General features: G+C 45.9%; 1 pseudogene; it reads right to left on the reverse strand.

The window, feature by feature from the left end:
• Positions 1-8,313: 8,313 nt before the first annotated feature.
• Positions 8,314-52,190, reverse strand: LOC141074994 (cytosol aminopeptidase-like; annotated as a pseudogene).
• Between the last annotated feature and the right edge of the window lie 19,899 nt (positions 52,191-72,089).

Genomic DNA, 72,089 nt, shown 5'->3' on the forward strand with positions numbered 1-72,089 from the left:
GCTGTTCCCCGGCGCCGGGTGCTGATTATACCTCTCATCAGTCTCCCCTTCTTGTGCTGATCGCCCGCAGAGCAGGGGAGAATGACAAGATCAGCATCCGGCGCCGGGCAACAGTGCTTACTGTAACGCTTCTTCCCTGGTGCCCGTCCTTGTGGTACTGATGCTGCACACGCATGCCACACGTGTGCCGTAAGTATTACACACATGGACACTGACATCTCCGGTACCGGAAATATCAGGAAGTGTGAAAGAGGCGTTATGGCGGTTTTTATGTTTGGCAGCTGTCACACACTAAAAGACGCTTTTTATTGCAAAAAAATAATTTTTGCATCACCACATTTCGAGAGCTATGATTGTTCGATGTTTTGGCCCACAGAGTCATGTGGGGTCTTGTTTTTTGCGGGACCATTTTTTGGCACATGACGTTTTTTGAGAGACAGAATGAGCAAAAGCCAGCAATTCATGAATTTCTTTTTTTTTTGGGGGGGGGGAGGCGTTTACACCGTTCCACGTGTGGTAAAATTGATAAAGCAGTTTTATTCTTTGGGTCAGTGCGATTACAGCAATACCTCATTTATATCATTTTTTGTGTTTTGGTGCTTTTATACAATAAAAACTTTTATATAAAAAATTATTATTTTTGCATTGCTTTATTCTGAGAGCTATCACTTTTATTTTTCAGGTGATGGAGCTATATGGCGGCTTATTTTTTTTTGTGGGACAAGATGACGTTTTCAGCGGTACCATGTTTATTTATATCCGTCTTTTTGATCGCGTGTTATTACACTTTGTTTGGCAGTATGATGATAAAGCATTGTTTTTTGCTTATTTTTTTACTGGGTTCACTAAAGGGGTTAACTAGTGAGACAGTTTTATAGGAGAGGTCATTACAGACACAGCGATACCAAATATGTGTACTTTTATTGTTTAGATTTTTTTAATTCAAATATTTATTTAGTGATAGAATATTGATTTTTTTTATTTTTTAAATATTTTTACAATTATAGAATATAGATTTTTTAAAAATATTTTTACAGTTATTTAAACTTTTTTTTTACTTCATTCTATCTCTTACATGTTGTCCCACCATGGGACAATCATTTTTTGCAGGCTGATCGCTTAGACTATAGCATGCAGATGAAGATCTGCATGCTATAGAAGCTGTCAGCGCTGCACTTTCTGCACACTGACCTGAGAGACTTCCTGATCATGCACTGCGCATGACAGGAAGTTTCTCAGCTCTGGTACCCGGGTGTTGTCGGATTGCCATAGCAGCGATCGTCACGCCGCGGGGGTCTCCGATCCAAAGGCAGAGGGGCTGTCAGCCCTCTGCTTGCTCCCAGGATGCTGTGATCGCATTCGATCACAGTATTCCGGGGGATAAAGTGCCGGGAGCGGTCTGTGACCAGTGGTGTGGGGGGGCCCACCAGCCCAGGGAAAATTGCCCCATTATAATCCGCCACCATAGCGCCACGCCCCCATGTATCAACCCTTTCCTCCCCCTCCCAGACCCACTGGCCACCGCAGCGCCAGCCCCTCACTGATAAATCCCTGCTCTGTGTGCACACGACCTGTGATGAGGTCACAGGCGGGGAGGAGTCAGGGGTTTCAGTAGAGGCCCCTGATCATGTGACCCCTGACTCCTCCCCTCCTGTGACTTCATCACAGGTCCTGTGCACACAGCCATCATTGTATTGTATGCGGGACTCTGCTGTGCTGGTTGTCATGGTGCTGGATGAGGAAAGTATGTGTGGGGTCAGGAGGGGTTTACAAGGTGGATGTAGCTGCGTGTGTGTGCGAGGTGTACGGAGCAGACCCGCGAATGTGCGAGGTGTACGGAGCGGAGCCGTGTGTGTACGAGGTGTATGGAGCGGAGCCGTGTGTGTACGAGGTGTACGGAGCGGAGCCGTGTGTGTACGAAGTGTACGGAGCGGAGCCGTGTGTGTATGAGGTGTATGGAGCGGAGCCGTGTGTGTACGAGGTGTACGGAGCGGAGCCGTGTGTGTACGAAGTGTACGGAGCGGAGCCGTGTGTGTACGAGGTGTATGGAGCGGAGCCGTGTGTGTACGAGGTGTACGGAGCGGAGCCGTGTGTGTACGAAGTGTACGGAGCGGAGCCGTGTGTGTACGAAGTGTACGGAGCGGAGCCACGCGTGTACGGAGCGGAGCCGTGTGTGTGTACGAGGTGTACGGAGTGAAGCCGCATGTGTACCAGGTGTACGGAGAGGAGCCGCGTGTGTACGAGGTGTACGGAACGGATCCCTGTGTGTACAAAGTGTACAGACCTGAGCCATGTGTTTACGGAGCGGAGCCATGTGTGTATGAGGTGTATGGAGCAAAGCCGCATGTGTACAAGGTTTACAGAGCAGAGCCATGTGTGTACAAGGTGTACAGAGTGTGGCCGTGTGTGTATAAGGTGTACGGAGCAGAGCCGCATGTGCACGAGGTTTACGATGTGTGTACTGAATGGAGCTGTGTGTGCGAGGTGTACGGAGCGAAGCCGTGTGTACGAGGCATACAAAGCGGAACAGTGTGTGAATGAGGTGTGCGAAGCCATGTGTGTACAAGGTGTATGATGGGGAGCATTCATACCTCCCAACCGTACCAGATTTTGAGAGTCTGCCCCACTGCCCCGACCTGGAGCTTACTTTTCCCGTGGACACAGGAGTATATGGCGGAGCCCCAAGGAGCACTTGAAAACTCGCACATGACATTCCATCGGAAGTGACGTGATGGAAAATGACCAGAGGAGATTGTGACGGAACGATGGAGGATCTTCAGGGAATGCTTCAGATCATCACCATGTCCTCCTTTGAGAGCGCGGACAGCGGGATCGCCTTGGACTCGGGGATGTCGGCCATGTGAGTGGATCATGATATGTCCTGCACCAGGAGGCTCAGGTGGGCACTACAATGTGAGCTGGTATAGTATCTTTATAGAATCTTTCTTTCCCCTCTTTCCTTGTCTTTTTCTTTCTTTCTTTCTCTGTTCTTTCTTTCTTTCACTTTCTGTTCTTTCTTTCCCCTCTCTTTCTCCCTCTCTGTTCTTTTTCTTTTTTTCTCTCGTTATTCTTTCTTTCACCTTTCTCTTTCTTTCTTTCTCTCTTTGTTCCTTCTTTCCCCTCTTTCTTTCTCTCTCCCTCGCTGTTCTTTCTTTCCCCTTTCTTTCTCTTTCTTTTTTTCTCTCTCTGTTCTTTTTTTCTATCCCCTTTCTTTCTCTGTTCTTTTTTCCTTTCTCTCTGTTCTTTTTTTGTTTCTCTCTGTTCTTTCTTTCTCTCTTTTCCTCAGTACCAGTCAATGTGCCCACAGTACCAGCCACTGTGCCCTCAGTACCAGTCAGTGTGATCAGCAGTGCTAAATGGGTGTGGTTGGGGCGTGGACATGGGTGTGACTAGTTGTGAAATGGGTGTGGTCGGGCGGCCGGTAGCCAATCATCATAGTGGAAGGCATCTGTTTCCATCAACTTTGTTATATGTGGGCAGTGGGCACCTCTAGTAAGGTGGGCACAAGATGGCGGGTTCTTGTCACCTGTGCCTCACACAAGTTACTATGAGATGTAAATGACCAGAGGAGATTGTGACGGAACCATGGAGGCTCTTCAGGGAATGCTTCAGATCATCACCATGTCCTCCTTTGAGAGCGCGGACAGCGGGATCGCCTTGGACTCGGGGATGTCGGCCATGTGAGTGGATCATGATATGTCCTGCACCAGGAGGCTCAGGTGGGCACTACAATGTGAGCTGGTTTAGTATCTTTATAGAATCTTTCTTTCCCCTCTTTCCTTGTCTTTTTCTTTCTTTCTTTCTCTGTTCATTCTTTCTTTCACTTTCTGTTCTTTCTTTCCCCTCTCTTTCTCCCTCTCTGTTCTTTCTTTCCCCTTTCTTTTTTTCTCTCGTTATTCTTTCTTTCAGCTTTCTCTTTCTTTCTCTCTTTGTTCCTTCTTTCCCCTTTCTTTCTCTCTCCCTCGCTGTTCTTTCTTTCCCCTCTTTCTTTCTCTTTCTTTTTTTCTCTCTGTTCTTTTTTTCTATCCCCTCTTTCTTTCTCTGTTCTTTTTTTGTTTCTCTCTGTTCTTTCTTTCTCTCTTTTCCTCAGTACCAGTCAATGTGCCCACAGTACCAGCCACTGTGCCCTCAGTACCAGTCAGTGTGATCAGCAGTGCTAAATGGGTGTGGTTGGGGCGTGGACATGGGTGTGACTAGTTGTGAAATGGGTGTGGTCGGGCGGCCGGTAGCCAATCATCATAGTGGAAGGCATCTGTTTCCATCAACTTTGTTATATGTGGGCACCTCTAGTAAGGTGGGCACGAGATGGCGGGTTCTTGTCACCTGTGCCTCACACAAGTTACTATGAGATGTATTTTATTCCTGCTAAATTTCTTGGCATACTGAAATGTTTTGACCAGTTGGAAGTTGTACAACCTGAGGATTGTGCATGTGTGCACTGCCCGCATGTAGTAATATGTGTCTGTGTGTGTATATATATATATATATATTTACTTACTCCGACCCCTATATAAACCCTGCCCCTCCAACTGCCGTCCACTTTCCCATGCTCCAGTTCCAATCCTGGGGTCTTTTTTGGTCCCCCTTGGTCCTCCACATGCTGAACATCTGGGACATGACTAACATTGCGCAATGTGCGCTTGTTCGTCGCCAGATGCAGCGTCGTGTTCAGTGTGTGAGGAGACGGCGACTTGTCTGTGGCGTTAACCCCTCTGCTGCCGTGCTGGACACAGACTGTGACGAGGAGCGTCTCTTCCTGTGTATCCGGCCACAGGCTGCACATCGGAGGCTGCTTCTTCTATCTGGGGAAGTTCATGAAGCAGAAGCCTCTGTGTGACTCATGTGAAGTAACTTGTCTGACAGGTCATGGGTCCAGGTCAGCAGGTGATTGCAGGCTATTAGCTGGTTTCGATGTTAGGTACAGGTGAGTCAGGACTAGATGTTGGGTGGAAGCCTTCCACTATTTGTAAGACCTCGTACACACGCTGAGTATTTGATGAGTTTTTACCTCAGTATTTATAAGGCCTCGTGCACACGCTGAGTATTTGGTGAGTTTTTCACTCAGTATTTGTAAGGCCTCATGGACACACTGAGCATTTGGGGTTTTTTACCTCAGTATTTGTGAGGCCTCGTGCACACGTTGCGTATTTGCAGAGTTTTTTTACCTCAGTATTTAACCCCTTCCCGCCCCTTGACGCCACGTATGCGTCATGAAAACTAGTGACTTCCCGACCCCGTCACATGACCGGAGGGCCTATGGAGTCTGAACAGCCCGGGGCCCTGGCTACCCTTAATCCACCCCTGTGCATCAGCATTGCTGTGTGTAGCAGAGATCACAGTCTTCTATGAAAGCCAGCCATAAGCCGGTGCTCACAGTAGGATCGTAATGGCAGGTGCAGAGGTCTTCTGCCGACCCCCGGCTGTCACGACAATCCAATTGCGCCCCACGATCACGTGTCGGGTGCATTGATGGTCAAGATGCAATGACGCACTTCTGGCCGGCACGTGTTAAATCCCACCGTTAGTAATGGACAGCGAGATGTAACCGGATAACAGCCACGGGCAGAGCACCACTACACTCAAGGCTGTTAAAGGCACATGGTGACTGATTAAATCTGCCATCATGTGCGGGGAAAAGTTGTGGGTCGGTGTGCAAGCCCGCATCAAAGACAGGCACAAACTTTGACGTAAATGTACGTTAAAGGTCATGAAGGGGTAAATGATCCAGCAGCTCTCAGGAGATTAATTTTCTCCCTATATCTGAATGTTCAATAAGGCGGACAGGGAACATTATATTGCTATTAACGGGCAGATTATTCTTCTAGCACCATTACGTCCATGACACCTTACATGTTAAAAGAGTGTAAAAAAAAAAAAGTACAATAATCATGAATACAAGTCATCGACTGGTACAGGAGGAGAGATAGGACCCTGCCCGTGAGGGATCACTGTTTACAAGGGATGTGTGAGGCTACAATAGGGAGGGTAGAGCTGTTTGTGCAGCAGTATGATGGAACAAGGGTTACTGCAGGTTGTCTGAAGAGGTGGGTCTTTAGGTTTCTTATGAAGGTTCCCATGGTAGGTGAGAATAGATGTTGGGAGACTAACTCACAGCTGTATGGAGGAGACAGGTTGTGGATGGCTTTGTATGCCATGATTGTGGTTTTGAACTGGAGTCTCTGGTCAATCAATGAGGAGCCAGTGAAGGGATTGACAGGGAGAAGAGGTGGGGGAATAGGTGTATTAGTCGGGCAGCAGAGTTTAGGATAGTATTGAGGGATGCAAGTGTGTTAGAAGGGAGGTCACAGAGCAGGAGATTGTAGTCTTTGAGATGGGAGATGATGGGGGCATGCACTATTGTTTTGCAGATTCCTGAACCAAGAATGCATGAATCCAGGAAATATTTTTGAGTTGGAATTGGCAAGAAGTGGAAAGGGCTTGGATATGTTCTTTGAAAGAGAGATGAGAGTCAAGGATAACCCCAAGGCAGCGAGCAAGTGAGATTAGGGAGAGTGAACAGGCGTTGACTTTGATGGCCAGGTTGGTTGGGAGGCGGGTTGAGAGAGATGGGGGAAAGGTGACAAATTCTATTTTGTTCATGTTAAGTTTTAGAAATTTAGCTAAGAAGAAAGATGAAATAGACAGATGTTGGGATTCTGGTAAGCAAGAAGGTGACATCAGGTCCAAAGAGGTAGATCTGTGTGTCATCAGCATAGAGGTGATACTGAAAACCAAAGGTGTAGATTGAGAAGAGCAGGGGTCCTAGAACTGAACCTTTGGGGACATCTATAGATAGGGGGTGATGAGGTGGTGTGCAAGAGGGAGACAATGTCCGGTCTGTTAGGTATGACAAGATCCAAGATAGGGCCAAGTCTGTGATGCCAAGAGATGAGCGAATCTGTAGTAAGGGGGAGTGGTCCACTGTGTCGAAGGCAGAGGACAGGTCTAGGAGGAGGACAGTCGTGTCCCTTGGCTTAGGCAGTTAGTAGGTCATTGGTGACCTTAGTCAGGGCAGTTTCAGTGGAGTGATGCAGCTTGAAGCCAGATTATAAGTGGTCAAAGAGGGAGCAGGAAGAGAGGTGGGAGGACAGTTCAAGATGGACGTGTTGTTCCAGTAGTTTTGAGGCATAGGGGAGAAGTGATGAGTCGATAGCTAGATACAGAGGATGGGTCAAGGGTGGGCGTGATCAAGGCACATATAAAGCATAAGGGGGAAGACCCCAGTTGTTAGTGAGAGGTTGAAGAGGTGGGATGAAGACTGGTGAGGTTTAGTATGAGGTGGGACAGGATCAGTCAAGTGCACAGGTGGCGAGATGTGATCTGGAGAGTAGAGAGGAAAGTTGGTCTTCTATAATGGCAGAGACACTGGTTTTGGAGGAGGAAGGGCTGTAGGCCTGAGCTTTCTCAGATGTTAATTTTCTGCTTGAAGAATTAAGCAAAGTCTGCAGCTGATATGAGAGGAGAGAGAGGGGGTGCTGGGGGATGGAAGAGACAACTGAAACTACTGAATAGCTGATTAGGGTTGCGAGACAGGGAGGATATAAGATATGAGAAGCAGATTTGTTTTGCTGCAGTGAGTGTGGACTTGAAGTTGGCGTTTTCCAAGGAGACAGGTCCCCATTAACTATACAAAAGGAATCTACTGAGAACAAATGCCAGGAAGATCCCTTCCACTAATATATTCAGTAAATCTACATCAGGAGAAAACAGCATCCTGAGTGAGAAACTCCACAACTGCTTTGTAGCGTGACCAGGAGCTGAGCAGATTGATATATAGAAGATTCAGGGAAACCCGTGACTTAATCATTTACACTTTGCGGCCCAGCTCCATACACATATGACTTGCACAGTACATGTACGGCAGATAGTAAAATATACCCAGCTCATGATGAATTGAACCCTTTAAGTCTTTCAACTTGTGGTTTTTGCTGACTTTGTTGCACTAGATTCATCAAAATGGCACATGAGACTCGAGTTTTGAGCATAACCTCAAGCTGTCTTTTTCCTAACTGGTTCTGCGAGTGCTTAAATGGGAAAAGTCGCAGCCAAATAACTGATATATTCACTCCAGGGAGGACTAGAAGAGTAGAATTGTGCCAAATTTTGCAACTTTTTTTTTTTTAAATAGTCGCATTTAATGAATCTGTTTAATTCATCTGGAAAGTCACACTGACATAAAAATCAGAAACCGCTTGGAGGAAAAAAAAAAAGTACAAATAGTTTGATTAATTTGTCACGTCCAAAATGCAATGATGAATCGTGCCTAAAGCGTTCAACACCTATAAAACAAATGTGTGAGATATGACTGGCAGATAAAATTTTTGATTTTTTCTTTATTTTCAGACATTTCTCCACTCAGCACGTAGATGTATTAAAATTGCAGAATCATCTGAAGATGGAGGCGCAGATTCTAGATTTGCTTTGGTCGTGTTAGTAAAAAAAATAAGTGCATAGCAAGGTCATTGCGCTTTAGTTCATTACGTCCACATAGGACGAAGCAGATCCGGTAACTGATGTCCGGATTATTTGGGCTTCTTGTCCTTACTCAGCCGATCGGCGAATTCTACCAGAGTCCTTGTGGGGCGGCCGGACATGCCCTTGCGCAGATAAGGGACCTCATCCTTGTTGGACATGACTCCGGCTATATCCAGGTGAGCCCAGTGCGGGGACGTGACAAACTCCTTCAAGAAAGCCGCGGCCGTACACGCACCCCCAGATCTGCGAGAAGAAAACCTTTCATTAGTTTCTGTGGAGCAAGATACATTACCTCATGTATACTACTGATGTGGAAATTGTAGGTTTATTTTTTTATAAAATCCACATAAAAAGGAAAAAAAAAACCCCAATAATAATAATAATATTCCCATGATAGAAATTGATGACATATCCTGTAGGGGTGCACCCATGTGGTTAGGATCTCACCAATCATTTCTATAGGAATTCCAACAGATGAGCAAATCTGGATCTCCGTTTTGGTGATGGATGGAGGTCTCAGAGGCGGGGGTCGCTCTATGAGATACTTTAGAAACCTACTACAACCACCATATTTACATCCATTACCTGCTGTACTTCCCGACATTATTAAGGTCTGCGAGGGCCGACTCAGTCACTTGTTTAGTGTAATGATCAAAGAGAGGCATTCTCCATACACGATCCCCAGTCACAACGCTGGCCTGGAAGGAACATGAAACATCAGCAGTAAATTCAGCAATGTGGAGGACATCCCACAGGTCTAGAATACATACTTGGTGCCTTCCCACAAAAGGTGCAGGTGTACAGAGTTCTCTCAGGAGCTGAGCCGCCCCCATACAGAACAGATGCTGGCAGTGTTACACAGCTGGCAACTGCCTCTAGTAGCAACAACTGGAGCTAGCTCAGATCGCTGTATGACAGCTGAAATAGTGCTGAATGGGAAGGTGCTGATGGTTTCGTTGGCAGCCAGACACCTTCTGAAGGCCCTCATTGCCTCCATCTTTGTGCTCCTACGCAGCCTTGCCCTATCTTAATAGGCGACTGGTAATTTTTACTATATATTGCTGCAGTATACAGAACAAGTTCAAGTAAAGAAAAACACACCCTGACAGTATGAATTGAATTCCTTTTCCTGATCTGAATCTATTTGGCATTGCTGCAAAATGAAGGAAAAACAATGAAAAATGTTAAGAATTACAATACTGGAAAAGACAAAAAATAAAGCCAAACTGACCATTTTTTTGGTCAACATAACCTCCAAAAAATGCAGTGAAAAATCAAAACGTTGCATGGACCCCATAATTGGGTCAAGGAAAAGAAAGAGAAAAAAAAATCTCGCCATGTGAAAAACAAGCTCTTGCACAGCTATATGAATGGAAGAAATTTTTTTATTCTTTTTATTTATTACAAAAGTTCCAAATGTTTTCTTTAAGACCAAACAAAGGGGGGAGCCCAAACCTATGCAGCTTTGGCACTGTTGTAATTGCACTGACCTGAATAATTGTGTTACAGGTCATTTACTGCACAATGAGCGCTATAAAAAAAAAAATTTAAAAAAAAAGACAAATATAGTACAAAAAGTGAATGGTGTCTTTCAAAACTAGAACACACCCTCCTCTCAACCCAAAAAAAAAAAAAAAATCTCTCGTACAGTTATGTTAGTGGACAAATAAAGAGCTACTGGAATAAGGAAAGGGGGGGAATAAAGTGAAATGAACAATGATTCAGACAGAAGAGCATGTTATGACAAGAAGATAGAAAGTAAAATGTTTCCGACCTCTTGAAGGTGATTCCAAAGCCAAGAAGAATTGGTGAAGACTCCAGTGGCTGCAGATCCCAGGGCTACGTCCATTGCACCTACACAACAATTCCCGGTGAGCCGCGCTCCTCGTGAGAAGACACAGGCAGACATCTACATACAATAACTGCATACAGCTGCAGTACAATCCCACAAAGTGAAACGGATAAAGCCGGGCTCCATCTGCACCAATCACATCCTGGTAGCTGGTTGTGTCTACTGACACTTCTTCCACCATTCATATTCCACCCAATTGCAGCCGCCATAAAGCACAGACCACCAGACAGACAATGCAAAACTAATAAAATATACAGCTAAAGAAAAAACAAACATTATTTCTCTACGACATACATTAATTATATTTTTTTGAAATCCAAATTAAAAGGGTTCTCCAGTTATTACCCATCCATAGGACTGGTGATTAGAGTTGAGCGAATTTGTTCGGGTTCCCTCTTATTCGGCAAGCTATAAGCGCTTACCAAATAAGCTGCAGAGGGAACCCGGCTTCCTGGATCACACCGGCTGAACGGCTCTGCAGCTGCATGTGTCGCGCCTGTGTCAGTCACAGCATGTGACATATGCAGCTGCGGCGGCGATCAGCTGATGGGCAGGCGTGATCCAGGAACCCGGGTTCCCTCTGCAAAGTCGCCCAAGTCTACTGGTGAAATCTTACTGATCGGTAACCGTATTGATCGGCAAAATTGGAACTTTTATCTCTGGTTAAATAGAGCGGCAATGCAGATACCTGACCGCTGCTCTGCTCATCCTATGGGGGGCTGCCCAGTGCTGCACTCGGCTTTTTCTGGCAGCCCAGTAAGAGGAGGTATGGAGCAGTAATCAAGTATCCAATCTGCCACTCAATTTTGTAACTTGAATTTAAAAAAAAAGCTCAATCAGGGACAGTTATTCCCTGGTCAGACCCTCACCGATCAGTAACGGATCATCTATTCTGAGCTGGTGAAGGGGGATGGGGCCTGGCTACACCCGCCCATTAAATTCATCAAAAGTGGGGGGTGATTCTTACTCTACAAGTGTTACTCCAGTCCTGTTTCTTGCGAGGTGCATGGATCCGCACGGCAGTGATAACGAGTTTGGGGCATCCTAAGTGGCGCGCGCCTCTGACGTTGAGACCCCACACTTAATGAATCGGAGCCCATGTGTACATTCTTCCAGCCCCTTCCATCATGTGTACGCAGCTCCCATACCTGTTAATGTCGCTGCATTTACGATCGCTCTTGCATTAAAGTTGTGTGCGTAACACAGAGCGTCCGCCAACAGCAGCCGTCCCTCCGCGTCAGTGTTATCTACCTGTGAGGAAACAGCAGCAGTCATGGATTTACTACTTTGCCATCTATAAAATAAAACAAACTAAATTGCTGTTCAGATCTGATCAGTACAGGGCAAGGGATCAATACTTATTAGAGGAGAACCCTTCATCTTGCGGTTAGATATCTGTATTCTATTGAAATATAGGACTCGCACTTTATCTATAATAGTCACAAAACTGGTGGCATTAGAGAACAATCCGGCTCTATCGTGGTCTATTCTAGAAAGATCCTGCACTGTAATAAATCTAAACCCTGAAGGACTGAATACAGCAATTTATCCACTATTGTGGGATGGGTTTATATTTTGCTCGTGTCCCCCTTCTGTGGAGGCTTCTTGCCTTGTCTTTTCAATTGTAATTTGTTTTTATATATCCATCGAAAAAGTCAATATTTTAATTATGAAGCTGGAATCTCTTCCTATCTGACAGCTACTGACTATTGCAGGAACAGATATAGGTGGTGTATTGAATAGTGAAGTGTCTACCATTATCCTCCTTGGATATATAGGATTAAGCAATACCAGTGTTGCTTTATATAGGAAAAAAATCCCGCTCTCATTGGAGCACCACCATGACAGCCATAAGGAGTCTTCAGCAGACCCCCAGCTGTCATGGCAACCCATTGTGAGACCGCGAGCACCTCGCATTGGAGCCAACAGCCAATTAGAACAGCGCGCTCCTCAGGACGTGAGCTGTGAATGCCGCTGTCAAAAGACTGGCAGCTAAGTTTAACAGGTTAACACCTGTGGACAGAGCTCAGCTCTACACGAGGATGTTAGAGGCAGATGATGGCTGAATAACACAGCCATCATCTGCTGGGAAAGATGCAATCTCAGTTCCTGAGCTCGCATCAAAGACAGGGTGCCGACAGATATCAGTAAGGGGTTAAAAAACAAAAACAATAATATGTTTGGGGGTTCAGTACTGGATTAGTGTAAGGGACTCTATACTAATACTACACAGCACAATGAAAACACTTGCCTTACCGGGGCCCCCAAACACAAGCTACGCCATTGACTATACATGACAAATGTATGGCCACTCCTCAGTGCCACATTGAACTGGATAGCACTACTAACAATGGCTCAGGGTGGCGAGTTTTGAGCTGGTTCTCCATTGTTTGGTGGTGTTGGTACAGAACACTTTCCAGCTTCACACTGACCATGTACATCTAATGGTCCAACCAATCACAGGCCCCGCTACACATTGCCTTGGGTTACAATGAGATAAGAGCATAAACCCAGGGGCCAGATCTCCATTTATATCATGTTTACTAGGGAGCCAAAAGCTGAGGAAACCTAGGGCAAAGCTGATATTTGTATTCGTCACCCTACTAAACTCCTACTAGTCAGGATAATGGCCGTCACCACAGCCGGCAATGGGTGAAGATTACCTGGATGGTCTTCCCCGTTCTTGGCCTTCACCACATCCCCAGGCTTATTAGCTCTGCCGCTGGGCATATGTTCACACAGTGGAGCCAAACCTTACAGGACGAGATTAACACCATCATTAGTTTTACAGAAACATATTACATACAAGATAAAAAGTATCAGACAGGAGTAGAGATGCCATAGAAAACCTAGGACCAATGCTGAGTAACTACAATGGCCGCTGTTTGGGAGCCTCATGGCAACAGGACCAAAGACTTGGCCGACTTCCTACTGTTCTGATAAGCCGCTGCGTGACGGTTGTTTTACTTTGTACCAAATTGATTTTTTTAAGTAATTTACTGCAGAATAATCAAATATAAAAAAAATGTCCTAAAAAGTGGTCCATGGGATGGGACAAGAAAGTAATCCATTATCGCATTTTGCCTGTTTTAAAGTTTATTTTTGTGTGTTTACGTGTCTATTTTTCTGTTTTTGCTGTCCCCGCCATTGTTGCCAGAGTTTGGGTGGTTTCGTGGAGTTTTTGTCCGATTCATCAATGGATTTAAAAAGAAAAAAATGCAGGTCAGCTATCTACTCCAATCTCCCTCTTCAGTTTTTTTTTTCTTTTAGAGAAACTTCACAAAAAAAAGTGCCACAATTCTGGGCAATTCTCCCCCCCTCCATGGAAGACAAAAAGCAATTTTAGAGAACTTTTTATATGTCACACTTAAACGCTTTAAGTTTTGATCAGTGAGGGTATGCGAATTTAGCACCCCCCCCACTGATCCATAAAACAAAAAGGTCAGGGGCACTATAATCAGAATTGTGCCCTTTTAGCTCATTTTTGGAGGGGCAGGGTTAGCATTGTATATGCTCACAAAAGTATATAAGTGGTCTGCGAAGGTTTCAGCACTCCGACACCATTAATCAAAACAGTTGATGTGTCGGAAGTTACCGTACTTAAATTGGGAGGGGAAAACATTTACAGCCAGATTTTTAAAAATTGTTCCACTGCATTTAAAACAAAATTAATTTTCAAATATTCCACAAATTTGTGTACACAGCTCATACCACGGTATGTGGTTCAATTGGTGGCATAAAAGTAAAAGTGAATAAAACTGTCATTTTCATATAGCCTTTATATAACTAAAATTGAAAGATAAATACTGTATTATTTTGCACTACACTCTAGGTTTAGAGAGCACAAAATAGGAAAAACATTTTTCCTACTAACTAAAACTTCCCGGGTAAAATGGAGAGGTCATGATCACTAATTTTAATGCACTAGGGTAGAATAGGAATGTAATAGATCAATTGTTAATGTGTATTATACACACACAGATCTGCTACGTATAGACACAGCTCTGAAACATTTGCTCATTTATAGATGCACACAGCTCTGCTACATTTGCACATTTATAGATGCACACAGCTCTGCTACATTTCCACATTTATAGATGGAAAACAGCAAAAGAGCAAAAAGGTTTACCCGTACAGGCCTCCAGACAAATGCACCATCAGGATGCAGTGGACCCATACAATTAACCCCTTCATGACCCAGCCTATTTTGACCTTAGCGACCTGGCCATTTTTGACAATATTGACCAGTGTCCCTTTATGAGGTAATAACTCAGGAACGCTTCAACGGATCCTAGCGATTCTGAGAATGTTTTTTCGTGACATATTGGGCTTCATGTTAGTGGTAAACTTAGGTCGATAATGTTTGCATTTATTTGTGAAAAAAACGGAAATTTGGCGAAAACTTTGAAAATGTTGCAATTTTCACATTTTGAATTTTTATTCTGTTAAACCAGAGAGTTATGTGACACAAAATAGTTAATAAATAACATTTCCCACATGTCTACTTTACATCAGCACAATTTCGGAAACAAATTTTTTTTTTGTTGGGAAGTTATAAGGGTTAAAAGTGGACCAGCGATTTCTCATTTTTACAACAAAATTTACAAAACCATTTTTTTTAGGGACCACCTCACATTTGAAGTCACTTTGAGGGGTTTATATGGCAGAAAATACCCAAAAGTGACACCATTCTAAAAACTGCACCCCTCAAGCTACTCAAAACTACATTCAAGAAGATTATTAACCCTTCAGGTGCTTCACAGCAACTAAAGCAATGTGGAAGGAAAAAATGAACATTTTAATTTTTCCAACAAAAATTTTCTTTTAGCATCAATTTTTTCATTTTCACAAGGGCAACAGGATAAAATGGATCCTAAAATTTGTTGGGCAATTTCTCCTGAGTACACCGATACCTCATATGTGGTCATAAACCACTGTTTGGGCGCATGGCAGGGCTCAGAAGGGAAGGAGCGCCATTTGACTTTTTGAATGGAAAATATACTGTAATATTTAGCGGTTGCCATGTCGCGTTTGGAGTGTCCCTGTGTGCCTAAACACTGGTGCTCCCCCACAAGTGACCCCATTTTGGAAACTAGACCCTCCAAGGAACTTATCTACAGTCATGGCCAAAAGTTTTGAGAATGACACAAATATTATATTTTCACATGATCTGCTGCCCTCTGGTTTTTATGTGTGTTTGTCAGATGTTTTTATCACATACAGAAATATAATTGCAGTCATATTATGAGTAGCAAAAGGTTATATTGACAGTTAGAATGAGTTAATGCAGCAAGTCAATATTTGCAGTGTTGACCCTTCTTCTTCAGGACCTCAGCAATTCTCCCTGGCATGCTCTCAATCAACTTCTGGATCAAATCCTGACTGATAGCAGTCCATTCTTGCAAAATCAATGCTTTTATTTTGTCTGAATTTGAAGGTTTTTGTTTGTCCACCCGTCTCTTGATGATTGACCACAAGTTCTCAATGGGATTAAGATCTGGGGAGTTTCCAGGCCATGGTCCCAAAATCTCTATGTTTTGTTCTCTGAGTCATTTAGTTATCACCTTTGCTTTATGGCAAGGTACTCCATGTTGAAAAAGGCATTGTTGATCGCCAAACTGCTCTTGGACGGTTGGGAGAAGTTGCTCTTGGAGGACATTCTGGTACCATTCTTTATTCATGGCTGTGTTTTTAGGCAAGACTGAGAGAGAGCCCATTCCCTTGGCTGAGAAGCAACCCCACACATGAATGGTTTCAGGATGCTTGACAGTTGGCATGAGACAAGACTGGTGGTAGCGCTCACCTGGTCTTCTCCGAATAAGCCGTTTTCCAGACGTCCCAAACAATCGAAAAGGGGATTCATCAGAGAAAATGACTTTACCCCAGTCCTCAGCAGTCCACTCCCTGTACCTCTTATAAAGAAGCAACCGAAAAAACAGTGCATAGACATCCAAAATAGGTAGAAATAACATGAATCTTTATTAAGGACACAGATAAAAATTGGCATGACAGAAGTGACACAAGCAGAACGCACAGAGGTACAGAGATTCCCTAAGGTATATCAATATGGTATAATGTATCTCCATTAGTGGTATATACAAGCCGACTAGTCATAGTGAAATAAAGGGTAAAATCCCCAGACCGTCAGGCAACCCCAAAGAAGGGGGTTATGAGAGATCAAAATACAAACATAATACTCATACCTAAGGGGGCACTGGACCACCGGCGCAAGGAAAACAGCCCAACGTACGTTTCGGAAGCTACACCGCTTCCTTCCTCAGGGGGTGTGTCATAAAAGGCCACCGGGTGTACTATAAATAGGGGTCCAAATAAACCTGAGCGCCAATCAGGGGAGCGACCAACCACCCACCCACCAACACGTCCGGGCTGGCGCTGACAATACACGGGGCCCCGTGACGTCAGACGCCAGACCACGGGCGGATGGGGGTGGAGTTAGGCGCGCGTCACCCGCGCATGCGCAGACGGCCACAAAATGGTCGCGGCCATCTTGACTGGGGGCATAATAGATGGCAAACAGAAAAATATGATATCTAACATAGTATTTGACCAAAAAAGAGCGCCAAATGTTTTACCAGTATCTAGTGCATCACATAGCGACTATATTAGGCACCATGGATAAGTATCCAATAGCATAGGTGGATAAGGTAACCGCACATGCGCAAATGACCATAAAAAATTTATATACGGCCATCAAAGATGGAAACACACCTAATAGTAAGCGTAAAAAATACCAATGTATTTATATGAAAATTTATAGATTGTTACAAAGCATCAAAAATGATTAAACACGAGGGTTATAAGGATATAGGGTAACCCAACGTATTCCAGTCCTATACAGGTTTATGACAACAATATATATACCCCATGCATTAGTTTAGTCAAAAATTATAGCCATAAAAATGTACATAGTCCTATTATAATCTAAATGGAATAAGTTAGCCCAAAAATAATGCCATTACAATGAAATATAAAGAATAATCTCTATCAGCCGCATTATTATGCATTGCCCCCATATATATAACTACATATGCTTGTAAATAGAGGTGTATACAGCCATATATCAATGATCACCACATAGAAGTCCACCCATAAAAAATGGAAAAAAAATGGGCAACAAAGAGAACACATCTTCATCTTCTTGTATAGGAGAATGTTGATATATTCATAGAAGAGACGATCATATTTATCCAAAGCCTCCAGAAGATATTTCGGACCCAGACAACCCAACCAAAAAGATGCCAAATCTAAAAGACTAAAATAAAACAAAGTTAAAAAAGTTAAAAAAGACACAACAAATGTCACTCCAGAAGTGTAACAGTACCACAACGGGGGAATAGGTGGAGGAGAAGAGGGAAAGATAAAAGGAAAACTCACAAAAATGGAACGAATGAAAGACATTCGTTAAGGCCATGTGGATGGACTGTTTTCAATTTCCAAATCCATTTAGCTTCTAATTGACTCAATCTTTTAGAGAGACCCCCACCTCGAATATCAATTTTCAGGGCCTCAATGCCCCATACCATAAGTGAGGTGGAATCACAGCCATGGTGCTCCTTGAAATGTCTAGGTATAGTCCTCAGGGTGGAAGCATCCGTGTGGCCACGAGCCGCCTGAATCCCCAACACGTGCTCCCTGACTCGGACCTTGAATTGTCGCGTAGTAAGGCCTACATAAATAAGGCCACAGGGACACGTAGCATAGTATATGACATACCTAGTCGTACAGGTAATGCGTTGTCTAATACTGAAGACCTGATCTCCACTCGAATTGTTAAATTCAGTACACCGCATAATGTTGGGGCAGGCGACACAGTGGCCACACGGATAACAACCAACCCCGGGAATGTGACCATCCAGAAAGGTAGTTTTAGAGCCCACAGCGTAGTGGCTCATAACCAGATGATCCCTTAAGTTTCTAGACCGTCGGAACGCCATGGCTGGTCTCTCTGTTGTGATCCTGTTAATGACCGGGTCAATGCGGAGGATAGGCCATGCTTTATCAAGGGCAGAACGAACAGCCTCTGATCTAGAGCTAAAAGTAGTAATAAACCTAACAGTTTGGTTACCCCTAGATGTATTGGACATCCCTGATCTATATAATAAATCCTGCCTAGTAGCATGCTTAGCTCGATTGAAAGCAATTTTGATGGATCTCCGGCTATATCCACGTTCTAGAAATCGTTGACGAAGCTCATCCGCCCGATGAAAGAATGTCTCATCTGTAGAACAGATACGGCGCAGTCGTAAAAATTGACCGATGGGTACCGCCTTAATGACATGTCTCGGATGTGCGGATGAGGCGTGCAGCAAGGAATTTGTCGCCGTAATCTTTCTAAATATGTCTGTTTGCACCATCCCATAGGGGTCCCTCCTTACGGTAACGTCCAAAAAGTCCAATTCATTAGCATCAGATGTGAACGTAAGTATAATATTACGGTCATTGTTGTTCAATTTTGAGATAAGCTGCGCAAGGTCGACGGAGCTGCCTTGCCAGATGAAGAATATATCATCAATGTACCGCGTCCAAAGGGGGACACGGCACATTGACGCATCCTCATCTGACAAAAAGAGGTCCCTCTCCCACAGCTCCAGGAATAGGCCAGCATAGGTGGGCGCAAAGGCCGCACCCATGGCGGTCCCCTGGAGCTGGAGGTAGACCTGTTATAGAAAATTGACCTATAACCCCCTCTCATACTTATCTCAGCTGGAAACAATTCTGAAAAGATCTCTACGGGATGGCGTTATCACCAAACCATTATTTTCAGCATTAATGGTTCCTGAACCCACGATCCCAACTCTGTATCTGCTCCCTAAGATACATAAGAGCTCCTCGGTGCCACCCGGACGACCTATAGTGTCGGGACGTGGCAACTTTCTGGAAAATATAAACAAATGGATAGATTACCACCTGCAACCTCTTGTTATGAGCCTCCCTTCCTTCCTCCGTGACACTGGGGATCTGCTGCGCAGGGTCAACAGACTCTGCCTTGAGGGTGACACTCTTCTAGTTTCAGCAGATGTGGAGTCCCTATATACTAACATCAGACATTCGGATGGCCTGAGAGCCGTGAAATTCTTTTTGGAGACTTCTCCTTTGGCTCCCAGGCTTAGGGACCTTCTGCTGGAACTATTAGAGTTCACCCTCACGCACAATTTTTTTGTGTTCAAGGGGTCCTTCTACCTCCAGCTCCAGGGGACCGCCATGGGTGCGGCCTTTGCGCCCACCTATGCTGGCCTATTCCTGGGGCTGTGGGAGAGGGACCTCTTTTTGTCAGATGAGGATGCGTCAATGTGCCGTGTCCCCCTTTGGACGCGGTACATTGATGATATATTCTTCATCTGGCAAGGCAGCTCCGTCGACCTTGCGCAGCTTATCTCAAAATTGAACAGCAATGACCGTAATATTATACTTACGTTCACATCTGATGCTAATGAATTGGACTTTTTGGACATTACCGTAAGGAGGGACCCCTATGGGATGGTGCAAACAGACATATTTAGAAAGATTACGGCGACAAATTCCTTGCTGCACGCCTCATCCGCACATCCATGACATGTCATTAAGGCGGTACCCATCGGTCAATTTTTACGACTGCGCCGTATCTGTTCTACAGATGAGACATTCTTTCATCGGGCGGATGAGCTTCGTCAACGATTTCTAGAACGTGGATATAGCCGGAGAGCCATCAAAATTGCTTTCAATCGAGCTAAGCATGCTACTAGGCAGGATTTATTATATAGATCAGGGATGTCCAATACATCTAGGGGTAACCAAACTGTTAGGTTTATTACTACTTTTAGCTCTAGATCAGAGGCTGTTCGTTCTGCCCTTGATAAAGCATGGCCTATCCTCCGCATTGACCCGGTCATTAACAGGATCACAACAGAGAGACCAGCCATGGCGTTCCGACGGTCTAGAAACTTAAGGGATCATCTGGTTATGAGCCACTACGCTGTGGGCTCTAAAACTACCTTTCTGGATGGTCACATTCCCGGGGTTGGTTGTTATCCGTGTGGCCACTGTGTCGCCTGCCCCAACATTATGCGGTGTACTGAATTTAACAATTCGAGTGGAGATCAGGTCTTCAGTATTAGACAACGCATTACCTGTACGACTAGGTATGTCGTATACTATGCTACGTGTCCCTGTGGCCTTATTTATGTAGGCCTTACTACGCGACAATTCAAGGTCCGAGTCAGGGAGCACGTGTTGGGGATTCAGGCGGCTCGTGGCCACACGGATGCTTCCACCCTGAGGACTATACCTAGACATTTCAAGGAGCACCATGGCTGTGATTCCACCTCACTTATGGTATGGGGCATTGAGGCCCTGAAAATTGATATTCGAGGTGGGGGTCTCTCTAAAAGATTGAGTCAATTAGAAGCTAAATGGATTTGGAAATTGAAAACAGTCCATCCATATGGCCTTAACGAATGTCTTTCATTCGTTCCATTTTTGTGAGTTTTCCATTTATCTTTCCCTCTTCTCCTCCACCTATTCCCCCGTTGTGGTACTGTTACACTTCTGGAGTGCCATTTGTTGTGTCTTTTTTAACTTTGTTTTATTTTAGTCTTTTAGATTTGGCATCTTTTTGGTTGGGTTGTCTGGGTCCGAAATATCTTCTGGAGGCTTTGGATAAATATGATCGTCTCTTCTATGAATATATCAACATTCTCCTATACAAGAAGATGAAGATGTGTTCTCTTTGTTGCCCATTTTTTTTCCATTTTTTATGGGTGGACTTCTATGTGGTGATCATTGATATATGGCTGTATACACCTCTATTTACAAGCATATGTAGTTATATATATGGGGGCAATGCATAATAATGCGGCTGATAGAGATTATTCTTTATATTTCATTGTAATGGCATTATTTTTGGGCTAACTTATTCCATTTAGATTATAATAGGACTATGTACATTTTTATGGCTATAATTTTTGACTAAACTAATGCATGGGGTATATATATTGTTGTCATAAACCTGTATAGGACTGGAATACGTTGGGTTACCCTATATCCTTATAACCCTTGTGTTTAATCATTTTTTATGCTTTGTAACAATCTATAAATTTTCATATAAATACATTGGTATTTTTTACGCTTACTATTAGGTGTGTTTCCATCTTTGATGGCCGTATATAAATTTTTTATGGTCATTTGCGCATGTGCGGTTACCTTATCCACCTATGCTATTGGATACTTATCCATGGTGCCTAATATAGTCGCTATGTGATGCACTAGATACTGGTAAAACATTTGGCGCTCTTTTTTGGTCAAATACTACGTTAGATATCATATTTTTCTGTTTGCCATCTATTATGCCCCCAGTCAAGATGGCCATCTATTATGCCCCCTTTTGGAAACTAGACCCCCAAGGAGCTTATCTAGATGTGTAGTGAGCACTTTGAACCCCCAAGTGCTTCACAGAAGTTTATAAACGCAGAGCCATGAAAATAAAAAATCATTTTTTTTTCCTCAAAATGATTTTTTTAGCCCGATATTTTTTATTTTCACAAGGGTAACAGGATAAATTGGACCCCTAAAGTTGCTGTTCAGTTTGTCCTGAGTACGCTGGCACCCCATATGTGGGGGGGGGGAACCACTGTTTGGGCGCACGGCAGGGCTCAGAAGGGAAGGAGCGCCATTTGACTTTTTGAATGGAAAATTAGCTCCAATCGTTAGCGGACACCATGTCGTGTTTGGAGAGGCCCTGTCTGCCTACACTTTGGAGCTCCCCCACAAATCACCCCATTTTGGAAACTAGACCCCCTAATGAAGTTATCTAGATGCATAGTGAGCACTTTGAACCCCCCAGGTGCTTTACAGAAGTGTATAACGCAGAGCTGTGTAAATAAAAATATTTTTTTTTCCTCAAAAATTTTTTGATTTTTTGATTTGATTTTTTAGCCCGCTATTTTTTATTTTCACAATAGTAACAGGAGAAATTGGACACCAAAAGTTGTTGTCCGGTTTGTCCTGAGTACGCTGGTACCCAATATGTGGGGAGGGACCACTGTTTGGGCACATGTCGGGGCTTGGAAGGGAAGTAGTGACGTTTTGAAATACTGACTTGATGGAATAGTCTGCGGGCATCATGTTACGTTTGCAGAGCCTCTGATGTGCCTAAACAGTGGAAACCCCCCACAAGTGACCCCATTTTGGAAACTAGACCACCCAAGGAACTTATCTAGATGTGTGGTGAGCACTTTGAACCCCCAAATGCTTCACCGAAGTTTATAACTCAGAGCCGTGAAAATAAAAAAAATCATTTTTTTTTTCACAAAAATCATTTTTTTAGCCCCCAATTTCTTATTTTCCCAAGGGTAACAGGAGAAATTAGACCCCGAAAGTTGTTGTGCAATTTTTCCTGAGTACGCTGATACCCATATGTGGGGGGTAAACAACTGTTTGGGCACACGTCGGGGCTCGGAATGGAGAGAGCGCTGTTTGACATTTTGAACGCAAAATTGGCTGGAATAAATCGTGGCGCCATGTCGCGTTCGGAGACCCCGTGATGTGCCTAAACAGTGGAAACCCCTCAATTCTAACTCCAACTCTAACCCCAACACACCCCTAACCCTAATCCCAACCATAACCCTAACCACAACCCTAACGCCAACACACCCCTAACCCTAATCCCAACTCTAACCCTAACTACAAGCCTAACCCTAATCCCAGCCCTAACCCTAATTCCAACCCTAACCCTAATTTTAACCCTAATTCCAACCCTAACCCTAATTCTAGCCCTAACCATAACCCTAATTCCAACCCTAACCCTAATTCCAACCCTAACCCTAATTCTAACCCTAATTCTAGCCCTAACTATAACCCTAATTACAACCCTAACCCTAGTTCGAACCCTAAATGGAAAAAAAAAATATTTTTTTTATTTTATTATTTGCGCCTGGCTATGGGGGTGATAAAAGGGGGGTGTATTTACTTTTTTTTCATTTTGATCACTGTGAGAGTGTATCACAGTGATCAAAATGAAAAATGAACGGGCAGCCGGCAAATTCATGGGCGCCGCCATCTTGAACAATGGCAGGCGCACTGCGCATGCGCCCGCCATTTTCCAAGATGGCGGGCCGCTGGGAGCCACGGCGGGACACCGGGAGCACCATCAGAGGTCCCAGGGGGGATCGGAAGGTGGGAGGGAGCGATAGGAAGGGGAGGGGGAGCAGATGATGACGGCGGCGGCAACCGGTTGTTTCATCGGTATTCTTGCACCTGTGTTGCCATCTTAACCCCTTCACGACCCATGACGCCTACGTAGGCGTCATGAAAAGTCGTGCCCAAACGACCTATGACGCCTACGTAGGAGTCATGCTATAAATAGCCCCCCTGCGGGTCGGGTGACCGGGGTCAGTCGGTGTGGGGGGGGGTCGGGTGTCGGTGTCCAGCCATGTCCGATGCTATTGCAGCATCTGCCATGGCTGGATTGTAATATTTCACCAAATTTCATTGGTGAAATATTACAAATCGCTGATTGGCTGTTAAAAGTGAAACAGCCAATCAGAGCGATCGTAGGCACGTGGGGGTTAAGCCACGCCCCCTGGGATTAACCGTAGAGTGTCCTCCGTGTGCGGGTCGAGTGACCTTTCAGTGACCCCGGTCACCCGACCCGCAGGGGGGCTATTTATAGCATGACGCATACATAGGCGTCATAGGTCGTTTGGGCACGACTTTTCATGACGCCTACGTAGGCGTCATGGGTCGTGAAGGGGTTAAGATGGCAACACAGGTGCAAGAATACCGATGAAACAACCGGTTGCCGCCGCCGTCATCATCTGCTCCCCCTCCCCTTCCTATCGCTCCTTCCCACCTTCCGATCCCCCCTGGGACCTCCGATGGTGCTCCCGGTGTCCCGCCGTGGCTCCCAGCGGCCCGCCATCTTGGAAAATGGCGGGCGCATGCGCAGTGCGCCTGCCATTGTTCAAGATGGCGGCGCCCATGAATTTGCCGGCTGCCCGTTCATTTTTCATTTTGATCACTGTGATACACTCTCACAGTGATCAAAATGAAAAAAAAGTAAATACACCCCCCTTTTATCACCCCCATAGCCAGGCGCAAATAATAAAATAAAAAAAATATTTTTTTTTCCATTTAGGGTTCGAACTAGGGTTAGGGTTGTAATTAGGGTTATAGTTAGGGCTAGAATTAGGGTTAGAATTAGGGTTAGGGTTGGAATTAGGGTTAGGGTTAGGGCTAGAATTAGGGTTAGGGTTGGAATTAGGGTTAAAATTAGGGTTGGAATTAGGGTTAGGGCTGGGATTAGGGTTAGGCTTGTAGTTAGGGTTAGAGTTGGGATTAGGGTTAGGGGTGTGTTGGTGTTAGGGTTGTGGTTAGGGTTATGGTTGGGATTAGGGTTAGGGGTGTGTTGGGGTTAGAGTTGGAGTTAGAATTGAGGGGTTTCCACTGTTTAGGCACATCACGGGGTCTCCGAACGACATGGCGCCACGATTTATTCCAGCCAATTTTGCGTTCAAAATGTCAAACAGCGCTCTCTCCATTCCGAGCCCCGACGTGTGCCCAAACAGTTGTTTACCCCCCACATATGGGTATCAGCGTACTCAGGAAAAATTGCACAACAACTTTCGGGGTCGTGAACGGGTTAAGATGGCAACACAGGTGCAAGAATACCGATGAAACAACCGCTCGCAGCCTACCAATACATGGAGGGGGCGGTTGCCTGGTATGTTAATGCACAACAAAACACTTGTATGCGGCGCTGTTCACACTATGGCCATGCACAGCATCCAGGCCAGCCTAGTAGAGACACCCTTCTATGAGCTCAGGCGGGCTGGCCCAGCGCTATCAAAATGCATGCCATGTGAACAGACACCGCAGTTTACAAGACCAAATGGGCCCAACTGCACCCTGAATAAAAAGTGCAAAAAACACATTAAAAAATGTGGAGCATTGGCTGACATTTTGGCCAAAATACGCGAGCCCGTAACCTGCGTCAAAAATCTCCACGTTTACGGGTACCCAACACTAAATCCTAAGCTGATATTTTGGCCATCTTAATTATATGGGTCCACTGCATCCTGACTGCATTTGTCTGGATGCCTGGACGGGTAAACCTTTTTGCTCTTTTGCTGTTTTCTATTATTGGTGGATTTTCAAGTCTGTGCCGTATCACATTTATAGATGCACACAGCTCGCTACATTTGCACATTTATAGTTGCACACAGCTCTGCTACATTTCCACATTTATAGTTGCACACAGCTCTGCTACATTTGCTCATTTATTGATGCACACAGCTCACTACATTTGCACATTTATAGTTGCACACAGTTCTGCTACATTTCCACATTTATAGATGCACACAGCTTGCTACATTTGCACATTTATAGTTGCACACAGCTCTGCTACATTTCCACATTTATAGTTGCACACAGCTCTGCTACATTTGCACATTTATAGATGCACACAGCTCACTACATTTGCACATTTATAGTTGCACACAGCTCTGCTACATTTCCACATTTATAGTTGCACACAGCTCTGCTACATGGGCACATTTATAGATGCACACAGCTCTGCTACATTTGCACATTTATAGATGCACACAGCTCGGCTACATTTCCACATTTATAGATGCACACAGCTCTGCTACATTTCCACATTTATAGATGCACACAGCTCTGCTACATTTGCACATTTATAGATGCACACTGCTCGCTACATTTGCACATTTATAGACACACAGTGATTGGAAAGGATGCGGTGTCTAGTAATGGGCAGTCTGACTCTTTCGGGTGACCTGGATAATTTGGCTTCGCTCAAAGAGAGCAGGCTCCTTTGGATCCCAATTAAATGTGAGATCACCCTAGAGGACACATACACACATTTAAAATGGACTTTATACTGCCGAAACCCCGCAAACGTGTAGCCAACCAATACAACTGCTGGCAGGGTTTCAGCCACCAAACACTGTAATTTTACCCCCAGTGAGAGCCATTCAGAGACTTCAGGTGGCCCTCACTGGGATGCTGGCTCTCTTCGTTCACAGAGCCAGTTCTTTGTACGGGGTCGCTCGTGAACCACTAGAGTTTGCGTTCTCCTCCATCACAGGAAGCTTCCTCCGGAATTTAAGACACACACTTTTTAGTAGTAAGTTTTTCTTACTAAAAAGTGCATCTGATAATTTTTGAGGATAACCACACTTACTTACCAATGAGGTTAATGGGTAATTTGAGAGTCGCAGCAGTCAAGATGGCAGAACAGACCGTCGCTGCACCACCCATATCCGCTCTCATTGCATCCATTCCAGATGATGGCTTCAAGGAAATCCCACCACTTAGAAAAAGAGACATTTTGGGGTCAGTGGTACTTTCAACAAGGCACAAAATGCTCTGTAGTTTTAGTCTGCACATATTCATCAGGAGGATGTGCGCCCAGCTGATAGTTGCTGCCCGGGGCAGGGACTGTGCTAGTAGTAATATATTGCTTCCATCATCTAGGTACACACAAGTAAAAAAAACCTCCATACTGTCCAATAGTAGTCAGCAAGTGTTTTCAAAGGTTGTGCAACCCAATGTCATACCGTACGTGATGTGTCTCTGACCTGTCAAAAGTGACTCCTTTCCCCACAAACACAAGAGGAGGCTCGTTAGGCTCACGGCTGCCAGTATAATGGATTTCCAGGAACATCGGCGGCTCATCAGATCCTTTGGCCACACTTAAAAACGCTCCCATTTGTTGCTCTTCTATCCAGGACTTTGATCTAGGAAACCAAAGTGGAAGCATATCACTGCATGGCATACAGTCGCTGTAACTATAGTCTACTGGTTAAAAAAAATGCAACATTGTATGTATTCAAATAACCAAAATTCAGTCCTAGTTACAAGAGTTCTAAATTGCACAAAAAAAGCCCAAAAAAGAAAAAACTCAAAACATGAAATACATACAAGAAAGGTATACTGCAGAGAATGATGGGGTGGTTGTATTAATACATTTAGAATATCCCCTGGAAGAAGCATTTCTTGCGAAACACTTCATCTCACATCTCATCCTTTCTGCAATATTTACAGCAGATATGTCCGCAGTCTTACCTAGTGAGCACCTTAACCCCGTCCCCCAATGCTCCAGTCTTCTGTTGAATTATCTCAGCAAACTTTGACGGAGTCACATAATTCGCTGGAGATTCCATCAAGTAACGAGCCAAGTTCTGCCCCTTCGCGTAGGAAACTCCTTTTTGCCAGGCATCTAGTTCTTCACTAAATAGAACAAATCATTCTGGGTAAACACACTGCAGGCTAGATACAAAGATGATTTTTTTTCCAACTTTATGGAAGCCGTCCACAGATTTTCTAATATGCAGCAAATACGCAAAAAAAGGGAAGAAAAAAAAAAAGATACAATAACAAAAGATGTACCTGTGTAAGAGTAAGATTGCAACCGCATTCTCCACATCACCACTAATACTATACAACTGAAGTACTAATCTGCCACCAATATTTCCTTATTTTTACATTAGGACGATTTCCAATGTATACTTATTATATTGTTATCCCAATATTTGTGCCATATGTACAATAATGTGACAATTTTGCTGAATGTTATCACATTTGCACACACACAAAAAACAAAAAACAAAAATACGGGAAAATAACCAAGGAGTATATACTTTTAGGCTATGTGCCCACGCTAGCGTTTTTAAACGCTCAGGAAAAGGATCCCCTTTCCCAGAAAACGCGCGTCTTTTTCCACGATTTTTGACGCGTTTTTGACGTGTTTTTTGACACGCGATTTCTGGGATCATTGGGGATGGCTAAAAACGCTGAGCAATGCGGGAATTAATGAGCATGCTGCGTTTTTAGCCGCTAAGCAATTCCTGAGCGGTTAAAAACGCATGCATTGGCACAAAAAGCCAAAAATGCATGCAAATGAATTAGAAGCATCTTGTAAGCATTTCTGCAGCGTCTGAGCCGGCACAAACGCTGCGGAAACGCATACAAAAATGCAACGTGGGCACCCAGCCTTAAAATGTTTAATTATTATTATTATTATTATTATTAATGTTAAAATTGACACAACAAAAGAAGAACAAAGGAACTACTGGACAGTCAATAGTGGGGACGCTATAAAGTACCGGTGACATGAGGTAGTACGCTTATCATACAGTTAGGTCCATATATATTTGGACAGAGACAACATTTTTCTAGTTTTGGTTCTAGACATTACCACAATGAATTTTAAACAAAACAATTCAGATGCAGTTGAAGTTCAGACTTTCAGCTTTCATTTGAGGGTATCCACATTAAAATTGGATGAAGGGTTTAGGAGTTTCAGCTCCTTAACATGTGCCACCCTGTTTTCAAAGGGACCAAAAGAAATTGGACAATTGACTCCAAGGCTATTTCATGGACATTTGTGGGTAATCCCTTCGTTATGTCATTCTCAATTAAGCAGATAAAAGGCCTGGAGTTGATTTGAGGTGTGGTGCTTGCATTTGGAAGGTTTTGCTGTGAAGGAAACAGCGGTCAAAGGAGCTCTCCATGCAGGTGAAACAAGCCATCCTTAAGCTGCAAAAACAGAAAAAACCCATCCGAGAAATTGCTACAACATTAGGAGTGGCAAAATCTACAGTTTGGTACATCCTGAGAAAGAAAGCAAGCACTGGTGAACTCATCAATGCAAAAAGACCTGGGCGCCATGGAAGACAACAGTGGTGGATGATCGCAGAATAATCTCCATGGTGAAGAGAAACCCCTTCACAACAGCCAACCAAGTGACCAACACTCTCCAGGAGGTAGGCGTATCAATATCCAAATCTACCATAAAGAGAAGACTGCATGAAAGTAAATACAGAGGGTTCACTGCACGGTGCAAGCCACTCAAAAGCATCAAGAATAAAAAGGCTAGACTGGACTTTGCTAAAAAAACATCTAAAAAAGCCAGCACAGTTCTGGAAGAACATTCTTTGGACAGATGAAAACAAGATCAACCTCTACCAGAATGATGGAAAGAGAAAAGTATGGCGAAGGCGTGGTACAGCTCATGATCCAAAGCATGCCACATCATCTGTAAAACACGGCGGAGGCAGTGTGATGGCTTGGGCATGCATGGCTGCCAGTGGCACTGGGTCACTAGTGTTTATTGATGATGTGACACAGGACAGAAGCAGCCGAATGAATTCTGAGGTATTCAGAGCCATACTGTGTGCTCAGATCCAGCCAAATGCAGCCAAACTGATTGGTCGTCGTTTCATACTACAGATGGACAATGACCCAAAACATAAAGCCAAAGCAACCCAGGAGTTTATTAAAGCAAAGAAGTGAAATATTCTTGAATGGCCAAGTTAGTCACCTGATCTCAACCCAATTTCGCATGCATTTCACTTGTTAAAGACTAAACTTCAGACAGAAAGGCCCACAAACAAACAGCAACTGAAAACCACCGCAGTGAAGGCCTGGCAGAGCATCAAAAAGGAGGAAACACAGCGTCTGGTGATGTCCATGAGTTCAAGACTTCAGGCAGTCATTGCCAACAAAGGGTTTTCAACCAAGTACTAGAAATGAACATTTTATTTACAATTATTTATTCTGTCCAATTACTTTTGGTCCCTTTAAAAACAGGGTGGCACATGTTAAGGAGCTGAAACTCCTAAACCCTTCATCCAATTTTAATGTGGATACCCTCAAATGAAAGCTGAAAGTCTGAACTTCAACTGCATCTGAATTGTTTTGTTTGAAATTCATTGTGGTAATGTCTAGAACCAAAATTAGAAAAATATTGTCTCTGTCCAAATATATATGAACCTAACTGTATCTTATAAAGCAGCATAGACAACGGTACAAGGGGCAAAACATCCAACAGTTCAAGCCAAATAGCTTACAGCATGGAAGCATTACTTACATAAAAGGTCCTACTTGTTAAAGCGTTCCCACCGCCCCAACGTACGTTTCATCCAGTACTTCATCAGGAGGCGTGTGAAGTACTAGATATCTTATTTATAAGATATGATAAGCATACTACCTCATAAAATCCCTGGTCTCTGCTGCAGATGTAATAGCGCTGTGAACCCTGAGCTGTGTATAATCCCACCCACATCCCTGACTGGCAACTTACTGTGTATAGGCAAAAAGCTGCCAATCAGTGGTGGAGATTACACAGATTAGCTGGACTGCCTGGCACGCTACATCCAGTCCCCCAATGATCATCTCTTTGCTGATAAAACAATGATTGTATTGAAACTACAGCAAGCAGCTGATCAAGTGACACATCGCCGGAATCAGTCCCTATAGTATGCTGCTCTCAGATTACATACCAAAACCTGCTGATGGATTCCCTTTTAATACTGTGATAAATATATATAGATTTTCGACAATGCAGCTAATTTTGGAACACGTTTACTGCAAACGTCTTGGGAAACATTATGCAAAATGCTATAAAAGTGTCATTCCATGTGGGGTACAGTTAATCCTGTGCTTTTCCTATAGCGGCACAGACGTTGCAGCACAATTATGATGTTCCTGCACTTGACTCGCAGTGTTGAGCGCCCAGAGAACATACAGTGCCTTGCGAAAGTATTCGGCCCCCTGGAACTTTTCAGCCTTTTCCCACATATCATACTTCAAACATAAAGATACCAAATGTAAATTTTTGGTGAAGAAACAACAACAAGTGGGACACAGTTGTGAAGTTGAATGAAATGTATTGGTTATTTTAAATTTTTGTGGAAATTCAAAAACTGAAAAGTGGGGCGTGCAATATTATTCGGCCCCTTTAATGTAACATTTTGTTGCGCCACCTTTTGCTGCGATTACAGCTGCAACTCGCTTGGGGTATGTCTCTATCAGTTTTGTACATCGAAAGACTGAAATTCTTGCCCATTCTTCCTTGGCAAACAGCTCGAGCTCAGTGAGGTTTGATGGAGATCGTTTGTGAACAGCAGTTTTCAGCTCTTTCCACAGATTCTCGATTGGATTCAGGTCTGGACTGTGACTTGGCCATTCTAACACCTGGATACGATTATTTGTGAACCATTCCATTGTAGATTTTGCTTTATGTTTGGGATCATTGTCTTGTTGGAAGACAAATCTCCCATCCCAGTCTAAGGTCTTTTGCAGACTCAAACAGGTTTTCTTCAAGAATGGTCCTGTGTTTGGCTCCATCCATCTTCCCATCAATTTTAACCATCCTCCCTGTCCCTGCTGAAGAAAAGCAGGCCCAAACCATGATGCTGCCACCACTATGTTTGACAGTGGGGATGGTGTGTTCAGGGTGATGAGCTGTGTTGCCTTTACGCCAAACATATCGTTTGCCATTGTTGCAAAAAAGTTCGATTTTGGTTTCATCTGACCAGAGCACCTTCTTCCACATGTTTGGTGTGTCTCCCAGGTGGCTTGTTGCAAACTTTAAATGACACTCTTTATGGATATCTCTGATAAATGGCTTTCTTGCTACTCTTCCATAAAGGCCAGATTTATGCAGTGTACGACTGATTGTTGTCCTATGGACAGACTGTCCTACCTCAGCTGTAGATCTCTGCAGTTCATCCAGAGTGATCATGGGCCTCTTGGCTGCATCTCTGATCCGTCTTCTCCTTGTATGAGATGAAAGTCTAGAGAGACAGTCGGGTCTTGGTAGATTTGCAGTGGTATGATACTCCTTCCATTTCAATATGATCGCTTGCACAGGGCTCCTTGGGATGTTTAAAGTTTTTAAAATCATTTTGTATCCAAATCCGGCTTTAAACTTCTCCACAACAGTATCACGGACCTGCCTGTTGTGTTCCTTGGTCTTCATGATGCTCTCTGTGCTTCAAATAGAACCCTGAGACTATCACAGAGCAGGTGCATTTATACGGAGACTTGATTACACACAGGTGGATTATATTTATCATCATTAGTCATTTAGGACAACATTGGATCACTCAGAGATCCACAATGAACTTCTGGAGTGAGTTTGCTGCACTGAAAGTAAAGGGGCCGAATAATATTGCACGCCCCACTTTTCAGTTTTTGAATTTCCACAAATTCAAAATAACCAATAAATTTCATTCAACTTCACAATTGTGTTCCACTTGTTGTTGATTCTTCATCAAAAATTTACATTTGATATCTTTATGTTTGAAGCATGATATGTGGGAAAAGGTTGAAAAGTTCCAGGGGGCCGAATACTTTTGCAAGGCACTGTAGATGTGAAGAGCTTACTGAGCCTTTGTAGGAAAGGTTTCTGTGGCTCAGTGTGTAACACTTGCTTTGCAGCACTGGGGTCCTGGGTTGAATCCCGCCAATAACATCTGTAAGGAGCTTGCATGTTCTCCCAGTGTTTTTGTGGGTTTCCTCCCACACTCCAAAGACAGACTGATATGGAATCTAGATTGTGATCCCCATTGGGTACAGGGATGATGTCTGTAAAGTGCTGCGGAATTAATGGCGCTATATAGTGGAATAAAATAAACTCTACCTTCCATATGGCATTGTTGAGACTTTTTTCTTCTTTTTGGCCTTAAGCTCATCATATTCATATAACCCCAGAACGGCCCCTTCTGCCGCGGCCTGAGCGCCTCTGCAGGGGTCAACGTCAACATGTGCAATCTCCAAATCCTGCATGTGCCTACAGCCCGCTGGGTGGGAAAGCAACAAACAGTCAGAAGTCAGGGCAGGTAAAGCCCCCACACGCAATAGATGTCCGGCTGACTGCTAAGGCACCAGACCCCTCACTACATGGCCGAGTGTTCCTGTGTTCTCTATGGGGGGGCCGCTGTCGGACTCCTCCAGCGTCAGCTCATCTCCATGGAGAACAAAAGGGTTGATGCTTTTAAACAGGTGTCTGACCTGTCATAGACCCCCGTACACGGACTCACTGCTGACCTCTCACACATTGGCAGGGTCAGTCCACTTTATGCTGGTTTTACATTAGCATTTTTTGCGCAGCACAACGTGCGTGTCCATGGGCATGCCTACCTATGTTTAACATGGCGCGCGCATGGTCTTGTGTTTGCACGCGTTCATACGCATTTTCGTGCACACGCGTTTTTTCGCCGTGTGCGCCTAGGCGCGCCCGACGCAACCTGTTGCATTTTTTGGTCTGCCGAAAGGCGTAAAAACACGCATGCGCACAGAATGTGACAAAATAACGCATTACAGTCTATGGGAATGCAGGTGTGTGCATGGACATGCGTTCGTCTGTGTTTTCGTGCGCATGCGTTTTTGGGGTAAATATGTGTAGACACTGGTTTTAACCCCTAGAGAACGAATGCGCAAAAAAACCGCAAACGCATGCAAAAACACATCATGCGTTTTTTGTATGCGTTTGTATTGGGCACGATGCGCTGCACAAAAAAACACTAAGGCCTCTTTCACACATCAGGTTTTCGCTGTCAGGCGCGATCCGGCGCTTTTGACAAAAACCGGATCCTGCGAAATGCAATGCCGGATCCGGTTTCCCCCCATTGACTTGCATTTGCGCCGGATCGCGCCGGATGGCCATGCGTTTCATCCGGTTTTCGCCGGATTTGGCAATGTGTCTCAATCCGGCGTCTGGAAAAACGGCTACTGTAACGTTTTTTGTCTCCGGCGAAAAAGCCGGACACGCCGGATCCGGCGCGTCCGGCTTTTACATACAATGAAAGCCTATGAGCGCCGCAATGCGCCGGATTCGACGACAGCCGGATCCGGTGGCCGGATCCGTTTTTTTTGGTCTGAGCATGCTCAGTAGCTCTGCCCACAAGACACATATATAAAAGCAAGACAGTGGGACCCTCAGCCACACCCAACATGCCACCCAAGACAGCAACCAGGCGCAGGAGAAGGCAGGAGACCACTGCAGCAGCACCATCAGCACCACCACCACGCCAAATGGAGCAGCAAATGGAACATGCTGAGGAGGGGAGTCCAGCAGCAGATGAGAGACGGTAATTATCAAATCCCCCATTCCTCCAAACTAGGGCCATGGAATATCAAGATATTCATTGGCCCTTTGTTTCTCTTTATTCAACAGCCGCCCAAGAGATGCAGCAGCAGCACTGGCAGCAGCAACACCACCCACAGCCATGGAGTCTGGCCAGCAGGAAGACAGCACATCTTCTTCTGGGAGCCCTCCCTCTCATCGTCAGCGTTTGACGGTAAGTTTTTATTTCCAAAATCCATCATCTCTGGAATATATGTGTATTCATTGCCTTTTATTTCAAAACAGGAATCACAAGCTGAAGAGGAGCTCCCAGAAGAAGAAGGAAGGGGTGGACAGACACCTGGAGTGGGCTCACAATTGGTAAGTTTTTGGCATCAAACGCAGAAACACAACATCACACTACACACAACACATAGAAAACAATGTTCTGCAGACCACACACAGCAAACAAATGCCTACATCCTAAGAAATAACATTTTTTGTTTTCTTCTCTAGTCTTCCCAATCTGGTGCTCGGTCAAGAGGTCCTCGCAGTGCCTCCCAGGGTCGTCGGCGACAGCAACGCGGCGGTGACCAGCGTGTAAGTATAAATATTTTTGCTTTGTTTTTTTGCACTTTTTATTTCATTTCTTTTGTGGAGGCCAATTATGTTATTTTTGTCTTTTTCTTTAACAGCCTTCACAGCGTGGTCCCGACTCTGACGGTGAGGATGGAGGAATCGATGTGGACCACCTCATCGATCTCGTCAGAGAAAGGGAGCCGCTCTGGAATATGGCTGACCGACGCCACGCTGACCTGATCGTTACCCGACGACTCTGGGAGGAAATCTGTTCGCTCCTTGTGGACCGCTGGGAGGACCTCGATGCTCGGGCCCAGATTAAAGAGCGTAAGTATATACAGTACCGGTTGCTTGATGTAAACCAGTGTTTCCCGAACAACAGTCCTCGTGGTCCCCACGGATCATGTGTTCAGGATTTCTATTTACTATGGAAATCCTGAAAACATGACCCCTGGGGACCATGAGGACTGGAGTTTGGGAAACACTGATGTTGTATACTAACCACTTTGTCCTTTCTCGTTTCAGGGGACAGAATTGTGAAGCGGTGGCGGTCTGTGAGGGATCGTTTCAAGAAGGAGTTCAATAAAGAGATGCGGGCCCCGAGTGGATCTGGAGGACGCAGGAGCAAGTACAAGTACGCACAAGCCCTGTCGTTCCTCCAGGATACAATGGTCACCAGAAGGTAAATATTACACACCACATGTGAAAAAAAAATGTTTAGATGTAACAATTTTTTTTCAGCCAGGGCCATACCATGTCAGTATTTTAATTGTTTTTTTTTCTCTTTATTCCACAGCACGGTGAGCAGCACTCGGAAGCCTGCACGGTTGGACCCTTCTGAGGCGATCCCTGAGGAGACCAGCACCGAGGGACACTTCGACCGCCCCGGTACATCTGCACCTTCACAGCCTTCCAACACATTCGACCCCTCTGTCCCATCCACCAGCACAGGAGCATCGTGGCCGCCTACATTACATGAAGCTGCTGGTGAGGAGATCGCTTTCCCTTTACCCCACCCTTCTGCCCCTGCCACCTCTAGTACACCTGCGGGTACTGGGCGGCAGCGGCAGAGGGGTCAGGAAAAGACTTATGCGCCAGAGTTCTTGCATCTGAATGAATCTTTCCAGAACTGTCTAAAAGTCTTGTCAGAGCAAATCTCCTCAGGCTTTCAGCAGATCAACTCCAGCATTCTGGAGGTGAAGACACTTCTGCAAACCATGCATTCAGAAGCAAGATCTTCGCCAAACCACACCTTTTTCAGGTCTGTTGTGGAGCGCATGGAAACGCTATCTCCTACCCAGCAGATGCATGTAATGCATTCATGCCACGGTGCTCTCCAGCACGTTACCTCCCAACCTCCTCCTCCCACCCCAGTAGTTCCTCCACCTGCACCCCCTCCAGCCACTTTCCATCCTCCCCCTCCTATTACATACCATCCACCTCCCCAGTACCAGCAACCTCCCCAGTACCAGCAACCTCCCCACTTCCAGCAACCTGCCCCATACCAAACTCCTTCCCCATACAACTTGCCATCAACATCATCTGCTCCTACAGTCCCTGCCCAACCCTCCACTCCACCACCCACCACCTCTTCTGCCTCCCACATGTCCACCCATTCTGTAGCTTTTTCCACACCTTCACCTCTAACTGTTCCTTCCCCACCACGATCCCAGTCCTCTCTCCACACTCCCAGTGTCGAAGTGTCCCGCAGCCCCTCCAGCAGTATTTCCACCCCACACTACACAGATTTATAATATGTGTATTTTAATAAAAATGACCAGTTTTATGGTTTCAAAGCTTTATTAAAAAAGTTTATTAAAATTTAAAAACAGTTTACTATAAAAAACATTTTTCAATAAAAGTTAAATTATTTTACACTGGTTATCTGTCATTTCTTTCTGCGGCCAAAAAGGTTAAATACAGGGTATTTAAAAGGTAAAAAGGTATTCAAAACTAGGTATATAACTGTGGGTAAATTTTAGCTTTTTGCCACAGTTGTGTTCCTGGTTGTGTTTGAAGCAAAGTATTTCACCTAAAAAGTTGTGTTTATTGTTGGTGATTTCCTAACAATGTACACAACTTTTGTTAAAAGGTGAAATACTGTGCATAAAACACAACCAGGTACACACCTGTGGCCTAAAGCTAAAAATAGTAAGACCATGACAAGATAGCCAACTTTGGTTGGCAAAGGTATATACTGTTGGTACAGAAGGTACACAATTTTGGTTAAGGGCACAAATCTTTCACACTCTGTCATCCTGCCAGTGTACTCTGCCTTGAGGGGACATAAAGTATAGTGCAAAATTGTCCCTCATTACTGAAACCGTCACAGAACTTCTAGTGGTAATGTCATGGTAATCTTGCAAGGTGGTTTCTTCAGAGGTGTCCTCAATGGAAATGGGTTCCTTGCAGATAACAAAATTGTGGAGTACCACGCACGCTTTGATCACCTCGTCCACAGTTTCTGTCTTGAGGTTGATCGCAGTCAATAGGACCCGCCATTTGGCTGTCAGAATACCAAAGGTACATTCAACCATTCTTCTTGCTCTTGTTAGGCGGTAATTAAAAATGCGTTTTGTTCTTGACAATCCTCTGCTACCGTACGGTTTCAAAAGGTGTTCTTACAGCTGGTAGGCTTCATCCCCTACACAGACAAATGGCATAGGTGGACCAGATGTTTGCGGCAGCGGTCTAGGGGGCGGGAACTGGAAGGTGTTTCCATACAGTTTACGCCCCATGGCAGACAGTTTGAAAACTTGAGAGTCATTGGAGCGGCCATAGGCCCCAATATCAACAGCAATAAATTTGTATTCCGCGTCAGCGATGGCCATGAGGACAATTGAAAAATATTTCTTGTAATTGAAATATTCCGATCCCGATCCGGCTGGCTTTACAATGCGGATATGTTTCCCGTCCACAGCGCCCAAGCAGTTGGGAAACTGACATATCTGTTGAAACTTTTCTGAAATTTCAATCCACCTCTCTGTTGTTGGCTCTGGTAAAAACTCTTCAGCTAAGGAGTCCCACAGTGCACGGCATGTGTACTTCACTATTCCAGATATGGTGGAAATCCCGAGTCTGTACTGGAAATGCAGTGACGAAAGGGATTCTCCAATTGCAAGAAATCTGTGAAGAATTAAAAAACAATCAATTAGTTTTAAATCACAGCATTACATACCAAAACTCAGCTATAACACTTGGAGATACAAATTACCACCAACAAGATTGCAGTGAAAGTGTGCTCTGATGCGATCACATCCAATAAATGTGGCTTACCTTAAAGTCACCATCAGACGCTCTGCGGGTGAAACAGAGAAGCGGCAATAGGTGTCTGCTTTTCTTATGAGGTGTGCAATGCGCTCCACCAAGTAATCAAAATTCTCCATTTTCATCCGAACATATCCAAAAAATTTATCCGGGTTTCGTCGAAGGTCCATGCAGAGTGTAGAATAGACCCCACGCGTCATTCTCTTGGCTGTGATGGGGTGGATCCACAAACGTCGTCTACGATGCCTGATGCGCTGCTGTCTCGCTCTCTCCTTCTCCAGAACAATCACCCTCAAACGATTCGCCTCCGCTATAAAATCCGCCAAATTCTTCAAAATATTTCCAATGACAACATCCATCTTCGCCAGTAACTTGCTCTTCTCTCCAACCTGCACTTTCTCCTCTACAACCTGTCAAAGAAGGGCTGTAGGAACACGCTATATATAGTTTTCCAGTATCCAATCCCGTTCGGAAGGCCACAAGGGGTGTTTTTAAAAACCGGATCCGGAGTAATCCGTCGAAAAACGGATCGAAAAACGGATGAACCGGATGAGACGGATCCGGTTTTGTCTGTCAAGAACAAGACGGATCCGGCAGAAAAACGGATCCGTCACATCCGGTTTTATGAAATATTTGCCCGATCCGGCGCTCCGGCACAACGCCGGATCGCGCCTGACGCCGAAAACCTGATGTGTGAAAGTAGCCTAATGTGAAATTAGCCTTAGAGTAATGTGTAATGGGGTTTTATTCACATTTGTAGTTATTTGCCATAATTAATCACAATAACACAGAAAAATAAAGCAGCAGGATGAGAAATGGGTCCATTTACAGCATCAACAATAGTCAATTCTGGCTGCATACACCGGCAACAGATATAGGATTTTTTTTTTTTTGCTTAGAAACATGTATTTGGAGCAGAAAATATAATTTTTTACATTGCGTTTTTTTAATTAAACATTGTGCACAGTTTAGCTTTTCCAGGCTCTTAGGTTTTCTCACATTTCGATGTGGTCTGTGGTTATAGATCAGATGAGTGAAACTCAGAAAAGTTACGAATTCATAGAATCATAGATTCGTAGCGTTGGAAGGGACCTCCTGGGCCATCTGGTCCAACCCCCTGCTCAAAGCAGGATTCGCTAAATCATCCCAGTCAGATGTCTGTCCAGCCTCTGTTTGAAGACTTCCATTGAAGGAGAACTCAGCACTTCTCGTGGCAGCCTGTTCCACTCATTGATCACTCTGTCAAAAAGTTTTTTCTAATATCTAATCTGTGTCTCCTCCCATTCAGTTTCATCCCATTGCTTCTAGTCTTTCCTTGTGCAAATGAGGATAAAGTTGATCCTTCTACAATGTGACAGCCCTTGAGATATTTGTAGACAGCTATTAAGTCTCCTCTCCGTCTTCTCTTTTGCAAACTAAACATTCCCAAATCCTGCAACCTTTCCTCATAAGACAGGGTTTGCAGACCGGTCACCATTCTGGTTGCTCTTTTCTGAACTTGCTCCAGTTTGTTGATGTCTTTTTTAAAATGTGGTGCCCAAAACTGGACACAATATTCCAGATGAGGTCTGACCAAAGAGGAGTAGAGGGCAATAATGACTTCACGTGATCTAGACTGTATGCTTCTGTTAATACATCCTAGAATTGCATTTGCCTTTTTTGCTGCTGCATCACACTGTTGACTCATATTCAGTCTGTGATCTATTAGTATACCCAAGTCTTTTTCACATGTGCTGTTGCTTAGCCCTATTCCTCCCATTCTGTATATGCTTTTTTCATTTTTATTGCCCAGATGTAGTACTTTGCATTTTTCCCTGTTAAAAACCATTCTGTTAGTTGCTGCCCACTGCTCCAGTTTATTTATATCTTTTTGAATCCTCTCTCTTCTCTAGTATTACCTATCCCTCCTAGCTTTGTGTCATCAGCAAATTTAATCAGTTTACCCTCAATTCCTTCATCTAAATCGTTGATAAAGATGTTGAACAATACAGGACCCAGGACAGAGCCCTGTGGTACCCCACTTGAGACATTCTTCCAACTGGATGTGCAGCCATTTACGACCACTCTTTGGGTCCGATCACTAAGCCAGTTATGAATCCACCTAACAGTTGCCTTGTCCATTCCATACTTAGTCATTTTTTCAATAAGGATTGTATGAGATACTTTGTCAAATGCTTTGCTGAAGTCAAGATATACTATATCTACAGCATTTCCTTGATCCACCCAATCAGTGATTCCATCATAGAAGGAAATTAAGTTAGTCTGACATGACTTATTAGTTACAAACCCATGCTGACTCTGTTTAATCACTTCATTCTTTTCCAGGTACTGACATACATGTTGTTTAATAATTTGTTCAAAGATCTTTCCTGGTATAGAAGTCAGACTCACCAGCCTATAGTTGCCTGGGTCCACCTTCTTCCCCTTTTTGAAGATAGGAACAACATTTGCTCTTCTCCAGTCTTCTGGGACTTCTCCTGTTCTCCAAGAATTTTCAAAGAATTCATTTAGACCAAGCTCACTGATAGATTCTCAGTTAACTCATCCGGCTGCAAGCAATAGGCCTTGCAACTCCGAGGCTTCAGAAGTCAAAGGGTGAAAAACTTTTAATGAAACCTATTTCAAAATGATTTTTTAGCCCCAGATATTTTCACGTGAGAGGGGAAAAAAAAGTTCCCAAAAGGTGAATAGCCCTTAATTTGAAAAGGAGGACCAAGCAGAATATTTGCTGGGTGTCAGATGTAACATAGTAATTAAGGTTGAAGGGAGACTTTAAGTCCATCTAGTTCAACCCATATCCTATCCTAACTTGCCCTAACATGTTGATCCAGAGGAAGGCAAAAAAACCCCATGTGGCAAACAGTGAGCTTCATATTGGGGAAAAAAATTCCTTCCCGACTCCACATACGGCAATCAGACTAGCTCCCTGGATCAACGCAACACTAAGGAAACTAGTGTATATACCCTGTAATATTATACTTTTCAAGAAAGGCATCCAGTCCCCTCTTAAATTTTAGTAGGGAATCACTCATTACAACATCATATGGCAGAGAGTTCCACAGTCTCACTGCTCGTACAGTAAAGAATCCGCGTCTGTGAGTATGCTTAAACCTTCTTTCCTCCAGACGTAGAGGATGCCCCCTTGTCCCCGTCACAGGTCTAAGAGTAAAAAGATCATTAGAAAGGTCTTTGTATTGTCCCCGCATATATTTATACATTGTAATAAGATCACCCCTAAGCCTTCGATTCTCCAAACTAAATAACCCCAAGTGTAATAACCTGTCTTGGTATTGCAGACCCCCCAGTTCCCTAATAACCTTGGTCGCTCTTCTCTGCACCCGCTCCAGTTCAGCTATGTCTTTCTTATACACCGGAGACCAGAACTGTACACAGTATTCTAAGTGTGGTCGCACTAGTGACTTATATAGAGGTACAATTATGTTCTCCTCATGAGCATCTATGCCTCTTTTAATGCATCCCATTATTTTATTTGCCTTTGCAGCAGCTGCCTGACACTGGCCACTAAATGTGAGTTTGTCGTCCACCCATACACCCAGGTCTTTTTCAGTGACTGTTTTACCCAGTGTTTTACAATTAAGCACATAATTATACATCTTGTTCGTTCTACCCAAGTGCATGACCTTACATTTATCCCCATTAAAGCTCATTTGCCATTTATCAGCCCAAGCTTCTAGTTTACATAAATCCTCCTGTAATATAAAATTGTCCTCCTCTGTATTGATTACCCTGCAGAGTTTAGTGTCATCTGCAAATATTGAAATTCTACTCTCTATGCCCCTTACAAGGTCATTAATAAATATGTTAAAAAGAAGCGGGCCCAAAACTGACCCCTGTGGTACCCCACTGCTAACCGTGACCCAGTCCGAGTGTGCTCCATTAATAACCACCCTTTGTTTCCTATCCCTGAGCCAGCTCTTAACCCACCTACACATATTTTCCCCTATCCCCATTGTTCTCATTTTATGTATCAACCTTTTGTGTGGCACCGTATCAAAAGCTTTTGAAAAGTCCATGTACACCACGTCCACTGCATTCCCTTGGTCCAGTCCGGAACTTACCTCTTCATAAAAGCTTATCAGATTAGTCTGACAGGAACGGTCCCTTGTAAACCCATGTTGATATTGGGTCATAAGTTTATTCTTCTCCAGATACTCCAGTATAGTATCTCTTAGAAAACCCTCCAGGATTTTACCCACAGTTGAGGTTAAACTTACTGGCCTATAATTTCCAAGTTCAGTTTTTGTCCCCTTTTTGAATATTGGCACCACATTTGCTATACGCCAGTCCTGTGGTACAGACCCTGTTATTATGGAATCTTTAAAGATTAAAAATAATGGTCTGTCTATGACTGTGCTTAATTCCTGCAGTACTCGGGGGTGTATCCCATCCGGGCCCAGGGATTTGTCAATTTTAGTGATTTTTAGACGCCGCCGTACTTCCTGCTGGGTTAAGCAGGTGACATTTAATGGAGAATTTTTATCCCTGATCATGTTATCCGTCATGGGTTTTTCTTGTGTAAACACTGTCAAAAAAAAGTTATTTAGCATATTGGCTTTTTCCTCATCCTCCTCCACCATTTCACCCAGACTATTTTTAAGGGGACCAACACTATCATTTTTTAGCTTCTTACTATTTATGTAGTTAAAGAATATTTTGGGATTATTTTTACTTTCTCTGGCAATGAGTCTCTCTGTCTCAATCTTTGCTGTTTTGATTTGCTTTTTACAGAATTTTTTTAATCTTCTGTATTTAGTTAATGCCTCATCACTACCTATTTGTTTTAATTCTTTAAATGCTTTATTTTTATCTCTTATTGCGCCCCTTACAGCTCTATTTAGCCATAGTGGTTTCCTCCTATTTCTAGCATGTTTATTCCCATACGGTATATATTGTGCACAGGTCCTATTCAGGATGCTAATAAACGTCTCCCATTTTCTTGGTGTATTTTTATGTCTCAGGATATCGTCCCAGTTAATTGCACCAAGATCATCTCTCATCCGTTGGAAATTTGCCTTCCTGAAGTTTAGTGTCCTTGTAACCCCTCTACTACACATCTTATTAAAGGATACATGAAAACTTATTAATTTGTGATCACTATTACCCAAGTGACCCCCAACCCTTACATTTGATATGCGGTCTGGCCTGTTGGATAATATTAGGTCTAGCAGTGCCCCCCCTCTTGTTGGGTCCTGAACCAGCTGTGAAAGGTAATTGTCTCTCATAGTTGTCAGAAACCTATTACCTTTGCCGGAACTGCAGGTTTCGGTTCCCCAATGTATTTCAGGGTAGTTGAAGTCCCCCATAATAATGACTTCTCCTTGAGTCGCAGCTTCATCTATTTGCTTTATGAGGATATTCTCTGTTGCTTCCATTATTTTTGGAGACTTATAACAAACCCCTATCAGTAATTTATTATTTTTCCCCCCTCCCCTTATCTCTACCCACAGGGACTCTACATTTTCATTAGATTCATATATATTATCACGCAGGATGGGTTTTAAGGATGATTTTACATATAAACACACGCCTCCCCCTCGTTTATTAGTACGGTCATTTCTGAACAGACTATAGCCCTGTACATTAACCGCCCAGTCATGGCTCTCGTCCAGCCATGTCTCAGATATCCCCACCATGTCATAATTATGCTCCAACAACATTAACTCCAATTCCTCCATCTTGTTGGCGAGTCTTCTGGCATTAGTATACATGCACTTTATGTATCTCTCTGTACCTCTATTCTTTCTTAAATTATTAACTGTTCTAACCCCACCCCCCATGCCACCCCCACCTTCATTATTTGTGCCCAGGTCTCTATCTGCACTGTCTTCCCCTCCTATAAAAGGAATACCCTCCCCCCCGTCCCTAGTTTAAACACTCCTCCAACCTTCTAGCCATTTTCTCCCCCAGCACAGCTGCACCCTCCCCATTGAGGTGCAGCCCGTCCCTAGCATAGAACCTGTAGCCAACGGAGAAGTCGGCCCAGTTCTGCAGGAACCCAAACCCCTCCTTCCTACACCAATTCCTGAGCCACTTATTAACCTCCCTAATCTCCCGTTGCCTCTCTGGTGTGGCACGTGGTACAGGAAGTATTTCCGAAAATACCACCTTGGAGGTCCTTGCTTTAAGCTTACAGCCTAATTCCCTGAAATCATCTTTAAGGACCTTCCACCTACCTCTAACTTTGTCATTTGTGCCAATGTGCACCATGACCGCTGGATCCTCACCAGCCCCTCCCAGTAATCTGTCAACCCGATCAGCGATGTGTCGGACTCGATCGCCAGGTAGGCAGCACACCGTTCGACGATCCCTGTCTTTGTGACAGATTGCCCTATCTGTTCCCCTAATAATTGAGTCTCCCACTACCAGAACCTGTCTGGCCTGCCCTGCTCTCCTATTTCCCCCCTTACTGGAGCAGACACTCCTCCGGCTTTCAGAGGACATGCCTTGCTGCAGCAGTGCTACTCCTGCACTAACACTCCCCTCATCTGCCAACTTAGCAAACTTATTGGAGTGTGCCAGATCAGGACTAGCCTCCCTGGTGCTCTTCCCTCTACCCCGCCTTCTAACTGTCACCCAGCTAGCTGCTTCATTGTCCTGCAGCTCCAACCTAGCATCCCCCCTCATCTATCCCATTGAGCGTCTGCTCAGTGAGCAGAAGACTCCTTTCCAGATTGTCTATGGATCTCAGTGTTGCCAGCTGCACATTTAGATCCAGAATCTGGGCTTCCAAATGCACAACGTGCTCACATCTCGCACAGCAGTATGCACCCTCGACCGGCTGTTCAAGGATTTCATACATGCGGCAAGACGTGCACTGGATGGCATTGGCAATAGTGGAGCACATCCTAATGGGGATTGCAAAAGACAATACGATAAGCAAAAATAAATAAAAAGTATTAATAAAATATAACAGCAATTCAGTAATACCTCCCTTGGAAACTCCCTGAATCCAAAGTCACTGAATCTCAAGTCACACACTTACCACAGTTCGCACTTACGCTCATGTCACACTCAGCTCGTTCACACTCGCTCAGGCAGAAGATTTAAAAGAATTTTTTTTTTTTCCCCCCTTTTACCAGAACACCACCTTGCTGCTCAATGCACTTCCAAAAGGAGTTAAGCCCCAACCAGCTGCCCCTTATAAACCCTTACTGTATGAACTCCCACCCTTAATTAACCCCTTGTGAATATAGTTACACATCAAGATTTAAATTCAATATAGTTAACCCTTAAAAACACAGATAGTAAAATAAGAGATTAAAGATTAGAGAGAGAAAAAAAAAAATAGGTTAAACAAGCCCCCAAGCCCCCCAAAAATTGGACAGGTAGAAAGCACTCAGCAACCTACAATTCAGCAACTCACACAGGTATTTGTTATAGGTTTTCCAAACACCTCTTCACTGAATCTCAAGTCACACACATACCACAGTTCGCACATACGCTCAGGTCACACTCTGCTCGTTCACACTCGCTCAGGCAGAAGATTTAAAAGATTTTTTTTTTTTTTTTTCTCCCCCCTTTTACCAGCACACCACCTTGCTGCTCAATGCACTTCCAAAAAAAAAAAAACGTGTCAAGAATGTGACAAGACTAAGTCTAGCCATTCCCCTTAACTAATAAGCTGATGTACATTTTCCTTTTAGTTCACTACTGAAGTGTTAAGAGAATCACTGCCAAAAATACAAAGGTCAGCGGTAACCACAGCCACGACCGGTCACACTAAGTTACCTGATACCGCAGCCCTAATGTTCTCCTTGCTTTCATTCCAGAGCTCCTGCTGGTGGACACCTGGTGACTGCTTCCCCAACCCCACCGTCACCACACTGGGGAAATCCTGCCATTGAAAGAGACCTGTTAATGACGGGGTGAAATTCTGTTCACAGCTCATGGGTACAATTGTACGTAGAAATAGGTCAGACCCATCAAATGCCGAGATAAAATGTGGTCAGGACACCGCCATAGTGTACATTCACTTAGGACAAACTGTGGCCGGCCTGTGGGTCACATGCAGCCCTTTGGCGGTTTCGTGTGGACTGGAACAGCCAAAGGCATGGAATCAGCGGAGTACCGCCCAGGAGTTGGGGGTGGCAGGGTGAGGGGCCTGGTATGGCATAGCATCACAAGTACAGTATAACACTATCTGCATCCTCAGAGTGTAGATACTGCTGAACACAACGGTCGAACAGGCAAGAGTCAGCTCCCTCCTCCACCAGTCAGAATGAGACAGCGCAGCGGGCAAGATGACATTACTAGATGTCTGTTACTGAGCCTCAGTACTTACAGCAAAGCACATCGGAGAAACAAGGCGAGGGGAGTAGTCATTCACTTGTGAGTGAGGGAAGTCTGGGAGGCATCATACTTTGTGTGGGGGAGGGTTGGGGGATCCATCATGCTGTACTATGAGGAAGCCATCACACGGTGTTTGGAGGACAGTGCTTTAGGGTCCCTCTCGCTGTGTGTTGAAAAGGTTTGTGGGATCCCCCATGCTGTGGGAGGGAGGGCTCCATCATGCTGTGTGAGGCCATCAAACTGCTTGTGGGGGGGAAGGGCTGTGGGGTCCCATATGCTCTGCGTCGGGGAGAGCTGTGAGGGGCACATCATACTGTGCGTGTTGGAGAGGGGCATGGTGGCGAGGGGCACATCATACTGAGCGTGTTGGTGAGGGGCACATCATACTGAGCGTCGTGGCGAGGGGCACATCATACTGAGCGTCGTGGCGAGGGGCACATCATACTGAGCGTCGTGGCGAGGGGCACATCATACTGAGCGTCGTGGCGAGGGGCACATCATACTGAGCGTCGTGGCGAGGGGCACATCATACTGAGCGTCGTGGCGAGGGGCACATCATACTGAGCGTCGTGGCGAGGGGCACATCATACTGAGCGTCGTGGCGAGGGGCACATCATACTGAGCGTCGGGCATGGTGGCGAGGGGCACATCATACTGAGCGTCGGGCATGGTGGCGAGGGGCACATCATACTGAGCGTCGGGCATGGTGGCGAGGGGCACATCATACTGAGCGTCGGGCATGGTGGCGAGGGGCACATCATACTGAGCGTCGGGCATGGTGGCGAGGGGCACATCATACTGAGCGTCGGGCATGGTGGCGAGGGGCACATCATACTGAGCGTCGGGCATGGTGGCGAGGGGCACATCATACTGAGCGTCGGGCATGGTTGCGAGGGGCACATCATACTGAGCGTCGGGCATGGTGGCGAGGGGCACATCATACTGAGCGTCGGGCATGGTGGCGAGGGGCACATCATACTGAGCGTCGGGCATGGTGGCGAGGGGCACATCATACTGAGCGTCGGGCATGGTGGCGAGGGGCACATCATACTGAGCGTTGGGCATGGTGGCGAGGGGCACATCATACTGAGCGTCGGGGGGTTGCTATTGATCATGGCACAAAAGCTGAATCGGATATGTATGATTATAGAAAACAGTGATGTATATGGTTTTGATTAGTGGTTACTGATAAGCGTAAACCTTACAGTAATCCCAATCCTAACATGTAATAGCAGTAACAGCCAGACATACTTAATTCTGCTCAATATTAAATGATAAAATTAACAAAAATATATTAACATTGAACAGAATTAGTTTTAGTCTATTGGTTCGGCCCTACTCAGCCAGTCTCATGTCACCGCTTGGGATAAGTTACTCAACCCCAGGGTGGATAAAAATCAATGTTTTTAAAAAAAAAAAAAAATCAAAAAAATCGGATTTTTTTTTTATTTAAATCGGATTTTTTTCAATAAACTGCTTTTTGAGGAAAATATTTTACCATCCAAAGGTTCTTCCATCATGAGATAAAGCTGAATTGTTTAACTCAGTAGAATAAAGGCTGTATATGTGTAACATTCACAATGCCATGCTCTTCCAGAGGTTTCTGTAGGATTAGTGGGCAGTTTCTCTCCTATATTATCACAGACGCTCACTTTACTTACGCAGTTCTCAAAACTGAATTTGACTCCGCAGAGGTCCCAGCCTCTTCTTCACGGCAAAAATGTTACAACATGAACAGAGTTGAGAAAAAGACCTTAATCCTATTGTTCTACAAACCTATGAATACAGAATCAACCCCTTCAGTGCCAAGTCCAAGAAGTTAGACAATATGTTTCTGATTGTTTGGAGTGGAATAGATCTGCACAACACAAGAAGAATGTGAATCTAAGTGTGAGGAGGAGGAAGGGCAAGCAGACAAGAAAATGAAAGTGAAACTTTGAGCACAATACTGCAGCATAGCCACAGACAGACAAGTCTGGATCTGTTTGTGTGTACGATCTGAGGTTTATTACATTCTTTCCTTATAATGGCAGCAGGCCGTAAAAGAGACCCAGTTTGGGAATATTTTAATGAAGCTCCTTCGCCTATCGGTAAGGCAGGCATGCGTGCAAAATGCAAACGATGCAACAAAGAGATGCAAGGCCTGGTGGCGCGAATGAGGCAACATCATGAGAAGTGCGGTGATGAAGATGACCAAAGAAACACTTCTGAACAGGCAGGATCTTCAGGTTGGTAAACATTTTTATTGAATCCTATTTCTAAAGACTGAACTGTCATGTGTGAGAAAAATTACATTTCTTATTATTACTGCATGTTACTGTCATTTGGTACAGTTATGAAGAAAAACAAATATTCCTTTTGGGGCAGGGGCAGTGATGTGTTGTGTACAATAAGCAGAAATTGTATAAACAATAAAATAACAGCATTGACTTTTTTTGTTTAGGGGAATTCATGGATTCTGGAAACTATCCACCTCCAAGATCACCATCATCCTGTTCTACAGTTTCAGAGTTATCCATCCAGGATAGTGCTTCATTAGCAGCATCATCATCAGACACCCACAGCCACATATCACCATCACCCAAAAGGAAGACAAAACCTTTACCTCCTGGAACCACCATAGATAGGTTTGTGATAAGAACTAGCAGATTAGAAAAAGAGTTGATTGATAAAAAAATTGCCCAGTTTATTTATGCAACAAACTCTTCTTTCCGTCTGACTGAGAACCCACATTTCATTAATATGGTTCAGTCACTGAGACCAGGATACAGTCCACCCAGCAGAGCTGATGTTGCAGGGAAACTGCTGGATCAAGTGCATGACAGAGAAATGGAGCAATGTGCAACAGCTCTGGAGGGTAAAATTGTTAACCTAAGTATTGATGGGTGGAGTAATGTCCACAATGATCCTATTGTATGTGCTTGTATAACAACAGAAGAAGGTAAAGTCTTCCTTGCACAAACAACTGATAAGTCAGGAAATGCACCCACAGCAGAATACTTACAAGAAGTGGCAGTAAAAGCTATAACGACATGTGAACAAAAATTCAAATGTCTAGTACGCAGTTTGGTCACTGACAATGCTGCAAACGTATCCAAGATGAGAAGAGATTTAGAAGAGCAGGGAGGGAATACAAAGCTGCTAATAACATATGGTTGCAGTGCTCATTTGCTGCACCTCTTAGCCAAAGACTTAAGTGTTCCAGAAATAAAGGCTAATGTTGTTGAAATTGCTAAATACTTCCGTAATAATCATTTTGCTGCAGCAGCTCTGAAAAGGATGGGTGGAACCAAGCTAACGCTCCCACAAGATGTTAGATGGAACTCTGTGGTGGACTGTTTTGAGCAGTATATCAAAAACTGGCCTATTCTGATGACACTTTGTGAAGAAAATCGAGATAAAATAGATGGCACTGTCACGGCCAAAATCCTCAACATTGGGCTTAAGAGAAATGTTGAACATATGCTGAGCTTCCTGAAACCCATCTCTCAAGCTTTAAACAAAATACAGAAAAATAGCTGTTTTATTGCGGATGCTGTTGAAATTTGGAAGGAACTGAGTGAACACTTAAAAACAGAACTACACATGGACAGAATTAAATTACAAGCAGTAAACAAACGAATGGGACAAGCACTGACTCCAGCTCATTTTTTGGCAAATATTGTCAATATCCAATATCAGGGTCAAAACCTAAGTGCTGAGGAAGAGGAGTTAGCTATGACATGGGTATCCAGCAATCATCCATCTTTAATGCCAACTATAATAAACTTCAGAGCTAAGGGGGAACCATTCAAGAAATATATGTTTGCTGAAGATATTTTAAGGAAGGTCACACCAGTAAACTGGTGGAAGTCACTTAAGCGCTTGGATTTAGAGACTGTTCAAGTAATGATTTCACTTTTAACAGCAGTAGCTTCTTCTGCAGGCGTTGAAAGAATATTCTCTTCCTTTGGACTCATTCATTCTAAATTGAGAAATCAGTTGGGACCCAATAAAGCAGGAAAGCTTGTTTTTCTTTTCCAGATTATGAATAGGAACAAAGAAGAAGATGATGATGAAGATGACGACAAGTGAGCTACAGAGGACAGCAGGGACAGTAGTATTTAAGTTTTTCATGTGTCGGCTGGGCTGACAGTCTAAGTTTCTTAAAATATATATATATTTTGTTTAGCCAAATTAGTTAACAAACATGGATGTTTGTGTAAGCAAATAACTTATGCTGTAATGTTGTTATTGTTTCAGTTGAATAAATCTATTTAAATTGTTATTAAGGTCAGGATTATTTTTCTCCTTCCTAAGTACAACAGAACAGTGGTGTCCAAATATGAATGATTAACCCATTAAACTGGGGAGAAAAAAGTAATATAAAAAGTGATTCTAAAAATCTTCATCTACTTGCATGTTAAAGTAGCAAGAACTAGTTTAGGTAGAAACTTTGATTTAAATCACTGATTTAAATCAAGCCTTACTGACTAGTGATTTAAATCGTGATTTAAATCAGTTAGATTTAAATCAAATCCACCCTGCTCAACCCTGACATAGTAATGATACGGCAGAATGTAAACCCACATATAAGTGCTGTCTACACCCCGTCCTTCCCCTGACCTATATACAAAAAATGGCAGCAGATGGACAGGGGTAATACACAACTATAGGACAGGGTGTAGCCATGGCGACACATAGGGCTGCATAAAGGCTTTATACACAAAACAGCGGGACCCTCATAATACTCATTCATCTTTCCCGCTATATTACCAGATAATTACACATCACATAGTAATAATGAGAACGTGCCTCATGCAAACCATAAAACACTCGCGTCTTCCCCTTCTTCAGTGCAGGCCCGGACCTGTAAAGGAAGACCATGGATTACTATGGGGGCGATGGGGTGGGAACAGTCTGCGTTATACACGGATAACATTGGATTTCTACCTTGTCAGCTGAAGTCGCAGTTTTCCTGAAACAGCATTGTCGAACCTGTCTGCGGCCCGGCTCAGGGGGAGACTTTCATCCTCCTTATTCTTATCATATACACCGAGAACAAGGCCCTAAAGCAGAAAGATGGAAATAGCTGAGGCCGCAGTACGGCTCCGCGATGTGTAATATGGCGCCATAATGGCCCCCATACCACTCCGAGGCTTCTTCATGCTCCCCCACCACCACGGCTTCTGGGAGGGAAAGGAAACATCTATATCACAGAGGTAACAAATGGTGGAAGGTGCGGTGGGTCATGCACACGGCTTCAGAACATGGCGCTAGCAGCAAATCCGGGGAGCCAAAAATGTAACCAGTGTATTGGATCCAATTCTCAGCCATTTATGAGCCATGGGAAATAAATTCTGTTGCCATTATTACCTATGGTCGGGGGGCAGCTGAGAGGTTTTTCGTGTTTTTATAACAGACCCACGGTTGAGTTTGATCAGTCAGATCAAGAGGGCAAAAAAAAAAGCTGCCGGCGGTCGGAGCGCCCTAATACGCCAGCCGCAGCGCCATCCTCCACCGTATACTGCACAGAGGAACAGCACAGATACAGCCAGGGCATGACACAGATGTGTGCAGACGTGAACAGGTTAAAGGAACCGATAGCAAGGGGCGAGATGAGGGCGGCTCGCGTTATAGCGGGGTTTTACCTTGCGCCCAGAGTTGTAGGAACGTGCAGACACGGAGAACGCTCTGCAGCAGCTTTTGTGCACACTGCTGTGGAGCGCCGCTCTGAGGGGCTGCAGCATGATCTCCGCTCTGGAGTGGCAGTAGCTGTCACTGAGGCTCAGCTGGTGCCCCGCACATGTGCACAGAGACCCAGGATGATGACGTCATCACACGGAGCCACGACGCCCGGCCTCCCTGCATTGACGTCAGCCACAGGCAGCAGAAACCTATCACAGCTCATGGGTGCCACCTTGTGGCGGTACATCATACTGCAAGGCTCTAAGAAGATCTACAAACTGTTCTGAGGTCTCAGTCTCACGTCTGTTTCCTTTCTCATATGTGAAGAATAAAAAACAATAAAAGCAGACCGCTCTCCATCACTGTACTGGGTCAGAGCTTACCCATCAATGTTAAGCCACCCTGCTGTTCAAATCTTGTTTTTGAGCATTTTCTTCCTCTTCGGCTACATGTCACCTCTCTGAGGCGAATATCTTCTGGAATCCACTCCGAATTTTACACATCAAGTAAAACAGCTGAAAAAAAACATTTCATATTATAATATATATATATACACACACTATACTGGATAATAAAAACCTCCCCAAAAAAGGAGTTTTTCCTGAAGCGGTTCCACTTGAAAAATTTGTTGTTTTTGACGTCCTTAAAAAGCTCCATCAGAATTTAGATTTCATGATATGTGTGGGGAGGAGGACCCCCATACAGTGATTGGGCTAGAACCAGGGGGACCGCCATCAGGGTTGTTGAAGAAACCACATCAGGGGGATTACAAAGGGAGACATGCGACTGAAGTTGTCAGGGCAACAGGGGGCGGGGCGAGGGTAAAAGGAACAGGGGATGCGCTGAGGTGGCAGTTGGCAGAGAGCCTGACAGGAGAGAGGAAGCCGTGCGGCAGAGAGAGGACTGTGGCAACTGACGGTGTGGAAAAGAGAGACAGGCAGGAGATTGAAAAAGGGAAATTTGAGACTTACCGAAGGTTGACGCGTAAGAGACTCTCCCCGGGAGTTTCCCCCCGCAAAGATTCAGATAAAGTGACGGCCGCTGATTCCCTCCGTGGTGTGACAGGACCGGGATCTCAGGCGACCGCTGCGACGACACAGCAATCCGGTACAGTGGCCAGGACACTGCCCCCCTGTCTTCTCCCACAGCCGCGGCCCCGTCATTACCGACCTCAGGGGACGTCACCTCGCTATAGGCGGCCGCAGAGCCCGTCCCGGTTACTGAGGGGACACTGAGCAGAATTTGTTAACGTTTATGTCTTTTTTGAAACTGCGTCATGACCTGGCTGGGGAACGAGCGCCTCTAAACGGACGCCTGGGAGATTGACCCCCTGAACAGTTTCTTCAGGGCCCGTTGTGCCCCACCGACCCCACTTCTTCAGGGCCTGTTGTGCCCCACCGTGCCAGCTTCTTCAGGGCCCGTTGTGCCCCACCGACCCCATTTCTTCAGGGCCTGTTGTGCCCCACCGTGCCAGCTTCTTCAGGGCCCGTTGTGCCCCACCGACCCCATTTCTTCAGGGCCCGTTGCGCCCCACCGCCCAGTTTCTTCAGGGCCTGTTGTGCCCCATCGTTCCGGTTTCTTCAGGGCCTGTTGTGCCCCATCGTTCCGGTTACTACAGGGCCCGTTGCGCCCCACCGTCCAGTTTCTTAAGGGCCTGCTGCGCCCCATCGTTCTGGTCTCTTCGGGGCTGGACAAGCACAAGTCCTTCCGGGAAGTCGTGGACTACAAGGCAGCCACATCTGCAACCCCTGAGTGGTCGTGAACTCGAGCGACGCCCGGAAGGCTAAGTGTATTATAGAGAAAATAAGGACCCTTTTTGTTTTTTTAATGTTGTTTTACGAGTCCCTGCGAGGACAAATAAGTGTTTCCCCTTTTGTCTGATTTAAGCAGTTTTAGCCCTTGCGGCTTTAAAACTTATAAAAGTTTATTTCACCCCACATTCAGTCTCGTGTCTCGTCACTGCATCCTGTGAGCCTGCTCGAACCCTACACTTGGCGTAGTCGGCAGGATGCAGTCTCCGAGCGCGGACAGTGGTAGCCCCGAACATGGGGGAGCTGTAAGCTCTGTAAATAATGAGGGTCCCCGTACCAGCATCTCATTGGGGGCCATGTTGAACAACCTGCCTAGACTCTCTGGCTCAAATACTATGCTATGGAGCTGGACAGAGCGGATGAGGGGGCTTTTTCGGATGCACCCAATGACCCCTGACCTGGAAGCTGAAGTGGCACTCATGGCCCTAGACGGGGAGGTGCGGAGGTCAGTGATGTTGAAACCCCCGGGGCACCGCAACACTTTTGAAAAGGTGTTGCAGATAGTGGAACAGACCCACGGGGATCCCACTAATGTGGGAGAGTTAAGGACCCGACTGTTTAGCCGGATGCAGGCAGAGGGGGAGACGATTACTCAGTATATGAATGTACTCCAAGAGTTGCATACGGCTATTGAAAGAAAAGATGGGGTAGGGGTAGGACCTGTTGACATAACCCTACGTGACCTACTGGTGACTGGACTGCGAGATCCACTGATAAAGCAGGCTTTAAGGGAACGGATCAGAATGAATCCCCAAATCGACTTTTCAGAAGTGGGAAGTCAGGCACGGGTTCAGGAGCAAGAGCAGGGGATGGCGGTCCCCGTGGGGAAGGTCCGAGGTGTGGAGGCCTCCTCGAACACAGTTGAGGAACCTCAATGGGTGGAGGAGATGAAGCGTGAATTGAAAAATATAAAGAGCGAGTTGGCTGAAGTAAAGAGAAGAACCGAACCGGAGACTGGACGACCCAGTGCTAATCCCGGTCCCTGGGGGTCACGCTCTCCGCGAGGTGGTCAATCTCTACCGGCCCGGTGTTATGAGTGTGGAGAACCAGGCCACTTCGCCCGAGAGTGTCCGCGGCGTGGGAGATACCCACCCCGGCGGCCATTAAACTAAAGGGCTCCGGGCTGGGGGGACGCCGCTCGGAGCCGAAAACCACAACTAGGGGTGGTGGAAGTCCCGAAGATTTGGTAGCAAAGTGTCCTGAAGTTTGGGCAGAAGTAGAGGGCCGGGCCGTCCGGTGTCTGGTGGACACGGGGTCACAAGTAACCACTATGCCCGCAGCGTACTTTCAACAAAACTTTCCGGAGGCAGCAAGGCCTCAGTGGGGGCCCATGATTAGACTAGTAGCCGCCAACCAACTGCCGGTTCCGGTTGCCGGGGTAGTGTGGGTGCAGGTGACGTTGTGCGGTAAACCCCTCGGCCGCAGAGGGGTGGTGCTGACTCAAGGAGAAGCTGATCAACGACACCCCGTCACCCTAGGCATGAATATTTTAAAAGAGTTTGGTAACCTGTTGCTTAATGATCCCACACAAAGGACACTGAAGCAGTGGGGTTCTCGCACAGCTCAGGGACAGGTATTCCAGCAGCTGGTGCGAGGTGCGCGGGTGCATCGGGACTGCCAGGAGGGTGAGGCTCTGGGCAAGGTCATCGCGACAGCGGCACCCCTGCTTGTGCTGCCTCCTGGACAGACAGTGGTGGCCCTGCCAATTCGGGCCCCGATACCTTTGGAAGGCGTAGAGGTGCAGGTGGAGCCGTGTCACTCAGAGCACTTACCTCCTGGCATACTGGTGGCCCGTTCCCTCGCTACGGTGCGAAAAAGAACCGCCCTGGTCCGCTGCGTTAACCTTGAAGACCGAGATATCATTCTGAAAGCACGGACTGTACTGGCCAAACTAGTAAAGCCTCTAGAAGAAGTGCTGCCCGCTGCTGCGGTTCAATTACGAGTACACCCCGAGGATCCCGGGGAGGTAACAATACGAACCCTACAGGCCCACGAAGTCTCGACACAAGAGAAGGGCCGAAATATTTTGGAGCAGATGCGGGCCGAGCTTTCTGGACTAACTGCGGCCCAACTTTCACAAGTAAAAGCATTGCTGGGACAGTACCATGAAGTATTTGCTAGTCATGAGGATGACTTTGGGTGTACCACCGCCATCACTCATGAGATCCCCACAGCAGGAGCGGCCCCTATCCGAGAACGATATCGACAGATCCCGCCACAACTCTATCAGGAGGTGAAAACTTTGCTGGCTCAGATGCTACAAAAAGGGGTGATACGGGAAAGTCAAAGCCCTTGGGCGGCCCCCATCGTGTTGGTTCGGAAGAAAGATGGTACACTACGATTCTGTGTGGATTATCGTAAATTGAATGCTTGCACTATTAAAGACTCATACCCACTGCCCCGCATAGAAGAATCTCTGTCTGCATTGGGTAAAGCAACATATTTTTCGACCCTGGACTTGGCCAGTGGGTACTGGCAGGTGCCTATGTCAGAAGAGGACAGAGCTAAGACGGCGTTCATAGTGCCCATGGGACTGTTTGAGTTTAATCGAATGCCATTCGGGCTGGCCAACGCCCCCGGGACATTTCAGCGATTGATGGAGCGATGTCTAGGGGATCTCAATTTTGAGGCCACGTTGATCTACCTGGACGACATCATCGTCTATGCCGCCTCCTTCGAGGACCACCTGAAGCGGTTGGGACAGGTACTCAGCCGGCTGCAAAAGTACGGGTTGAAGGTGAAGCCTCAGAAATGTCACCTATTTCGCTCTCAGATTGAGTATCTGGGTCATGTCGTTTCGGCAGAAGGTGTGAGGCCATCCCGGGAGAAGATTGCTGCTATCCAGGAATGGCCTACCCCCGAGACGGTGAAAGACGTGCGGGCTTTTCTGGGGTTAGCTGGATATTACCGTCGTTTCGTAAAGAATTTTGCATGTCGAGCTCGAGCCCTACATGACCTGCTGAAGGGGGCTCCCGCTGGGGCCAATGGGCGAAAAATCCAGTGGCAACACCCTCAGGAAGAGGCCTTCCGAGATCTCAAGGCTGCACTCTCGGATGCCCCAGTGTTGGCTTATGCGGATTTTTCTCAGCCGTTCATCCTGCACACTGACGGGAGTCTTCACGGGCTAGGAGCTGTGTTGTCACAAGTTCAGGATGGCCGGGAAAGGGTGATCGCATATGGAAGCCGTTCACTTCATGACTCCGAGCGTAACCCTGACAATTACATCTCTTTTAAGCTCGAGCTCCTCGCAGTGGTGTGGGCTATGACGGAGAGATTCGCAGAGTACCTAGCGGGCTCCGAGGTGGTAGTGCGAACTGACAATAACCCACTGGCTCATTTGGAAAACGCCAAGTTGGGGGCTTTGGAGCAGCGATGGGTGGCCCGAATGGCGAAGTACAATTACAAGATTATTTACAAAAGAGGGGCCGAGAATGTTCATGCAGATGCTCTCTCTAGGATTCGACATACAACTCCTGGACAGAATCGAGACGAAGAATTAGAAGGAGAGGAAATACCGTTCGCTCTTACCGCTGCCGTGCTCACCAATGTTGATGCAAAAGTATCTTCCCCAGAGGCCCACAGGGGCATCCTGGAACAATCTCGTAATAAGTGGATACAACAGCAACAAGAAGATGAAGAAGTTGGACTTCTCCGGAAATGAGTCGCTGCTGGTCAATTACCCACTGACACTCAACGACAAGCTTTGACCCAAGACCTGTCGCTGATGCTGCGACAATGGGAGAGACTGATTATCCGAAGGGGATTACTGTACCGTAAGATCACTTCGCAAACAACCTCAACGACTGTTTGGCAGGTGGTTACGCCCGGAGCTCAACTACACGAACTGGCTCGAGAGGCTCACGAAAAAGGGGCCCACTTTGGAGTCAAAAAGACTTTGCAATGGTTACAACAGAAAGTTTATCACCCACGCTTGTCGGCTGTTGTGGACGAAGTTTGTCGTACTTGCCGCTTATGTGAATTGGCCAAACCGCCTGCTCAGAGGGCCGCAACACAGACGATTGTGACTTCAGAACCCTTGGAGCTCTTGACGGTGGATTATCTGCACATTGGTCCCGCATTCCAGGGATACGAACACTGCCTCGTCATGGTGGATCATTTCACTAAATTCGCTGTGGTCACCCCTACTCGAGACCAGACCGCGGAGTCAGCCGCCTCCGCAATTTGCAGAAATTTTATACAAGTGTACGGCTGTCCTCAACGCATACATTCCGACCAGGGAGCATGTTTTTTGGGGAAAGTTATGGAGGAACTACATCATCTTTATGGGATTGATAAATCCCGGACCACACCATATCACCCGCAAGGGAATGGGGCTTGTGAGCGATTTAATCGGACATTGATTCAAATGCTACGCACTCTGGAGAGTGACAAGAAAGCTCGTTGGCCTGAATATGTTTCTGAATTAGTGTGGGTTTATAATAATCGGGTACATCGAGTAACGGGCTATACTCCTTATTTCCTGCTGTTCGGACGAGAGGGTAAAGGGATCACGGAGGTAGAGTTGGACCCCGAAGAGCCTCGGCCCTGGACCGGAGTGTCGTCTTGGGTCCGAAATCATCGCCACAGGTTGCAAACTCTTCACCGAATTGTACATACCAAACTTCAAGACTGGGAACACCCCGGGAAGAATACAACCTCCCCTCCCCATCTCCAAAGCGGGGACCGTGTGCTTGTACTAGATCAACGCCCCCAGAATAAACTGGAGTCACGTTGGGAAGAGAGTCCTTATCGGGTACTACGCCGTATCCATTCAGAAGGACCTGTGTACGAAATACAGCCCGAGCAGGATGAAACACTGCCCACTCGCATTGTGCATCGTAATATGTTACGCCTGTGTATTTCTTCCGACCCGAAGCAACTGGAACCCGTCCCGAAGACATCCGAACCGGAGTCCATATGCTGGGACTCAGACGACGAGGATTTCCCTCCAGTTCCCAAGGGCCCTCCACCCAATAAAGAGCCAGTTGACACAATTAACCCACCGGCATCTTGCAGCTCACCGACGTCCACCACCCCAGAAGATTCCACCCCAGTCGAACTTAGACGCTCCGAGCGGTCAACAGCCGGCAAACCCCCCGAACGGTATGAACAAGACCAGTTCGTATGGCAACAAATATTGACACCTTTACAGACCAATCTCAATAGACTAACACCCTCGCCCGAGGACTGGCGAGCTTACAGGGTGGGGGAATGTGGGGAGGAGGACCCCCATACAGTGATTGGGCTAGAACCAGGGGGACCGCCATCAGGGTTGTTGAAGAAACCACATCAGGGGGATTACAAAGGGAGACATGCGACTGAAGTTGTCAGGGCAACAGGGGGCGGGGCGAGGGTAAAAGGAGCAGGGGACGCGCTGAGGTGGCAGTTGGCAGAGAGCCTGACAGGAGAGAGGAAGCCGTGCGGCAGAGAGAGGACTGTGGCAACTGACGGTGTGGAAAAGAGAGACAGGCAGGAGATTGAAAAAGGGAAATTTGAGACTTACCGAAGGTTGACGCGTAAGAGACTCTCCCCGGGAGTTTCCCCCCGCAAAGATTCAGATAAAGTGACGGCCGCTGATTCCCTCCGTGGTGTGACAGGACCGGGATCTCAGGCGACCGCTGCGACGACACAGCAATCCGGTACAGTGACCAGGACACTGCCCCCCTGTCTTCTCCCACAGCCGCGGCCCCGTCATCACCGACCTCAGGGGACGTCACCTCGCTATAGGCGGCCGCAGAGCCCGTCCCGGTTACTGAGGGGACACTGAGCAGAATTTGTTAACGTTTATGTCTTTTTTGAAACTGCGTCATGACCTGGCTGGGGAACGAGCGCCTCTAAACGGACGCCTGGGAGATTGACCCCCTGAACAGTTTCTTCAGGGCCCGTTGTGCCCCACCGACCCCACTTCTTCAGGGCCTGTTGTGCCCCACCGTGCCAGCTTCTTCAGGGCCCGTTGTGCCCCACCGACCCCATTTCTTCAGGGCCTGTTGTGCCCCACCGTGCCAGCTTCTTCAGGGCCCGTTGTGCCCCACCGACCCCATTTCTTCAGGGCCCGTTGCGCCCCACCGCCCAGTTTCTTCAGGGCCTGTTGTGCCCCATCGTTCCGGTTTCTTCAGGGCCTGTTGTGCCCCATCGTTCCGGTTACTACAGGGCCCGTTGCGCCCCACCGTCCAGTTTCTTAAGGGCCTGCTGCGCCCCATCGTTCTGGTCTCTTCGGGGCTGGACAAGCACAAGTCCTTCCGGGAAGTCGTGGACTACAAGGCAGCCACATCTGCAACCCCTGAGTGGTCGTGAACTCGAGCGACGCCCGGAAGGCTAAGTGTATTATAGAGAAAATAAGGACCCTTTTTGTTTTTTTAATGTTGTTTTACGAGTCCCTGCGAGGACAAATAAGTGTTTCCCCTTTTGTCTGATTTAAGCAGTTTTAGCCCTTGCGGCTTTAAAACTTATAAAAGTTTATTTCACCCCACATTCAGTCTCGTGTCTCGTCACTGCATCCTGTGAGCCTGCTCGAACCCTACATATGTAAAAAACAAAAAACTGGCAACTGGCGGTGTTGGAGCCCAGGATCAATCATGGAGTAGGCTGAGGCCTACTTGGAGCAAGTGTAAAATCTGATGTAGTGTGAATGTGGAGGGAGCAGGAGACATTGCCGGACACACAGCAGGGGAGCAGCTGGCGTTACTGAACCCCACTAACACTGGAGCGTGTGTTTTTCTCTGTGCAGACGGCACTTCTGAGCAGCAACTGGTGGTGTTGGAGCCCAGGGATTACAGTTCAGGTGGCAGAAACATGAACACAACAGCAGACCTGGATACTGTTGCCAACCAATTATTTATTCTGGAAGAGGACTGGCAAATTCCGGCGAGATCCAGGCCTTGTTCATTTTCAGAAAAGTAAGCCGGTCAATGTTATCGGAGGATAGTCGCGTGCGACGGTCTGTTAGTACACCACCTGCGGCACTAAAGACTAGAGTTGAGCGAAACGGGTCGAAAAAATTCAAAAGTCGCCGACTTTTGGCAAAGTCGGGTTTCATGAAACGAAACCCGACCCTAGGATGAGGTCGGCCACGAGGTCGGCGACTTAAGCGCCAAAGTCGCGTTTCAAAAGTTTGTTTTGCGCTCTTTTTCAGCCAATCAGGATTCACGGACACTGTGGGTAACGTGATGACATAGGCACGGGTCACCACCATCTTTCAGAAGGGCATGCAAGTGATTGGCTTGCTTTGGTGGGCGTCACAGGGGGTATAAAAGGGCGTGCACACCGACCGCCATCTTACTTCTGCCGATCTTAGTATAGGGAGAGGTTGCTGCTGATTCTGTAGGGAGAGCGTTAGGCAGGGAAGAAGACAAAAAAACTGCTTCTGCTGCTAGCGATTTGGCCTGCACAACACACCAGTCACTGTGTGTGCAGTGCAAGGGGAGGCTATATAGTGGTGTATCAGTGGTGTTGGTTGTTGGGCTGCCTTTTAAGGTTTCCTGACAGGCTGGCATTGCTGTTTACCCACTGCTCCGCAAACTGCTTTTTTAAAAGCAATCCCAATTTTTTTTTTGTCCTGCTGAGAAGAAAAAAAAACTGCTTCTGCTGCTAGCAATTTGGCCTGCACAACACACCAGTCACTGTGTGTGCAGTGCAAGGGGAGGCTATATAGTGGTGTATCAGTGGTGTTGGTTGTTGGGCTGCCTTCTAATGCTTCCTGACATTCCTGCATTGCTGTTTACCCACTGCTCCGCAAACTGCTTTTTTAAAAGCAATCCAATCTCCCTTATCCTCTAGTCACTTTTGTCACAGCTGTGCCATCGAGCCTGTCACATAGCGCTCAGATATTCATTGGGCCTCACACAATCCAAAAGTGTCCAGTGTCCAAAAGTGTGTGCAGATATTCAAAATCTCCCTTATCCTCTAGTCACTTTTGTCACAGCTGTGCCATCGAGCCTGTCACATAGCGCTCAGATATCAGTGGGCCTCACACAATCCAAAAGTGTCCACTGTCCACAAGTGTGTGCAGAAATTCAAAATCTCCCTTATCCTCTAGTCACTTTTGTCACAGCAGTGCCATCGAGCCTGTCACATAGTGCTCAGATATCAGTGGGCCTCACACAATCCAAAAGTGTCCAGTGTCCAAAAGTGTGTGCAGATATTCAAAATCTCCCTTATCCTCTAGTCACTTTTGTCACAGCAGTGCCATCGAGCCTGTCACATAGCGCTCAGATATCAGTGGGCCTCACACAATCCAAAAGTGTCCAGTGTCCAAAAGTGTGTGCAGATATTCAAAATCTCCCTTATCCTCTAGTCACTTTTGTCACAGCAGTGCCATCGAGCCTGTCACATAGCGCTCAGATATCAGTGGGCCTCACACAATCCAAAAGTGTCCACTGTCCACAAGTGTGTGCAGAAATTCAAAATCTCCCTTATCCTCTAGTCACTTTTGTCACAGCAGTGCCATCGAGCCTGTCACATAGCGCTCAGATATCAGTGGGCCTCACACAATCCAAAAGTGTCCAGTGTCCAAAAGTGTGTGCAGATATTCAAAATCTCCCTTATCCTCTAGTCACTTTTGTCACAGCAGTGCCATCGAGCCTGTCACATAGCGCACAGATATCAGTGGGCCTCACACAATCCAAAAGTGTCCACTGTCCACAAGTGTGTGCAGAAATTCAAAATCTCCCTTATCCTCTAGTCACTTTTGTCACAGCAGTGCCATCGAGCCTGTCACATAGCGCTCAGATATCAGTGGGCCTCACACAATCCAAAAGTGTCCAGTGTCCAAAAGTGTGTGCAGATATTCAAAATCTCCCTTATCCTCTAGTCACTTTTGTCACAGCAGTGCCATCGAGCCTGTCACATAGCGCTCAGATATCAGTGGGCCTCACACAATCCAAAAGTGTCCAGTGTCCAAAAGTGTGTGCAGATATTCAAAATCTCCCTTATCCTCTAGTCACTTTTGTCACAGCAGTGCCATCGAGCCTGTCACATAGCGCTCAGATATCAGTGGGCCTCACACAATCCAAAAGTGTCCAGTGTCCAAAAGTGTGTGCAGATATTCAAAATCTCCCTTATCCTCTAGTCACTTTTGTCACAGCAGTGCCATCGAGCCTGTCACATAGCGCTCAGATATCAGTGGGCCTCACACAATCCAAAAGTGTCCAGTGTCCAAAAGTGTGTGCAGATATTCAAAATCTCCCTTATCCTCTAGTCACTTTTGTCACAGCAGTGCCATCGAGCCTGTCACATAGCGCTCAGATATCAGTGGGCCTCACACAATCCAAAAGTGTCCAGTGTCCAAAAGTGTGTGCAGATATTCAAAATCTCCCTTATCCTCTAGTCACTTTTGTCACAGCAGTGCCATCGAGCCTGTCACATAGCGCTCAGATATCAGTGGGCCTCATACAATCCAAAAGTGTCCAGTGTCCAAAAGTGTGTGCAGATATTCAAAATCTCCCTTATCCTCTAGTCACTTTTGTCACAGCAGTGCCATCGAGCCTTTCACATAGCGCTCAGATATCAGTGGGCCTCACACAATCCAAAAGTGTCCAGTGTCCAAAAGTGTGTGCAGATATTCAAAATCTCCCTTATCCTCTAGTCACTTTTGTCACAGCAGTGCCATCGAGCCTGTCACATAGCGCTCAGATATCAGTGGGCCTCACACAATCCAAAAGTGTCCAGTGTCCAAAAGTGTGTGCAGAGATTCAAAATCTCACTTATTCTCTAGTCACTTAGGTCACAGCTGTGCCATCGAGCTTGTCACATAGCGCTCAGATATTCATTGGGCCTCACACAATCCAAAAGTGTCCAGTGTCCAAAAGTGTGTGCAGAGATTCAAAATCTCACTTATTCTCTAGTCACTTAGGTCACAGCTGTGCCATCGAGCTTGTCACATAGCGCTCAGATATTCATTGGGCCTCACACAATCCAAAAGTGTCCAGTGTCCAAAAGTGTGTGCAGAGATTCAAACTCTCACTTATCCTCTAGTCACTTAGGTCACAGCTGTGCCATCGAGCTTGTCACATAGCGCTCAGATATTCATTGGGCCTCACACAATCCAAAAGTGTCCAGTGTCCAAAAGTGTGTGCAGAGATTCAAACTCTCACTTATCCTCTAGTCACTTAGGTCACAGCTGTGCCATCGAGCTTGTCACATAGCGCTCAGATATTCATTGGGCCTCACACAATCCAAAAGTGTCCAGTGTCCAAAAGTGTGTGCAGAGATTCAAACTCTCACTTATCCTCTAGTCACTTTGGTCACAGCTGTGCCATCGAGCTTGTCACATAGCGCTCAGATATTCATTGGGCCTCACACAATCCAAAAGTGTCCAGTGTCCAAAAGTGTGTGCAGAGATTCAAAATCTCACTTATTCTCTAGTCACTTAGGTCACAGCTGTGCCATCGAGCCTGTCACATAGCGCTCAGATATCAGTGGGCCTCACACAATCCAAAAGTGTCCAGTGTCCAAAAGTGTGTGCAGAGATTCAAAATCTCACTTATCCTCTAGTCACTTAGGTCACAGCTGTGCCATCGAGCTTGTCACATAGCGCTCAGATATTCATTGGGCCTCACACAATCCAAAAGTGTCCAGTGTCCAAAAGTGTGTGCAGAGATTCAAAATCTCACTTATTCTCTAGTCACTTAGGTCACAGCTGTGCCATCGAGCTTGTCACATAGCGCTCAGATATTCATTGGGCCTCACACAATCCAAAAGTGTCCAGTGTCCAAAAGTGTGTGCAGAGATTCAAACTCTCACTTATCCTCTAGTCACTTAGGTCACAGCTGTGCCATCGAGCTTGTCACATAGCGCTCAGATATTCATTGGGCCTCACACAATCCAAAAGTGTCCAGTGTCCAAAAGTGTGTGCAGAGATTCAAACTCTCACTTATCCTCTAGTCACTTAGGTCACAGCTGTGCCATCGAGCTTGTCACATAGCGCTCAGATATTCATTGGGCCTCACACAATCCAAAAGTGTCCAGTGTCCAAAAGTGTGTGCAGAGATTCAAAATCTCACTTATTCTCTAGTCACTTAGGTCACAGCTGTGCCATCGAGCCTGTCACATAGCGCTCAGATATCAGTGGGCCTCACACAATCCAAAAGTGTCCAGTGTCCAAAAGTGTGTGCAGAGATTCAAAATCTCACTTATTCTCTAGTCACTTAGGTCACAGCTGTGCCATCGAGCCTGTCACATAGCGCTCAGATATCAGTGGGCCTCACACAATCCAAAAGTGTCCAGTGTCCAAAAGTGTGTGCAGAGATTCAAAATCTCACTTATTCTCTAGTCACTTAGGTCACAGCTGTGCCATCGAGCCTGTCACATAGCGCTCAGATATCAGTGGGCCTCACACAATCCAAAAGTGTCCAGTGTCCAAAAGTGTGTGCAGAAATTCAAAATCTCCCCTGTCATATAGACACCTTGTTTTACATACTATATAGTTTGTTGGATTTTGTCTACATTTCTACCAAAAATGAGGAAGGCTGGTGGAAGAGGCCGTGGAATTGGGCGGGGGTTGGCAGCTGGTAATGATGGTGTTGGTGGTGGATCTGATGGTAGTGGCAAGAGCAAAATAGGACCGAATGCAGGAGGTGTTGAGCCTGCGTCATCGTCTGGCTACATAAGGCCTCGAACGCTTAGTTTTCTAGGAGTTGGCAAACCGCTTTTAAAGCCAGAGCATCAGGAAAAAGTTTTGTCTTACATTGCTGACTCAGCCTCCAGCTCTATCGCCTCCTCTTCTTCAGTTGTAAAAAGTAAAAGCACTGAGTCGTCATTGGAGGCTCATGTTCATGAACCAAACCTTTCCTTGTGTCCTTCACCCCAACCAAGATTGAAGGATGACGCAGGCCATACTACTGATTACTCCATGGAGCTGTTTTCACATACCATGCCTGGATTATCAAGTGAAATGGTGAATTACCCAGGCCAAGATGAATCTGACATGGAGTGCACTGATGCACAGCCGCTGATGGATGATTCTGCTGGTACATTCACTCAGAGCACTACATTGTCCTCGCAGTGTACAGAGCCAGATTCTGACCCTGATGAGACTCAGGTGCCCCTTCCCGCACACTATACCACCATACACGGTGACACAGAGGAAGGTGCACATGACATAGAAGAGGAGGTGATGGATGACCCAGTTGTTGACCCAGATTGGCATCCATTGGGGGAAGAGGGTGCTGCTTCCAATAGCTCAGATGAGGAGCATCCACAGCAGACATCGACATCGCAACAGCTGTTATCTGGCAGGCCCGGAGCACTCCAAAGACAGGTTCCAAACATCAAAAGAGTTGCTGGACAGCTTGTCCAGAGGGTCAAAAGATCACAGCGTGCTAGGCCGCAAAATGTCTGCCAAAGTAGGAAGAGTGCAGTGTGGCACTTTTTTGAACAAAATCCTCATGATCAGGCCAAGGTTATCTGTAAGAAGTGCGCAAAGACCTTTAGCCGAGGGAAAAATCTGAAAAATTTGAATACCAGTTGCATGCTTAGACATTTAACCAGCATGCACTTGCAAGCGTGGACACAACAACAAACCTCAAGTGCCACATGTGCAACTGATCACAACGAAGGTAGTCAGCAACGCTACATTGTTTCCCCCACTGTAAGCCCACCGGTTAGCACAGCAGCAAATGTTGAGGTGTCATTGCAAGGCCACAGCAGTCAGGGAATCCCACTGTTATATCAACGAAAGACTGATTCTAGGCCATCAGAAAGAACACCAACTCCATCACCATCATCAACCCTCTCTCAGTCCGCCCTGTCCACCGCTACTTCCACCATATGCAGCTCTCAAGTCCAGCTCACCCTCCCAGACACTATGAGTAGGTCAAGAAAGTACTCAGTCTCTCATCCGCGTACACTGGGTTTGAACGCCCACATTGCCAAACTAATCTCGTTTGAGATGATGCCCTTTCGGTTGGTGGAAAGCACAGCTTTCCGCGAACTCATGGCCTATGCAGTACCACGCTATGACCTACCCAGTCGCCACTTCTTCTCTCGCAAAGCCATCCCAGCCCTCCACCATCATGTGAAAGACCGCATTGTCCATGCACTCAAGCAGTCAGTGAGCGGAAAGGTGCACCTCACAACTGATGCATGGTCCAGTCGGCATGGCCAGGGCCGTTACGTGTCCATCACTGCGCACTGGGTTAATGTGGTGGATGCAGGGTCCACAGGGGACAGCGGTGGTGGGACAGTGCTGCCTAGCCCACGGTATAGGAAACAGTTGGCTGTAGGCGTTCGACCCTCCTCCTCCTCCACCTCCTCCAGAAGCGAAAGCTCGTCCACAGAGCGCAGTCGTACGAGCACTCCATCTGCAGCTGCCACTGTTGCACACGATGTGTCCCCCTATCGAGCAGCTAGTGGAAAGCGTCAGCAGGCTGTGTTGCAGATGATGTGTTTGGGCGACAGACACACCGCCGAGGTGCTGGCCGAGTACTTGAAGCGACAAACTGAGTCATGGCTGGGCAGTGTACATCTTGAGGCAGGCAAGGTAGTTAGTGATAACGGCCGTAATTTTGTGGCAGCCATAGCCCTTTCAAAACTCAGGCACATACCTTGCTTGGCTCACACCTTGAACCTGGTGGTGCAGTGCTTCCTCAAAAATTATCCAGAGTTAACAGCCCTGCTCCAGAAGGTGCGAAGACTGTGCGTGCACATCCGCCGGTCGCCTGTACACTCCGTTCGTATGCAGAAGCTGCAGCGATTGCTCCACCTTCCCAACCACCGCCTCATTATCGACATTGCAACAAGGTGGAACTCCACCCTGCACATGGTGGAGCGGCTGTGCGAGCAGAGGCAGGCCATAATGCATTTGTGGGAGGATACACAGCCAGGCACTTTGAGAGCAGACATGGAGTTGACAGGTGTGCAGTGGTCGAAGCTGAAAGACCTTTGTAAAGTCCTTCAGTGTTTTGAGGAATGCACACGGCTGGTAAGCGCAGACAACGCCATCCTAAGCATGAGCATCCCACTTATGCGTCTGCTCATGCAAACTTTGACGCACCTTAAGGAGCAGGCGTCTGCAGCCAATGTTGATGAGGAGGAAGAGGAGGAGGGAATCCTTGATGACATTCAGCCATTGTCTGCTCAGGGACCTCTCCTGGACGAGGTGGAGGAAGAAGAGGAGGAGGATGATGGGGATGATTACTTAGGGGAGGAGGATGCATCTCGTGGGGCAAGTGAAAATGTTGGCGTGGCAAGGTCTGGTACAGGGTTTGTGCGTGACTGGAGGGATGTGGATTTGCCAGAAAGTGCTCCTCCACCCAGCACTCGCAGTGCATCATTGACACCGGGAACATTGGCCCACATGTCAGATTATGCCTTGCAGATCCTAAAAAGGGACCCCCGCATTGCCAAAATGATGAACGATGACGACTACTGGTTGGCCAGCATCCTGGATCCACGCTATAAAGGCAAATTACAAAACATCATGCCACAGGAGAACCTTGACCTAATATTGGCTAATAAACAAGCAACTCTGGTAAATCGGTTGCTTGAGGCATTCCCAGCACACAGCAGCGGTGATGGTTCTCACACGAGCCGTACGGGCCGGGGGCAGCTTGGCAGAGGTGTTCGTGGTGCACACAGCAGAAGTGGCGTTGGAGACAGGGGTTTCATGACAATGTTGTGGACTGATTTTTCAAATACCGCTCACACAACTGGTAATACTGCATCGATGGAAAGTGACAGGAGACAGCAGTTGTCAACTATGGTAACAAACTACTTTTCCTCCCATATCGATGTTCTCCCACACAGGTCATTCCCCTTTGACTATTGGGCCGCTAAACTGGACACCTGGCCTGAATTGGCACAATATGCCTTACAGGAGCTCGCTTGCCCAGCTGCAAGTGTGCTATCGGAAAGAGTCTTCAGTGCAGCTGGATCAATCCTGACAGAAAAAAGGACCCGTCTGTCAACCCAAAATGTGGATGATCTAACCTTCATTAAAATGAACCACGCATGGGTTTCCAAGGATTTTGTCCCACCTTCCCCTGATGACACATAGGGTGACAGAAAAATGGCTTGCTTTGGTCCACCTCTTCCTGGTACTTCACCTATTTCGCCTTTTGCATCAGCTGAATGTCCAACATCAACATATGCCACTTTCTAAAACTCCCTAACTGTGCTGCCTCCCCCCCCATGGCCAGGGTCACCACCTACCGCACGACACCGTGCGAGTGCCGTTGCCCTGGACAGGTGGGTAGGCCAACTCTTGGGCGCGGGCACTGGCACAGGGTCCCTCATAGTGCAATCAAGTGTCTCTGACGGTGGTGGTGCACACCCGCCGTCAGACACACCGCTGTACTATGAGGGGCCCAGTGCCAAAACCGACGACCACGAGTGGGCCCCCCTTGCTTGGGCAGGGCCCCAGCATTTGCAATCTTTACCTCTCCCTGCTCCTCCGCTGTGTAATCTGGGCCGTCAAATCCATACTGTGCCTGACACCGTCTGAGCCTGCCTCCTGAGACATATATTTTGAATGTGTACGCTATCCATACATGTTATCCAGGGATACGGTACCCTTTCTAACCTTTGTGCAATCACGTGCAATCCATACTGGGCCTAACACCGTCTGAGCCTGCCTCATGCTGTATAGACATATATTTTGAATGTGTACGCTATCCATACATGTTATCCAGGGATACGGTACCCTTTCTAACCTTTGTGCAATCACGTGCAATCCATACTGGGCCTAACACCGTCTGAGCCTGCCTCATGCTGTATAGACATATATTTTGAATGTGTACGCTATCCATACATGTTATCCGGGGATACGGTACCCTTTCTAACCTTTGTGCAATCACGTGCAATCCATACTGGGCCTAACACCGTCTGAGCCTGCCTCCTGAGACATATATTTTGAATGTGTACGCTATCCATACATGTTATCTGGGGATACGGTACCCTTTCTCACCTTTGTGCAATCACGTGTAATCCATACTGGGCGTGAGAACGGCTGGCGAGCTGTTAAGCAAGCTACAGCACCTGTCCAGACAAGTACAGGGATTCCCTAGCGAGGAGACTTATTTGATTGTTTTCAATGTTGGGACAGCAATTTTTGGGGAGCACTATACTCTGGAGAATGATAGATGGGGCCCACCATACACTGGAACATTCCAAAGGTGGACATCAGACACTGGAGCAGCATTTACAGGGCCCATTATACACTAGAGCATTAGAAATGGGGCCCATTATGTTTGGAGCATTATTTGGGCCCATAAGACAGTGGAGCTTCATCCATGGGGACCAACATATACTGTAGCATTATGTGGAGCTCATCATATACTGTTTCAAACATTATATGGGACCAATGATTCTGTATGGAGAAATAGATGTGCCTCGTCATGAGATGTAAAAAGTGAGGTATTTTTCATTGTACTATACCGCTATTTCTCTGCCGTATCGGAGCATGATGAGTTGTGGTATGTGTTAAAGAGGTGCTCTTTCGCCCAGGGCACATGAAAACCTGGAGCCAGCCCTCCCCCCCCCCAGTTTGTAGCCAAATAACCCCCATTTTTCAGTGCGTAACTTGTATTATGAAGTTAATTAAGGTTGACAAGCTTAAGAAAGAAGAATTGATGCTTTTGGCATTCAAATGGGCACTGTAGGTGTGTTTCCTGTCCTCCTCTCACTGCCGACTTTTATTCCCCATTGACTTACATTGGGTTTCGTGTTTAGGGACGACCCCGACTTTTCCCTATAATCGGACGATCTTGCTCAACCCGACTTTTGGAAAAGTCGGGTTTCACGAAACGAAACGCGACCCTAAAAAACCAAAAGTCGCTCAACTCTAGTTATTAGTAATCGTATTAACAATATTGATCTTGAAACTGATTTGTCTTCTACGGATACTGACTTCTCTGATACTGAGGGAAGGGGTAGAAGCAATAGGGGGAGGAATAGAGGTAGAGTTAGAGGCCGTGGTCATCGTGGTCCCCTGGATAGATCCGACACTACTGCGGGATCGCATTTTTTAGATCAGAGTTATCCTCTAAGGAACCGTCAACATCCGGTACGGAAATAAGAATCATTCCTGAGGATAACTATTCTAATATTACTTTACCTATCAGTCGTGTCCCTAATTCAGCATCCTCATCGGTCGCTAACGGTATACAAGTAGTTAATCTGTCCTCCAGGGTGCTCAACCGTGAAGAACTACAGGTCTTGCAAAAGGGTCTTACATTTGTCCCCAGTACAGACTTTGATCTGTTTCGGTCTATAAAAGATCTTAATTTGTTTTTACGTAAGGTACGTTGGAGAAAGTTTTTTCTTCAACAGGATAACCGTACCTGTATAGATATGGGGATTCCTGTTGATTTGTTGCCAGACGTACGCCTGTTATCTAGTATTGGTGTAGTGAACCCCAACGATCTTGGAAGGGGTCCCTTTACTGATTTAAAAAACAGGAGCACCAAAATGCCCCCTCCCATTGGAGATGTGTCTGCTATAGATATTTTTGAAAACTTGGTTACAGAAGATTTGAAATCCTTACAAGGAAAGAAGATCTTTTCCAGGTATAATTGTACGAAAACAGAAATGGCAGTTATCAATAAGCTTGAGCAGGATGACCGCATTGTCATTAAACCCTCAGATAAGGGTGGCAATGTGGTCATCCTTGACTCTACACAATATTCCAAAATGTGTGAGACCCTCCTTGAGGACAGAGTGAGCTATGAGATTTTAGATCATAACCCTACCTCTGATTATTTGTTTGAACTTAAAAGCATCTTGGATGAAGGTCTATCCATGAGAGTTATTGACAAATCTGAATTTGATTTTTTAATGCCTAAAGATTCAATAGTTGCTACCTTTTACTGCCTACCGAAATTACACAAGGGTCTTTCCCCTTTAAAGGGGAGACCTATTGTGTCAGGAATGGGCAGTATTAGCCACAACATTGGCATTTATTTAGATCGTGTCCTGAAACCCTTCGTCGCCTCTTTACGATCCTTCGTGCAGGATACCCCTGATCTTCTTCGGAGAATAGAGGGATTATGTGTTGATCCTGAGGTTAATCTGGGTAGTATTGATGTGGAGGCGCTTTACACTTCCATACCGCACGATAAGGGGCTTGAAGCTGTGTTATATTTCCTGAACACCAGAGGATGTCAATACCGTGCCCACAGCGAGTTTGTCATCAAACTACTTCGTTTCTGTCTCACTAAGAATTTCTTCTTGTTTGATCATAAGATCTACCACCAGCTCAGGGGCACCGCTATGGGGAGTCCATGTGCCCCGGCATATGCAAATTTGTTCCTGGGCTGGTGGGAGG

The sequence above is a fragment of the Dendrobates tinctorius genome, unplaced genomic scaffold (genome assembly GCF_039654945.1).
Source record: "Dendrobates tinctorius isolate UK_male_01 unplaced genomic scaffold, ASM3965494v1 ptg000347l, whole genome shotgun sequence".
In the NCBI taxonomy this organism is placed as follows: Eukaryota; Metazoa; Chordata; class Amphibia; order Anura; family Dendrobatidae; genus Dendrobates; species Dendrobates tinctorius.